A 72089-nucleotide genomic window follows, 5' to 3' on the forward strand; every position below is an offset into this window, starting at 1 on the left:
TCCAGATCATATAAAATTTAAAATAAAGTTTTGAATATGTTCAGATAGTGAAAAATCTCAGTTTTATGAGAATTTAATTTTTAATTAATAGGTCTCTATCCTTATCCCTATCCCTATCCACATCCACATCCACATCCACATCCACATCTATATATCTTTAGGTAGACATATTTGTACCACATATGTGCTTTTTGCCTACAGAAGAGGGCATGAGATCCTCAGGGTGTAGACTCACAGGGAGTTGTAAGCATCTATGAGTTCTGGAAACTGAAGAGTGTCCTCTGCAGGAACAGTAAGTTCTTTTGACCACCAAACTACTGCTTCAGAGTAATAATAATAATAATAAAATAATAATAATAATAATCACTTTATGCAACATACTATTTTACTTCATGAATTTCCTAAAGAAAGGAAGGTTCTCTTTTCTTTGACTAATAACACTGTTGAGGATATGCAAACCAATGACTCAAGCTCTAAGATCAACAATTGATAAATGGGACCTTAGGAAACTTAAAAGCCTCTGTAAGGCAAAAAACACCATTGTCTTAGTCAGGGTTTCTATTCCTGCACAAACATCATGGCCAAGAAGCAAACAGGGGAGGAAAGGGTTTATTCAGTTTACACTGCCCCATTGCTGTTCATCACCAAAGAAAGTCAGGACTCAAAGTCAAGCAGATCAGGAAGCAGGAGCTGATGCAGAAGGGATGTTACTTACTGGCTTTCTTGCTTCCCCTGGCTTGCTCAGCCAGATCTCTTATAGAATTCAAGGCTATGAGCCCTGTGTGCATCTGTCTGTCACTCATCCTACGCTTTGCCCACCTGCGACTAGAGACTGGTTCCACCTATCAAGGTCTCAGTTTATTAGGCTGAAACACCAGGTTTTCAGCACACAGTGAAGGGAAAATAGGGAGAGGCTGAGTTCTAATTAACAAAGAACAAAGAAGTGGGACATGAAGGCCGAATTCAGGCTCCAGGCGGTGGCCACTCTGCGTCTTATCTCCGGAATGTAGAATCCTCCTTAACAGCCTTGGGTGTCAGGCTGGGCTCAGCATGTAACTCATGTCCTTAGAAGTCTTGGGAGTCAGGAAGAGATAAGGAAGAGGGGACTATAATTCAGCATTTTACTGCCTCATGTGCCAGGAAGGGAATAGGGAAGAAGGGGTGACAACCTGCTCCTTAGCACAAGGCCATTTGGCTTGTTAGGGTGGGAGACTGTGAAAGGCTTGCTTTCTCACGGTATGGTCTCCAACAATCAATGTGGTTCTCTTCTATGCCATCCTCATCATCACATACTTTTTCCACAGACTAAAGGAATACAATGCTCAGTTGATTCCACACAGCATCTGCCATTGACAGTCTCATGAACTTAAATCACTTCCCCATGGTGTTACATGACCATAACCTGTGATCATCCTTAAAAGCCAAACAAATCAAACTGTTGAACCTAGGATTTTATAGGATGACATTTTTTAAAACTGAAAATGACATACAGAATTGCACTTGAGGAATTAAAAGATAATTTTAAGACTTTTGAAATAGTTTTTCCATTTTTATTTTGTATATGAGTTTTTTGCCTAAGTATATGAATATGTACTACCTATATGCCGGGTATACCTGAAAGCCCAGAAGAGACTTCTTGATACCCTGTCACTGGAGGTATAAAACTTTCTGAGTCTCTTTGTGGATCCAAGGACTTTAATTTTGATCCCCTACTAGACTAATGGGCATACAGCCACTGAGCCTTATCTGTAGTCCCTGATTTTAATATAAGAAAATTAGCTATGCAATGTATGGGACCTGGGATTTTCTTTGTTTGTTCATTTTTGTTTTGTTTGTTTGTTGGCTTTCATCTATTTGTTTGTGCTGCTTGTGTATGTGATGAATATCTGTGATTTGGGTCATGTCCATATGTGTTTATATAAAATCCAGAGTAGGCCATTTTATGGCCTCCTCTAAATTCTCTGCCTATTGTTCTGAGACAGGGTTTCACAATGAACCAAAAACGTTCATCATTTTTGATAGGTTGAATGAAGAGCAGGCTCTCAAAATCTACCCATCTAAGACCCAACTGTTGAGTTTACAGGATCATAGAGTGTGGTTAAACATTGTATGAGAGAGTTGGGAATTCAAACTCAATTTCTCATCCTTGCAGAGTTTGCTTTCCTAGCGAAAGGGTTTGTGCTTTATGCTTTAGGGAAATTACATTTTTACTTGAGATTCCACATTATCAATCCAGTGAACCATGATCAAGAACCGAGATCATTACATTTATTTGGAGAGGAAACACTTTATCCCTTCACAATTTTATTGTGTAAACAACAATGATCTCAGAAAGAACAGTCTTTTAAAGAAATCTAAGAGAAAGCATCTTATTTAATATTGTAACTCATGAAGATTGTATAAAATTTCAAATGAGAGGAGCTCTTTTTAATTTTTTATCTTTTAAACAACCTTAAAAACTATGTCTAATTTAATCTGAAATTCTAATTCTGGCATTATCAAATCATAAACAAATTATAGCCTACACTTCATCTTTGCCAAAAGGCCAAAAAGCGATAAATTATAACCTAAAATTTAAAAAGTGAGTTAAAATCCAATTGTGCAGAAACATGTAAGATCTTATACATGGTATAAGCGACAATGACATTGATAGTCTCTGTCCTTCCTTAGCCTGATCTTCATTGAGATAAAAAGACACTATGTATTCAAACTGCTTTCATTTAATCACACTGCCCTTCAGTCCATGGTCAAACTCAAAAGTAATAGGCACCACTGGAGATGCCTTGAAGTAGATTGTTAGAGGATATCAATTACTATGTATTGCCAGATTGTTATTGCTTGATATCCACTGTTTTCACAGTCAGGACTATTGAAATAATAATAGTTTAAGCCCTTAGAATTTAAATGTCTTAAAACCTACAAAAACATACTATACTGCTGTGTTTATTACAGGAAAAAAAATGTTAGACTCACTTTTATTCCATTTTAAGTGGAAATTATGACATGGTAAATAGGCATTCTCTTGAGTTGGTATTATAGATCATGGCACATTGATGTGTTATAACCCTGTGTGGACAAGTCCAGATAAAGTTTATAAACTGAGTAGTTCTAAATATTTTAGAAGCACGTCTAAAATGCAACATATCTCTGGACAAAGTTTGAAACATTTTCTAGAATTACCAAAGTAAAACTAACTTATTTATTGCAATAGAAAAAGAAAGTGTGGCACAGTTTTTTTAGGTCCTAATAAATGAGTGCCTTGGTGCTTAGATTTACCACTCAGAAAGAGCAGTCCTTTAAAGCAATCTATCAGAAGGTGAAAGAAGAAAATTACTGACCACCAGAACTTCTCACCCCAGAGTACATTCTGAACTCTCACACCAGAGTCAGACCCCCTCTCAAATGAAAACTGTTCCGGGGACATTTCTGAGATAAGGGTTTCCTGGAACGAACCCAGTCCTACCCCTCCCAACTAAGGACTGTGCCAGGGACATTTTTGAGATAAAGGGTGTGAGTAAAAACCACAGTTTCAATGAATCAAGTACATGGCCAAAGTGTGGGACGCAGTTGCAAAAGCACTTTGGAAAAACCCTTGTTTGAATCACTTAGTGAAGTAAAAACTGTATTTTCCCTGCCCTCCTCCCCCCTTGCCCTTTTCTTATAAAAACCTGTGAAAAGTTTGGGCTAATCGCCGGATCTCCTCTGCACCTGCTGCATGAGGTCCGGCCCCAGATATCTGGTATATATGTGCTTTTTGTTTGTTTTGTCTGCTTTCTTGTTGTTGCTGAATTAAATCTTACTCCCTATACATCTTAAGTACCGGTCTCAGTGTCTTCTTGGGTGCGCGGCTGACCCGAGGCTTGAGTAAGTGCCTCCCTTTGGGAGTTTGGAGTCTTTCATTTGGTGCATTGGCCGGGAATCAGCGCGTTTACCCAGAAGTCCTGGACCCGCTCAGAAGTAAGATTTACTGTTCTGCTTTGGTCTGGTGTCTGTGTTCTGTTAATTTCTGAAAGGCCAGGAAGGCCATTCTGTATGAGCGATCGCTGTTCTGGTTTTGCGTGACGCTCTGTGCTCAGTAGGAGCACCAGAGATCGCACTCCGGGAGGGAATGCGAAGTGAGTAAGGGGCAGACGTGCCCCAGGTGCTCACCGTCCGATCTGCCCCTGGGAGACGTCCCAGGTGAGATAGGGGAGGACCAAGGACGCTTGGTGGACCCCACTGGAGACCGGGATGGTCTCAATCTGTTGGCCTTGGAGAGGCCATCTGATTCTGTAAGTTGCCTGTAGTGTCTCAAGTCTTGTGTCTGCTTTTGTCGTGTCTGCTATTAATCTAGAAATGGGACAATCTGCTGGGTGTGTAGGTGTGGAACTGCTGCACTTGTGTATTCTGAGATTGTGGGTTTATTCTGGCAGTCTGCACCCCAAAAAGATGTTCCAAAGGAGACCCTGGAAGGAGTGCCCAGGGTACAGAACAGTTAAAAAGACCTGGCTGTTGCCTGGCAGAGTGAAGGAGAGAGAGAGTGTTCTCTCTCTGCCAGGGCGGGAGTGGATGTGGAATCCCACCCCTATCAGGAAAAAGAGTCAATGTGAAATCCGACCCTGTCAAAAAGTGGCGTTTGGCTGGTTGTGTTTGTGGCCACATGACAAGACTGTGTGTGTGTGTGTGTTAACCCTTTGTCGACTGTAGACTTGGACTGACGTCAGGACAGAATTTGTCAGCAACAGTTTTAAAAAAGAAAGGGAAAAAAACTCAGTGCTGGTGAGTCCCAGGCTGCTCAAAAGAGCTCTGAAATGCAGAGCTGGGCTAAAGATTTCCGGCTTTGGCAGCGCGGGTAGGGCTTTGATAGCAGCAGTGGCGCTGAGGTTCTGGCTTCTGCAGGCACGGCAGAAGCAGAGGCTGTCTGTGCCCCGAGTTGTAAAATGCTGATAGTGAGTGCAGCGGCCTGCCAGCCCCCGCCTGCCAGTCCCGGAGTGGCTGTGAAGCCTGCCACAGCTGGGGAGGGGCCGACTACAGCGTCCCTCTTTTGGGCCCCCCCCCCCAGAGTCTACCCGCACTCCCTTGTGCAGGCCCGGCTGCGTGCTCCCTCCCCAAAGACAGTGCAGAGAACACCGGGAGTCTATCAGGTAGTTAAATAGTTAAATTGGTTCCTCTGCCTGCCAGCGTTTGTTTGCCACTCCCACATTTCCGCTGTGGCGCGGCGGAGACTCAGCCTTTGCCTGCCTCCTGGGTGGGAGAAAGGCTCATTCTCCTGTCCCCTGTATCCTGTCTCTTGCTAACTGTTAACAGAAAAAATTGTGTTCATTTTGAGATATCAGTGGTCTGGTGCAGCCAAATAGAGCTGCCCTCCCTTCTCTGCCCCATGTGTTTTCTCCTCTCAGGCACTGCCCTGAGCTGTGTGAGTTTGTTCTAAGCTCCGGTGAGGGAGACATACAAGGTAAGGAGCACCTATGGGTCTAACTGCCAGGCTCTGATAAAGGTCTCGTCTCTGTGGGACTAAAAAGTGCCCCAACGATCTGGCTAAGAAAAGGATAGAGGTCTGAGAAAAAAAAAAGAGCTAAGAGCAAAGCTTCAGCAGACTCAAAAGAAATAGGTTAACAGTAAAATGAGGTAAACTATGAAAAAAGTTAAGTGACAGAATATAGATGTAATAATTAGATAACATTCAAAGGAAAGAGAACAAAAAAGATATATTTATAGATAGAGAGGGAGACAGTTATGTGATCTAGTGAAAGAGGCAGAAAAAGTGTGTGTGAGAGAGAGAGAGGCGGGAGGCAGAAGAAAGAAAAAACAGGAGTAAAGAGAGATAAATGACAAAGACTAGAACCTAGCAAAGTGACACTTGCTAATAATACTAGCACTTAGAGATGATCTGTAAGAAACAAGGAGCCAGAAAATTTTCTAAAAAAGATAAGAGAAATGAAATGCTGGTCATTTCTGAGTGTCTGGAGGGAATAAAGGGAAGAGGGAAGAAACATTACACTACAATCTCAAAAAATGGATTACTTTCTTGAAAAAAATTATATAATAACATGTCTTGCACCAGTAACTTAATCATAAACATAAACAACTGGAAGCTTGTTTATATATTAAACTGACATAAGGAATCCTTCAGAGCTAAAAGAAATCCAAACAACAGCTGTACATTTAAAAATAATATTCATAATTATGATTGCTGTAAAAATAGAAAATAATAGAAAATGTGTACAACCTGAAATGATTTAAAAGTCAATCTGAAAGAGATAAATATTGCATATATTATCTTATTGTAGCTCCTAGATTTCTATAGATACATAGAACTAGAAGTTACAATGTATAGGAGAAGTTCTAGATAGGGAGCAAGGGCTTATGGGAAGAAATATAATCAACATTGTACATTTCAATTATTATGAGCCTATAGTGTTACTTAAATGAAGGAAAGAGTCCATGGATCTGAAAGAGAACAAGGAGGACCACAGGAGAACACACAGAAAGAGGAAAGCTAAGGAAGAGATATATCTGTATTTTACTATCAAAAATATAGAAAACCAGACAATAGAAATAGAAATATATCCTTACATTTTATTAATGCAGTGACATGCCCAGTTAAATAACTTTGTTGTTTGTTTGTTTGTTTGGTTGGTTGGTTTTGTACGACAGGATTTCTCTGTGTAGCCCTGACTATCCTGGAACTCACTCTGTAGACCAGACTAGCCTCGAACTCAGAAATCCACCTGCCTCTGTCTCCCAAATTCTGGGATTAAAGGTGTGTGCCATCACTGTGCGGCATGGGCATTTCCTTATTCAAGAGTTAATTACATAAATTTATGTAAGTATGACAACTTAATGACTCACCTGAAATTTTTGTTTAAAGTTGGCATAGGAAAAATTTTGTAACCAGTCCCCTTTGGATAAATTGTGGCAAGTAAACCCTCAAGACTTGACTATATTGAAACTTGGCATTCTATGATACTGCAAAGGAACAGAATATAGCAGCTGTGGAGCAATGTGATTCTTAAATGTTACTTTTTTATAAGTAGTGTGGTTTTTAATAGATGTGTTTAACAGGTATTAAAAAGCTCTGTACACACTTGCCCAGTGGGAAGTGGTTGGCACCAGCCCCATACAGTTATCCCATATGGCAAAACGGTTCACACCCAAAATTCTTCCATTTGTCTGATCGAAATAAAGATGAACTTTGTTTGCATTTACAGTTTAATAAAGAAATATGAACAAAATATCGTACCAGAGCGAACCTTTCCTTACTATTAGTTAACCACAGTTGTCTATATTCTGTCTCAGGACCATACACAGGCATACTGGTGTTTCTATGAGTGAGGTAAACTTCAGGTTCATCTTTAAAGACTTTTAAACTTAAAAAGAAATCTTGAATTTACATATAAAATTGCATTTATTCAAGGGAATTTACATTTGCCATAACTACTTATTAGCCATCTATTCTTTGATGTTCTAAAGTTCCTTAAGAGTTTTTTTAACTAAGCTAGTTTTATTTTATTTTTATTTTTATAGGTATTTTCCTTATTTACATTTCCAATGCTATCCCAGAAGTCCCCCATACCCTCCCCCCCACTTCCCTACCCACCCATTCCCATTTTTATGGCCCTGGCGCTCCCCTGTAGTGAGGCATATAAAGTTTGCATGTCCAATGGGCCTCTCTTTCCAGTGATGGCCAACTAGGCCATCTTTTGATACATATGCAGCTAGAGTCAAGAGCTCTGGGGTACTGGTTAGTTCATAATGTTGTTCCACCTATAGGGTTGCAGATCCCTTTAGCTCCTTGGGTACTTTCTCTAGTGTTTCTTCCCCTTCCTCTCATCTCAGTCTCTCCCCCCAATCTCCCATCCCCTCATTCATTCCTCCTTTTCTCTTTAGAAAAGGGGAGACCTTCTATGGGTGTCAGCAAGTCTTGGCATATCAAGTTGCAATACAGCTACTTGAAGTTGCAGTCTCAACACTATGGGGGCTGAAGCAGGAGCAACTGGAGTTCACAGCCAGCTGATACTGCACAGTGAATGTTTCACAGTAAAGATTGTACTAGGGCCTTCTGGGTATCTTGTTCAAAAGGGGGACTATTGTTAAAGAATCAAATAGAATTGAGAATGGCAAGTTTCAGCTGATATTTGGACTTATCTTTGTAAATTTGTGGAAACATTTCAGCTAAGAAGTCTTTTGTTGTTTTAAAAAGTTTGCCACTCTCTGTGTGGAAGACATCAGATTCTAGAACAGAAACAGATGGTAGATACACTACCAAGTGCCTAGCACATAAATCAGGAGCTCTTTAAATCCCAATATTAACTTAAGCATGACTTTAGGATACAAAATGTAAGTTATGCCATATTAAACATAAAGTATGTTAATAGAATAATTCTGTTGATGCTGTTTGTAAAAACTATAATGGATAAATTATAATAAATATAGAAATAATGGATTTTCTTCCAATGTGCTTAATATTGTGTGGGAGAATAATGAGATTCTGATTTAGAGGAATGGTTGCTTCCACAGATTAATCTTCCTGTTTCAGAATGGAGAAATTACTAAGCATGTCACCATTGAGGGCCACCCATGCCTGACATTATACATTTCCACCACTAGATGACAATGTTGCTCTTTGCATAGATTACAAGGGACCCCCCTTTTTTTTTTTAACATGTTTCTTGTTTTATTTATTTGTTATTTCAATTTATCAAATGGTTTTAGTCAATTTTGAAATATATAACACTTAAAAAATATGGTGATATTTGAGAATAAATATCCAAAATCCTTTGTAAAAAAAAAAAAAAACATGTATAATAGAAATAGGATGTACACAGTATGTAAACCTTTGGTAAAAATAAATAACTCTGCAATCTAATTTATAAATATATTAATACAGGAAAGTTATGTCCTTTCATACAACATGCTCCTTTACTTACATGCAACATATTGAATATATCATTTATAAATATTTGCCATTTAATCATTGAATGAAAAATACTTAAAATGCTATGTAAAACTTATACTACTCGAAAGTAATGTCTGTTGCAATTTCTGCTAAACAGAAGACAAACAGAAACCATCACTACCATTAACAAAGTCAAATGGGATAGAATATTTTTCTCCTAGAAACAACTTCCTAGATCAATTGTCCTTTAAGGGAGTTAATTTCTCATTTTCCATAACATGCTCCTATCATAACATACACACCACACAAATTAGCCCTTTGCAACATTTAAAAAATTGAAAGCAAATAAAGATACATAAAACCTCCTAAGAAAAATGTTTTCAGAGCAAAACAGATATTATTTCATGGGGTCTTTCCTCCTGTTTCCTAACACTGGTTAAATCTCACTGTTTTCTAATTTTTCTACAAGTGTCCTCAGGGAAATTCCTAAATCCAGCCAGAAAAACACCTCTCTTTATAGTTGCCAAAAGTCAAAGTGTGTTTGTGTGTTCACAGGATTATATGTGTATTTGTGTGTCTATGTATGTATGTGAGTGTGTGTGAATGTATGTTTGCATTTGCAAGTGCGATATGTGTGTTTGTAGGCAAATGTGTGTCTGTATGTGTTGGTGTATGTATGTCTGTGTGTTGTGTTTCTTGAATTATATTAAATAAGAGAAGAATCACAAAATGTGAAAAATAGTCTTTCTGCTTATACTAATAGGTATACACTAAAATGTTTATTAAACCACTCCATTCACTGTGAAATGTCTTGCTAAGAAAGTTGATCCTTTAAAGCAGAATTGCTTTTAGGTCTCCCCGGCAGATTATATAGGTCATGACAAGTTAAAAGTCTGATCTGAATCTAGACTAATGAATTGCACTGTAGGTCTCCAATTCCCTTTTCTCCTCTTTTTCTTTTACAAGTAACAGTTTTCAATTAAAAACAATTCAAAATATGCATGCATTATTAAACACACAGAGAGACACGGACTCCCACACACGTCAAGCTTTGCTAACTAAAAGGATATGACACTGTAGCCTGTCTCTCTCAGAATCCACTTCTGCCCTACTAAACGCTACAGCTTAATATTCAGGAAACTGCTCCTACCTCTTTTGATAAGATCCTGCTTCTTTAACAAACCAAGCAAGAGCCTGTGCCCTATGCACTGACTCCTTTCATTAGCAATACAAACATTTCTATCAAGTAAGGATAGGCTTACTCCAATTTCCAGGATAGTTAACAATTTTGTTTGTGAACTCACCTCACATGCCAAGCTATGGGAATGGGTGTGACAGGTTTGGTTAATATTTAAAGAACTAGTATAGGTAACTTTCTAGGCTTGGTGCTAGGTTAATTTTACAAGCTGAAAGAATTCTAAAAGATAACTGGCAGAGTACAGACAGGAATAGTGAGAAGACGGACAACCGTAATTTGAATGAAAAAGATATATGGGGATACATTTCCTTTCAAATTACCTGACAAGTCCAAAGACATGAGTTATATATTAAGGAAAGAATGTCGTCCAGGACAGGCTATGCTTGCCGTCCCGGGACTCTCCTAGATAAATGGACAGCTTTCTATACTGTGGGAGTTAGATATTATATTCAAGATAAAGCATTTGACTGACAGATCAGTATTCAAGAAGGACCTGATATATCAATATCATCATGCAAATTAGGAAAGGCATCCGGAAGTCATTATTTGACATTAGCGAAAGTGTGAGCCTGTAGAACTTAAATCAAGAGTGTCGAAGAACTGAAGATGTCCATAAAAATACCCTACGTGTCAGATAAGTTATGTACTTAGAACAAGATAAAATAAATCTGATACAACTATCAATAAAATGCAGAAAGATTTCTTTCCTTAAATGTTTTATGAAAGTGTCTCAATTTTTTAAAAATAATTTATCCATAAGAAAAAGTATATTGTCATGATATTATATTCAAAGAAAATACCTAAAAAACAAATATTTAGTAATTATGAGGGTCCTCACTAGTGAATGTTAGTATTAGTTTCTTTTAACATTTTTATCTTTGATGTTACACATTTCAGTTTACTAATAGTTTAATAACCATGTATTTATTTGCACAATATAGTAATTTATGTTCTCAAGGTTCTTAATGGATTCAAATTAATTTCAACTTTACAGAAGCAAGAATTCTTTTTTTTTCTTTTTTTTTTTAAATTAGGTAATTTCCTCAATTACATTTCCAATGCTATCCAAAAAGTCCCCAATACACTCCCCCCCCCCCAGTCCCCCACCACCCACCCCCACCCCTTGGCCCTGGCATTCCCCTGTACTGGGGCATATAAAGTTGGCAAGTCCAATGGGCCTCTCTTTCCAGTGATGGCCTACTAGGCCATCTTTTGATACAAATGCAGCTAGAGTCAAGAGCTCTGGGGTACTGGTTAGTTCATAATAATGATCCACCTATGGGGTTGCAGTTCCCTTTAGCTCCTTGGGTACTTTCTCTAGCTCCTCCATTGGGGGCCCTGTGATCCATCCAATAGCTGACTGTGAGCATCCACTTCTGTGTTTGCTAGGCCCCAGCATTGTCTCACAAGAGACAGCTATATCTGGGTCCTTTCAGCAAAATCTTGCTAGTGTATGCAATGGTGTCAGCGATTGGAAGCTGATTATGGGATGGATCCCTGGATATGGCAGTCTTTAGATGGTCCATCCTTTCTTCACAGCTCCAAACTTTATCTCTGTAACTCTTTCCATGGGTGTTTTGTTCCCAATTCCAAGAAGGGGCACAGTGTCCACACTTTGGTCTTCGTTCTTCTTGAGTTTCATGCGTTTAAATAATTGTATCTTATATCTTGGGTATCCTAAGTTTTTGGGCTAATATCCACTTATCAGTGAGTACATATTGTGTGAGTTCCTTTGTGAACATGTTACCTCACTCAGAATGATGCCCTCCAGATCCATCCATTTGCCTAGGAATTTCATAAATTCATTCCTTTTAATAGCTGAGTAGTACTCCATTGTGTAAATGTATCACATTTTCTGTATCCATTCCTCTGTTGAGGGGCATCTGGGTTCTTTCCAGCTTCTGGCTATTATAAATAAGGCTGCTATGAACATAGTGGAGCATGTGTCCTTCTTACCGGTTGGAACATCTTCTGGATATATGCCCCGGAGAGGTATTGCTGGATCCTCTGGTAGTATTATGTCCAATTTTCTGAGGAACCACCAAACTGATTGTACTGATCTCTCCCTCTGCCCACACCTTCCCCTTTCCTATGTTTCAGATAATATTTGTTGACTTTGCTCTTTAAAACTTTTGGTAATTCCGTAATTGGAGGAATTGGTGTACTTGGCACTTTGAAATGAGTTCACTATACACACATTTACTCCCATCAAATCAAACAAGTCTGCTATGAACGCTTGTTACGGTTCTGCACTCTCCTTTGTGCCATAGGACTGGGCATAGAGCCCGGAAACTAGAAATTGCTAGTTCTGCTGGAATAATTCCTTATAAAGGAGCTGATGTCCACAAAAATATAGTGGTACACATGTATGCCAGAAACCATGAACCTTTAAACCTAGCCCAGCTTCTCCTGAGTACAATCATTTATATGGTGTGATCAAGTTCACACTAACTGAACTGTTACTATTTTGTAGGCTTTGAGGAGAGATCCAGCTGTGAATGGATTTGAGTTTTGCAGTGTTTGATCTTTTCACCTGTAATTATCTTCCTGTGGTTCAAGAATGCAATGCTTAATGCTTTCATACAGCATTCTTATTTTTTAATTATTTTTGCACATGAGTTTATATGGTCCTTTACTTGCCTTGTAGTGTAGACACTAATTTCCCCAGTTGCTACAGAGTCATTTCAATTTTCTAAACAATTTAGCACCAAACGACAGCAATTCAAAATATGCGAATAGAATCTCATCATGGCTTCACTTGTTTTCTATGGTATTTTACATGTAGAAATATGATTTGCTTTGCATGTCTATGTTTAAATGAGGGCTGCACAATTATGACATGTATGCATTATGTCCACATAACAAATACTGATTCTGGACTGATAACTATTCCTTGATTACAAAGAAAGTTTATTCTTGGATGTAATTACTAATATTTCAGTAAGGAGTGACTGTTATCTTTCAATCTCAAATCACTTTCCAAAAACCAATCTGAAGAACTTCTTAGACTGTACCAGTGTGGTTATTGGATGAAATGATGAACCAAACCAACTCATTTAATTACTAAAATATATTAGGAGCCTTGAGAATAATCATAACCATCACACACAAAGAAATCTCTACCTCAAACTCTGTCAAGTCACCTTTAGATTATTAGCTTATTTGTAAACTCTTTTTTAAATGCATCCAGAAGTCAGTAGGCATTTCAATAAAGAGAAAAACATCCAGGAAATTCATGATGAGATTTTTAACAATATCTGCCATCCACATTTACAAAACATACCAGTATACATCACCAAACACAAATCAAAATGACTCAGTGAGATACCATCAAAACAATGGACATAGACATAGTGAATCATTCACTCACGCATTGTTGGTGGATACATATTAGGGGTTGGATATGAAACCTCCTACAAAAGCTTGAGTATGGACACTCTGGACAGCAATCCAACAGTTCAATAATGGGCCCTTCAGAAGACGATGGGATGATGAGAGCTTTAATTTTTACCAATGAATTAGTCGACTGATAGATTCATAGTAATGGGCTACCAGAAAATGTTGGGGGCTTTAAGTGGCAGTGCCTAGACAGAGACAGTGGTTCAAACATTGGAGGATGAATTTACCTTTAAGGCTAAGTGCTTCTCCTTCCTGACAACCAAGCGAGGAGGTACTTTGCTCAGACATATATATGCTCCTTCTCATGAGAGTGCCCTTAAATCAGTATCAATGAAGCCAAGCAGCCGTAGATTCTACACTCTGAAATACAGAACCAAAAATGAATTTTTTTTTACTTTAATAGACTTTCTTAAATGTCTTTATTTTAAAAATAGAAAGTATGTAAAGCCGTGTAGCTACACTAAAAATGATTCTTGTGAGGAGATTTCAGCTTATACAGTCATGTGCCCATTGTGAAATTTTAAGGCCTGTGTTAGGGTCACCAGGCAGGACTGACATAAAAGCTAGAGTATATATTGATATGTAACCCCAGTGCTAGGGAATTGGATAGAGAATGATCCCTGAAGTTTATTTTTAAGTCAAATTGATAAACATTAACTTCAGGGAAACCAGTTCACGAAAATATAGGTGGCCATTAGTAGAGACAAACAACAGATGTTAACCTCTGGCCTCTTGTGAACATACTCCTATTCCAGGATACTAGAGGTAAAGGAGACATGAGGACCAGAAACTCGAGATAATTCTTAACTTCCAGCAAGCTGGAATCCAGCCTGGGCTAGAAAGTCTCTCTTAAAAAATATTACACTGGTTCTCTCTGGATAATTAACATCAACGCTTACTTGAACATCTCAGATATAGTCCTTTTCTCAACAATGCTAACCATTTTAATTTAGAACAGGTGTAAAAAATGGATTTAAAATCAGGGCTAAAAATGTGAAAGAATTAAAATAAAATATGCACATATTATATAATTCTTACTTGTATATATGTTTTTCTGGTTTTCCATTTTGTAATGGCCAATCACTTAGTATGTTAGTCTCTGGGAAAATCTATTTCTCTCACCATCAGAATGTTTTAACTGTCTATAATAATAATAATAATAATAATAATAATAAAATTACAGGCCATGAACTTGAAAGAGAAAATAAAGGACTATGTGGGGAGAGAGAAATCCTGCCTACATAGGGCCACAACCCTCTTCCGGTCAGAAAAGCACCGGGGCAGCTGGGGCGCAGGGTCGGCTGACACTCGCCAGCTACCCACAACACCCGCCACAGGATCTTAAGACTTCTGGTGAGTGGAGCACAGCTTCTGCTCCAATCCAAGTGCTCGGGACCTGAGACTGCATTAGTTAGGGAAGCAGAAACCGGCCTGAGTAGGGCCACAGGCCTCATCCGGCCGGATCAGCGCCGGGGTAGCGGGAGAGCAGGGTTGCCTGACACCCGCCAGCTACCCACAACCCCCGCCACAGGATTTTGGGACTGCTGGTGAGTGGAACACAGCTTCTGCTCCAATCTTTAAACAGTGACAACGATAACAACTAACCCCAGAGATTACCAGATGGCGAAAGGTAAACGTAATAATCTTACTAACAGAAACCAAGACCACTCACCATCATCAGAACCCAGCACCCCCACTTCGCCCAGTCCAGGGCACCCCAACACACCGGAAAAGCTAGACACGGATCTAAAAGCATATCTCCTGATGATGATAGAGGACTTCAAGAAGGACTTTAATAACACACTTAAAGAAATGCAGGAGAACACTGATAAACAGGCAGAAGACAATAAAGAGGAAGCACAAAAATCCCTTAAAGAATTGCAGGAGAACACTGCTAAAGAGTTACAAATCCTTAAAGAAAAACAGGATAACATAATCAAACAGGTAGAAGTCCTTACAGAAAAACAGGAAAACACATCCAAACAGATGATGGAAATGAACAAAACCATACTAGACCTAAAAAGGGAAGTAGACACAATAAAGAAAACCCAAAATGAGGCAACACTGGAGATAGAAACCCTAGGAAAGAAATCTGGAACCATAGATACCAGCATCAGCAACAGAATACAAGAGATGGAAGAGAGAATCTCAGGTGCAGAAGATTCCATAGAGAACATCGGCACAACAATCAAGGAAAATGTAAAATGCAAAAAGATCCTAACTCAAAACATCCAAGAAATACAGGACACAATGAGAAGACCAAACTCAATAAAAATCTAAAGCTCTCTACAGGACTTGCCCTAGATCTCGGTACTTACTTAAGTGAGATTTGAACTTCACTGGTTCTGTGCCTTTATAGCACAAGAAACAGAATGTGACATCTTATCCAGTAAGCAGTTTCTCATTATCCCCTCATATTTGCCTCATTATAACATTCATTTACTAAAATTTCATTTGTATCTCCTATTTTTACTAGCTTGTATTTTCCCGAAAGCATCTTTCTTTAGCACTAAGGATTAGTGGTACTCCACCTTCCAGGAATACCAGTAAGTTAAAATTTTACTGCCCTCACCATTCTCTGAACTGTTCTTTTCTGTTTATTTATGAACATAATTTTAGTGCATACAAGGCTAGACCAATAAGTGCAGGTTATATTTAAACACACACACACACACACACACACACACACACACACACACACACGATGTGTGTGCGTATTTATGTAACAAAGATTAATGGGAATAAAGCCATTAATTTGAAAGGGAGTAAGTTGGGAATATCTGGTCAGATTTGGAAGAGGAAAATACAAAGAGTGAATAATAATACCAAAAAATAAAATAAATAATTTCCAAAGTTCAGAAACTTTGGTTTTCCTGATGTCAGAAGTCTTCTAATTCCTGAAACAGTCCTGTACTGAGGGTAGTCAGTCAGGTATGGTGAGAGCATGAGAGAGCAGAGCTCTTATGCAGTAACCACTTGTAGGTAATAGACAATTAGAGAAACGTCTGATGCAGGCTTATATTAAAGGCCAGGCCTGATGAGCTTGGTGAGGTGATCTCAGAGAATGGAATCAGGAGTCATCCTCCAAGTGTTCCCAGGTCTGCTCAATGACTGGGGCAAAACACCAGTACTCCTTTGGGCTCAACTTTTTCCTTTCTTAAGTGGGGTTGCTAATACACTTGTATCCTCTCTTTACACAATCTTGGCAGATCACTAGGTGGAAATTTGATTGGTTAATCAAAGCATCTGCCAACTGTGGATGTACAGTTCGATGATGCAGGCACTTGTGTTCAGTGTGTGTGTGTGTGTGTGTGTGTATGTGTGTGTTTGTGTCTGTAGGTGTGTATCTGTGTGTGTATTTTTATGCATGCTCATTCATTTCATTATGTTTGGAGGTCAGAGTTAGAATTTATTGTTCCCTTAATTGTTTTTTTTTTAATTTTAGATTTTATGGCAGAATCTTAAAAGGATCCAGGAGCTCACTGATATGAAAAGACTGACTGTCCTCCACAAGTTCCTGGTGTCCAGATTTTGCCCATGTCACCAGCACTTAACAGTAAGGTGTGAACTAATGCTTTTGCTCTCTCTTCAGTTCTGAGGATCTAACTTAGTTCCTTCACTTGTGCAGCAAGGGCTTTATCCTCTGAGGCATCTTCTCAGCCTCCTTATCTTCATTTTAATAAATTCTACACAAAAGGCGACTGTTGTTTAGGAGTTCGTAGAGCTAATAAGTACACAAAGGGCAACATCAACCACGTTTAAAGTCAAGATCAGTTTTCACTCTCTGTCCATAGATGGCAGCAATGTACCAAGTCTTACACAACTTTCTCCCAGCCTATGAAAAGTTTTATGTATAGTAAATCCCATGTTTTCTAAGTAAAGAAAAATTATTTAAAAGAAACTATAGCGGCAACAGAATATGATCAAAAATACTTTTAGCAAACCTTCTGTCCATCTCAGGTTTTTATTCAGTGAACTAAAGAGTTCTTCAGTTCGCCCAGCACAAGCGTCTTTGTCATTTTAACTGCAGGCCACAATAGATACCATAATAATAAAACTCTTTAAAAGATAATAGCAATTCAAAACAATACCAAGAAAATGCCCCATCTTTTAGTCATGGTTATTAAAAATGGATTAATACATGCAGGGCGTTTTCTTTTATTTGTTTAAAAAATTAAAAAGACTGGAAAGCACTTGCACACAGAAACCTTTTCTACAGAAAGAATAGAGCAAAGTAAAGAAAGGAGATCTCCAGATTTAGACACTGAAGACAAAGCGAATCAAGAGCCACTGGCCCATGGGAGACGGGAAGAGCTGCAAGAGGAGATTGAACTGAGGGGATATAATAAATCTAAACAATGCCTCAGACTCACTATCAGAGCACAAAACATTTTGGGCAGTATTGAATTTTCTGTCTATGAAATTCCTTATCACAGGTTGAATCATATTAGTTCGTATTTTTCCCTTTCTAATTTAAAAGTTCATTATGAATGCTGTGGCAAAATCACACTCATGTTGAGAAGGCACTCATGTGACAGAAATATATTTTAATTTTACAACATGAGAAAGAAATGACAAGAAGACTATCTTATGTTATACAACCTGTAAAATAGGGAAATATTATTATGTGTTTTGCTGGCAGTGCTGTAGCATTAAATGAAAATATTTCGAGCGATGCATGCATGCATTTGTACGGTTATTTGAAAGTGAAACTGAAGAAAGAAGTAAGGACATAAAAGGGAGATGAAAGCAGAAGACACAGGGGCAATGTGACAGAGAGACAGAGAGAGAGAGAGAGACAGAGACAGAGACAGAGACAGAGACAGAGACAGAGACAGAGAGAGAGACAAGACAGAGAGAGACAGAAACACAGAGAGAGAAACACACAGAAAGAAACATACACACACAGAGGCAGAGACAGAGAGAGGGGCAGAGACAGACAGACACACACACAGAAACAGAATGAGACAGAGAGACAGAGAAGGACAGAGACAGAGAGCAAACACAGATGCAGTTCATGAAAAGGAAATTATTGTAATTGTTCACAAAGTTCAAAGTAAATTTCCAAGGCAGCCTACAGATGTGGGTTGACTCATATCAGGGCTGTGTCTTAAAATCCCTCAGTCCTGTAAACCCTCCAGGGCTGACTATCTAGTTATGTTATGTATCTTGTGTTTCTATTCAATAATAATAATAATAATAATAATAATAATAATAATAATAATAATACCTTACTATTTAGTGACTTTCCTTTGCTGTCTTTGAAGCCTAAGTTCTGTTCTGTTAGAAATAAATGAAAAACAAAAGTAAAAGGCATCCACTCCCATTTCCCACAGTTCCTAATTTGGACCTTATTGTCTGTCACATCACTCCACAAGCTATAATAACACTTTGTCTTTCTCAATGCATCTATGTTCACCTACCTGCAGTACAAATTGAGAGATTGTCCTCAGCCAGCCTTTGCTTCTCCTTTCATCCTAGGATGAAACTTAGATGGTACAAAAATGATTTTAAAAACTCAGTACACATCTCTATTATACATGTTTATAATTTTTGTTTCTTTTTATTGGCTATTTTATTTATTAACATTTCAAATGTCCCTCCTCTTGGTCTCTCCTTCACCAACTTCATCCCATCCCCCTTCTCCTTTGCCTGTAAGAGGGTGCTTCCTCCACCCACCCACTTCTGCCTCACCTCTCTAGCATCCCCCTACACATTGATATTCACTCATAAAGAACAAAATTGATGTTGTCTTGTTTTAACATTGTTCTGCATAATCAAATAAAACTAACTGGTTTGAGGAACTGTACAGAAAATCTCAAAAGTTGTAATATTTAATATAGATTTTCTATTGCACCTGGGCCATCCATGTATGCTTTTTAAGTTTGTATTTTTCTTGTAAATCTGGGCATTAACATGGCCCAAATATTTAAATTACCTCTGGTAAGGAAACCTTTGGGGAAGTACCAAGCTTTTTTAGAAAACACTGCTGAAAAGCAAAACGTTCCTTTTAGTAATATAACAAGTATTCACTTGAATTAAATGATAAAGTAAGATGGAATATTATGTCATTTGTATTAAAAAAAGTTTTCCCAAAGCAACTTCTGGAAAAAAAAGTGATGATATTGAAATATTCTAGGTAGATATGTAGCTACATAAGAAATTAACTTTAAAGAGATATTTTGTTAAGAACATTTATTGCTATTTCTAGGTCACCACTTTTAAATTAGATGATAGCATTATTTTTTAAAATGACAATATGAGTGGAACTTCCAAGTAGCCCTTGACACTCTAGAAACAAATATAGATTGGGATTGAATAACTAATGAAATTATTTTGAGACAGCAATTAAACTTCATTGCATAATCCTCTATATGTTTGCTGCTGGTAAAAAGCTCATTTTCATCACAAAATATACTTCACAATATACATCACAAAATATGCTATAGAGAATAAGTCTTATAGAGCTTGCTTTTAAGGCAACACTGTCTAAATAATTTAACCTCAAATTTTTAATATGAATTAAATGAGAAAGCAATATACCTCATTTAATGGATAGTAAGGTGTGTGGAAATTAGGTCATATAGTATATATAATCAAATGTCCTTGGACTAGACATTGTGTATGTTTCAGACTGTAAATAGAAGATTACACAAATGTTTAAATTCTTTTTTTCCGTTAAGAGAAATGATGAAGTCATCATATAGCTAAATGGCTGGGAGCGGGGTAGAGGTTTAGCTAGCATACACAGAGTTCACTTCTGCCCATCTCAGAGAGCTGTTACAAAGTTAGCAAAACAGAAAGAGTGAATTACACAGAGTTCCTTTCAAAAGCCACAGCAGTTGAAATTAAAGTGCCAAAAAATCAGCTGTATGATATGTGGTGCACTTTCTCAAGAGCCAAAAGTAGAAGACGATATTCCCCATAAAAAGTCATCATTGTGGGATGAGATATTAAAATTGCTAATTAGAAGCATATAAAACTATGTTTCATATGGAACTGCCTTAGAGAGTTTAGATATAGCCTGTGGATCTTTTGAAAATATCAAATACTTTCCAAGAGAAGCCGGAATTATTTTGATCCTGATATTAAGGTCCAGTTTTACATTCTTATTCCTTGCTACATGCATTAACACTATAATATCAGGTGAAAGTATGCTTACAAAAAATTGTATGATAAAATCATAAAATGTAATCTGTTGAATTATAATAATATAAATATATTCATTTTTTCTACACAAAGTAATTGTGTATAAATTATTTCATTAACCACAAACCAAGTAATAGGTGTATCAAATTTAGTAGTAAATAGTAGATTACTAAAAGTAGAATCTCTAAATTGAGCACTGTTCTACCTGTACTCTGGTGGAAATTTTACAGATGGTTTCATTGTAATTCTCGTGTCTAGAATCCTTCTTATAATTACAAGCCAATTAAATCTAGTACTGAGTTCATCATCAAAGTCCATCAACAGGTCAGGAGTTTTCTCTTATCATGACCTCATAGGACAGGTTGAGCTTATTCATCTTGCTGATGACAACAAGTTAGTGTCTTAAGCCTGGTGTTAGCATTTAGTCAGAACTGTAAAATTAGTCATTTACTTACTTTCTTAGCATTCATCTTAATTTCTTATTATAAAATATAACATTTTAGCTGTTTTTTTCTGCAAATAGATATTTACTAAAATGTATACCTCATCACCTGGGGGTTGTTCCTGATGATAAATGTGAATTCTAATTCCATTCAATGAGCTGATTCTAGTGATCAAGGAAACACCAAAGCAGTGTGAAGGCTGTCACTTTATAGGACATAAATGGTCATTCAAAAACAAGGAGCTCTAATATAGAAAGTGAAATAGAATGGGACTCACATACAATTTTCTTAAACTTGTGGTAAATTCTCACATTGTAATTTGTGTATTTTGGTTAAGATGAATTGTAAAGATTAAATACAAATTAGACTGCTCTGATACAATATCACAGATTATGAGACAATGTGTTTTTCCAGGCCATAAGGTCAATGGCTTTCTCCAGACAGAAATTTTGATTTGATAATAGGAAGCATTAGGGAAAAGACAAGATTAGACATTTACTGTGCATATGAAGGATCATTCCTATAATAACACTTAATCACTTGGGCATTTTTAAAAAGAAATTTAAATTTTTTTCCAAAATATAAAAATACTAATACTTGGGGCTTAAATAACATGAAATATAAGTATAAATTCAGAACTAAATAACATGAAATATAAGTATAAATTCAGTAATATATTTCTATAGATTTTAAAAACTCAGCTATTTGACTCACAATGCACTTTGCTTTATAGAATGTCATTTATTTATTTATTTATTTATTTATTTATTTATTTATTTATTTATTTTTAAGGCATGACCCAAGTTTTTGGAAGCATAATGACAAAGACAAAACTGGAAGAGATTTAATTAAGCTAAATTAGTAGTAAATCATTAGATTAGATGGCTAAATTAGTAATAAATCATTTCTCACACAAACATAAGAAACTGAATTTAGGTTCTAACAATTCACATAAAAACTGGCCTGTAGAGAGAGGCACATCAATGGAGCTTGCTTGTCAAGCAGTCTTTAAAATTGATGATCTTCATGTTCAGTGAGAAACATTGCCTCAAAAATAATATGGGAAGCAATAGAGGAAAAGATCAGAAGTTGTCCTATATCACACTCTCACAGACCCCCCCCCAACACACACAGGACACATGGACACACACGGAGAGACACACAGACATACAGACACACACACACACACACACACATACACAAACACTACACCAAACCTCCAATGTCCACGCACAAAGTTAGTTGAAGATTAAGTTGCCTTTATTTGCAAATAATGAACCAGGTTGCTGCTACTCTATAAAAATAGGGTGCAATTCCCACTGGCTTGTTGTGTAGAAACAGAGCTAAAACAGGAGAATATAAAAAGTAATTAGTGACTACTGAAGTAGACAGACTTTCACACTAAAACTCTTTCAGTTTCTTATGTCATAGAGAATAGAAAAGATACTGGCTGTTGAGACACATATGATACAATAACAAGAATTAGTTTGACAGTAATTGGAGCGATCACTTGCCGGAGGTATATAAAGATGTGTACAATCCAGGTAGTATGAAAGTGTTTAAGTTTAACAAGTTAGAGGGATGTCTCAGCTTTCAAGAACATAAACTGTTCCTGTGGAGGGCCAGAGTTTGGATCTTCATTTCCAGGGCTTCTATACCGTCTTCTGGACTTTGTGGCTATGGCATACATGAGAACAAACACAGACAGTGGTACATAGATATTTAAATACTTGAATATATGAAAATCAAAATCTTTAAAATAAGATCACTCTCAGTTTGAGTCAGCTTTAACTCAGTTCTTATAACTTTCATATTATTTTTCTGTCATTTTCTAACTCCTGATATGTGCCAGAGAACAAGGCCTTGTTCCTGAATGTAAATATGGTTAGTTGTGTACTACCATTGTAGATTCATGGTAACAGCAATTTTTTTTCTTTTTGCATCTAGATTGTAAACTTTGGCTTGCCTCAAAGCCTCAAATACTAGGCTGTATTCAGTCCTAAGGTTGTCTTCTGTTCTTGCTCAGTTGTGAACAGAAAAAGGAAGGGATATATAAGTCAGGCATTTGTGCTTCTCACAGGGAGGTTAAATGTCAGTGAAAGCCTAACATTTTTCTATGGTTTCTATCTCCTTCTGCAACTCCTTCATGTTTTAAATTCTATCATGTGGATTCTGCTGGATGCGTCAAAAAATGTCAAAAATTTGATCATTGTATTCTAAGGCTCTCTCTTCAGCATATCCTTCAGGGACAAGAGTATAATTCCCATTGGACTTCAAGAAGCATCCAGGATAGATACCAAGTAAAGAAACCTACCTAAAACATTATTATGATGATTAGAATATTTTCAAAGACCATGGTATTGAGTAGAAAAGAAGGCCTGAGCCTGAGCAATACAGATGAAGAGCCACACAGCCAACCATCGGACTGAGCACAGGGACTCCAATGAAGGAGTTAGAGAAAGAACTGAGGGGACCTGGGCATGTTAGAGTGCCTGAAAGCAGATCTTCCTCTGGGTGATGTGGAACTGGCTACAGAGTTTCCTCCCAAGGTCTGCTCAGGGCACCAGGCCAGACCAGAAGGAACCTGTGCCACTGGTCAAGCAGAGTTCCTGAGTGCCTGGGTCCCTCTTCCGGTGTTGGGGCAGATGTTGTGTCTTCCTCACCTCTGATCCTGTGATCCTGAGGATGTTAGAGCACCTGGGTGTTGTGGGACTGTCTGTGAAGTTCACACCCAAGGTCTACTGCCCATTCCCTTCTAATCCTTTTGCCTTCACCTGGAGAGTGCTGGGATTATAGTCTTCCTATGCTCAGTTTATGCAGGACTTGGATCGTATCCTCTGCTGACACTCTACCCAACACCTTTAATTTTGGATCCAAGAATGCTATAAAAGCAATGTCATTTTTTTTTAAGAAACAGGGTTTTGTAAATCCCATTAGAAAACTTTATCAATAATGTCTTCTATAAGCTAGAAGAGGGAGAAGTAATTTTGATATAATTACATGTCTCCCTTCTCCTTCCTCCCTTTTAACCTTTTTATATATCCCTCCTTGATCTCTTTCAAGCTTCTGGTCTCCTTTTTCATTGTTATTGCAGGCATATATACATATACATATGCATATATATATACACACATCTATATATGTGTAACTATGTATAATAACTATTTATACTATATACATATATACAAATATACATATATAACTATATAATACATATAATATATATAAATATATATTTTATATTTATATTTAATATTATTTAATATTATTATTTAATATTTATATATATATAAATGTGTGTGTGTGAGTGTGTGTAACTGTAACCTGATCAGTCTGTATAATGTTACTTGTATATATTGGAAAACCAATTGGTATGCTCTTCCCTGGTGAGAAAAGTTCTCCGGCTTTCAGCATTTCCTAGTAAGAGTCAGAGATTTTGGAAGACACAGCTTCCCAGTTTGTTTAGCTACACCATTCATGTTTTGACTCTTAACATTGTTGCTGTTGTGTTTGTTTGTTTGTTTGTTTGTTTGTTTGTTTTTGAGACATGGTTTCTCTGTGTATCCTTGGCGCTCCTGAAACTTACTCTATAGACCAGGTTGGCCTCGAACTCTTTGCCTGCCCGAGCTGCTCCGAGGTGCCACTGTCTTTACCACGCGATGAACAGACATACAGACATTGGGCCTGCTCCTGTGGATGATCTCCATGCCCCACTAGGGAGGAGAATTGTGGGGAACCAGATGAAGAAAAGTCAGGCTGCTGCTGCTGCTGCTGCTGCTGCTGCTGCTGCTGCTGCTGCTGCTGCTGCTGCTGCTGATCTGAATGTTACCAACTACAAATAGATTAATGGCTATGCTGGGAGCCTCTTCTCAAGTGGGCCCTATGAAAAAGATTATGAGGAAGCAGACGCTATTTATGCAGCTCTGGATGAAAGGATGGATGAAAGAATAAAAGAGAGAAGAGAGCAAAGGGAGAAAGACGAGATTGAGAAATACCGAATGGAACGTCCCAAAATCCAGCAGCAATTTTCAGGCCTTAAGAAGAAGTTGGCAGAAGTCACAGAATTAGAGTGGCTGAGCATCCCAGAAGTTGGCCATGCCAGAAACAAACGTCAACAGAACTCATATTATGAGAACCTGACCCCTGCTCCTGATAAGTTTCTTTGCCAAACATTTACAGACTGGAGAGAACCATACCTCTGTGGATCCCGACAAACTCAATTTGGAGGTCTGAACACACCCTACCCAGGAAGCCTGAACACTCCATACTCAGGTGGAATGACACCAGGATTGATGACACCTGGTACAGGGGAGCTGGACTTGAGGAAGATTGGCCAGGCAAGGAGTACCCTGATGGACATGAAGCTTAGCCAGGTGTCTGACTCAGTGAGTGGGCAGACTGTTGTGGACCCCAAAGGCTAACTGACAGATGTAAATACTATGATACCAACCCATGGCAGGGACATAAATGGCATCAAGAAAGTACGACTACTTCTCAAATCTGTCCTAAAATCAAACCCTCATCACCCACCAGCTTGGATTGGGTCAGCTGGCCTGGAAGAAGTCACTGGAAAGTTACAAGTGGCTCAAAACCTTACTATGAAAGGGACAGAGGTGTTCCCCAAGAGTGAAGATGTCTGGCTAGAAGCAGCTAGGTTACAGTCTGGGGACACACTCTAGGCTGTGGTGGCACAAGCTGTCTGTCATCTCCCCCAGTCTGTTAGGATTTATAGCAGAGCAGCAGAACTAGAAACAGACATTCGAGCAAAAGAAGTGTGTTTTTGGGAAAGCACTTGAGCATTTTCAATTGTGGAAAGCAGCTGTTGAACTTGAAGAGCCTGAAGATGATAGAATCATGCTGAGTCGAGCGGTAGAGTGCTGTCCCACCAGTGTAGAGCTCTGGCTTGCTTTGGCAGTACTAGAACCTTATGAAAATGTTCTCATGGTCTTAAATAAACCACGTGGGAACATTCGTACAGATCAGCACAGCTTCCAAGCATGAGGAAAATCCCAAACACACCTGAATGGAAGACACTGACACTTGTTGGCCCCACAATGCCTTGGAGTGTGGGCGAGCCATATATGCCTATGCCCTGCAAGTCTTCCCCAGCAAGGAAAGTGTGTGGTTACGAGCTTCGTACTTTGAGAAGAACAATGGTACGAGGGAGTCTCTGGAAGCACTCTTGCAGAGGGCTGGGGTCCACTGCCTCAAGGCAGTGGTTCCATTGCATCACACAGATCAACTCAGATCTAGGGAACGCCTGGGCCTTCTACAAATTTAAACTGCAGCATGACACAGAGGAGCAACAGGAGGAAGCGAGGAAATGCTGAGAGAATTCCCCAGTCTTTCTCTGTCAGTGCTGGTGGCTGCCCGCATCAAAAAATACCTTCTGATAGCAGGGGTGGAGCACAAGGGAAAACACATGGACAATGAGCATAAAACCTACTCTGGCTGTCTTTTATTCATTAAAGAATTTTTTATAGAGAAAAAGAAAAAAAAAAAAAAAGGACTGAAAGAGTTGAAGGGGTTTGCAACCCCATAGAACAAACAACAATGTCAACCAACCAGATTCCCCAAAGTTCCCAGGGACTAAATCACCAACAGAAGGGACCCATTGCTCCAGCTGTATATGTAGCATAGGATTGCCTTATCTGGCATCAATGGAAGGGGAGTTCCCTTGTTCTGTGGAGGTTTGATGACCCAGTGTAGGGGACTGCTACGGTGCTAAGGCAGGAGTGGGTGGGTGGGTGGGGGAGCAACCTCAGAGAAGCAGGGGATGAGGGGTTTTGTGGAGGGGAAACTGGGAAGGGAGATAACACTTGAAATGTAAATAAATAAAATAATCAATAAAACAATAGATAAATGAAATCCTTCTTTGCAAAAGGACAGAAACTAGGCAAAAATCATCATGTCTCACTGGATCTTGTATTGTGTCTGTAGACTCTTGGAGTCTGGTTTCTTTCTAAAGGGAAATGGTAAGGAGTAGATCTGCCAGCTAGAGGGGATAGGGGAGAGAACTGGGAGAGAAGAAAGTAGAAACTGTGTTTGGGGTGTATTTTATGATTGAAGAATCTAAATTTCAAAAGAAAGGAGCGAAACTAAACTCAACTATATTAAGTGATAGGTAGCAATTTTTGAGGGACCGAGGAGACCTAGCAGCACAGTACTAGAATACACAGTGAGAAAAGATGTTTAATGTGATTTTGCCATCTGTTCTGCAATCTACTGAATATTCTTAACTTCAGAGAGGGTTAGAGTACTGGATATCCTTAACTTCAGAGAGGGTTAGAGTATTGGCGCTCTAGCATTGTTATTGCTGTATTTCAAAGGGACAGTCGTGAAATCATATATATGTGATATTATATATATATATACATATATATATATATATATGTGTGTGTGTGTGTGTGTATTATATATACATATATTTTTCCTTGGTTCACAAGCATGTACGTGGGGTATGACTTATACATCAACTGGTACCAAACTCACTGATATTTAATTTTTTTTATATAGGTAGATGATCTAAGTAAAGTATAGTGTTTCACACTTTTAATACCAGTACTCAGGAGGCAGAGGCAAACATATTTCTGCAAGTTTGAGGCCAACCTGATCTACAGATTTAATTCCAGGACAGCCAAAGCTACAAAGAGATACACTGTCTCAGGGGATAAAAAGAACTTGTCTAAAAACATGAAAATTTTAAGTTTATCTCAAGATGAAACATCAATGCTTTTATAAAGCTCATAAGGAATATTAAGATCAGTGGACCTAGAATGACTCTTTAGAGCCAGTTTTGAAATAAATTAAAGTTCAATGGGTCAAATAACTGAATATTAAATTTTTAAGTTAATACATATTACATATAAGAGAATATCTTGTTTGACACTCATAGAACCATATGAAGAAAACTCAACTGAACTATTTAATTATTTTTCCTTAGTTGGGTATAACATGTAAAGTAAATGACTTCATAAGGCAATGATATTGGGATTTCTGTTTACCAACTCAATGTATATACCTGATAATGAATTATCTTGCAGTAGCTTTGCTTATCATCTATAAAATGTTATATTCTTCTGTGATGTTTTGTATATTCTTGGGCCAAGGAGTGGCACCATTTTGGAGGTGTGGTCTTGTTGGAATAGGTGTGACCTGGTTGGAGTAGGTGTGTCACTGTGGGTGTGGGCTTAAGATCCTCACCCTAGTTGCCTGGAAGTTAGTCTTCCACTAGCAGCCTTTGGATGAAGATGTAGAACTCTCAGTTCTGACTGCGCCATGCCTGCCTGGATACTGTCATGCTCCTACCTTGATAATAATGGACTGAACCTCTGAACCTGTAAGCCAGCCCCAATTAAATGTTGTTTTTATAAGACTTGCCTTGGTCATGGTGCCTGTTCACAGCAGTAAAACCCTAACTAAGACATGTTCCAATAAAATAAGGATTCTCATTTTTTTTTCTCATACAATAGCCAACTTTATTCAGAGCACCAGACAATTTATACTCTTAGGATTAAGAAGGGTAATATGAGGAAGGTGTTCAGTCACAAGGAAAAACCTCATGTGGCAAAACATGTTTTTCCATAGAAACTTATGTATAAAAAGAGCTAAAGTAAACTTCATCCTATCTGCTGCCCCTGGGATGTGCACAAAACACATTCCAAGAACAAATCTGCGCACTGAAGAATCTGAGGTCACAAGGATCTTGTTAGTTTTCTTGGAGTCACATTGTATATAACCTACACATGGAAATCATATGTGAGATGATAATAGATGAACTTGATAATTGGTTTCAACTCTAATTATAAAGATTAACTGTTCAGCTGCTTTCAAAATTGTCCTTTCTCAAAATGTACCTTTTTTTTTTTTAAACTTCTATCCAGTAAACATCCTCATATAAATTGTCTATCCTCCAGGAAACTTATTTCTTCATACATTTTAGACGAAGACTACCATTGTTTTACTGTAGTGTTGAAGTTCATCAACAGTGACACATGTGACTTTAGCTGCAGGATTTCTTAGGGTGCGGATATCTCAGCTCTCGATGTTCTTCACAGTGCAAGCAAACTCAGGGTCTTTGGACACTGATGGTCAATTATCAGTGTCCATTGCATAGGATTTAGAATTACAAATGAGTAATTTCTCTGACTTAACATTTTTATTAAAATAAGTAATCTTAACTTTGCACAATACATTATTAAAAGAAAAGTAAACTTCCTTAAAGTTTGATTTCAATTTTATTTTCTATTCTTTAACAAGCTAGTTAAAATAATTTATGTTAAATACTTGATTATAGTTATATAAACGTTATATATTTTAATAGACATTAAAATGAATATGTAAACCAGCATCACAACAGGAAATGATGTGGGCTGTGTTGTACACTTCTTCCAACATATGTAATATAAATTTCATTCTTCCTGTTGTATTTCAGATTAATGTTTATCAGAATCTATTGAGGACCTTGGAGATTAAAAATTAATGCATTAAATTATAATTATAGGCATATTGACTCTTTCATGTTAATATGTTCATGCTTTTGCCATTTCTGTTTCTTTTTTTAAACATGTAGCTATAAATATATAATAGAAGCATTGCACAGTGCTTAAAAAGAAATACACTGATAATGATTATGTACAAATCAAAGTAAAAAATGAGCCTGCAATACATAGCAGCCTATAAGCAAAATTATGTTTATTCTGCCATAAAAAGTTGTACAAACCCAGTTCTTATCTCATTTACATTAAAACATCACTTTTGAGAATGGTGGCACAAACCTTTAATCAGAGGCAAGTTCAAGGTCAGCCTGGTTTGTATACCAAGTTCCAAATCATCCAGTCTTTAGTTAATAATTTATTTGATGTGTGCTATGAGGTATGGTATATGAAATTCTGGTTTCTTAGGATGTTTTTTTTAATAACTGAGAATTTGGAATAATGTCCAAAAATGGGACAATGGAATCTCTTCAGTTATCCATCTAATGGCATACACAATCTAATATTATATCAGTTAACTGTCTATAACTCATAAGTCCAAGAGCCTCATGTAAGGCTCTCTCAGCAGACTGAATTTATTTCTAATCATTTAAAATTCCATCACCAAGCCTTTGGGAAAATCATAGCATAATACTATGCTTAGACTTTAAAATTCACACTCATATTCTGGACATATTTTAAATAAAAATATTTCATATATTTTAGATATAATTTAACTTAGCTATTGAAAATTGAGATGACTAAGTCCTTCAATATTTAGAAAACATCCTTAAATATGCAATAGTATAGTAGCGATAACGGTTTATTGCGACCATTTAATTAAGAATAACAGCTTTTTCAAACTCTAGAATACAAACCAAACATAAATGCATGGGATTTGATAACTAGAGAATTGTCTTTGAAAGGAAGGATGACATGATAGCTAATGCATGCACATGGAAACTAATTAGATTTTTTAGCTAATGAATCCCCATTTAAATAAATGTGATTCAATAAATAATGGATCCCCATGGAAATGAATAGAATTGGATGACTAACACACCCCACTGAAATGGATGTGACTCGATAGTTATCACATCCTCATAAATGTGTTAGATTGAATCCCATTCATTTTAATTGCAATAAATTAAAATAGCTTTTGTTCGTGGCCTTTTGGCTAAGATCAAATGCTTTGTCCTCTATTTGAGGACTATATTCCAATGAAGCAATCAGCTTAGATGGACTGATTGCAAAGGCTTCTAACTACCCTTTCTATGTACAGATTCTGCTTATGCCAATAGGAATGAGTCTACTAAACCCAATGTATTTCAATGGAGACATTTTTGTAATTTAGAGTCAATTAATCCAATGGAAATGTTACAGTTATTATCAAGAATAGGATCTAAATGTTATATTGAAATGCCACTAACTTAAAGGCTCAAATAAATGTCTTCATACCCAACATCAGTATTTAATGTGTGTCCTCTGCATGCCACAAAATCAAACCTATGATTTAGGGGAAAGGGAAATAGCAACATATACATTTTATTCATAAGTATATAACTGCCATGAAATTCTCAAAGCAACCTATGACAAAAAAAAAAAAGAACTTTTCAAAAGGAGGTATGTGATTTCACAAATAATAATAATTTTCTCTCATGGTAAGTCATTCCTATAATTTCAGCATTTAAGAGGCTGAGGCAGGAGGATCAGTTAAAGGTCTCCTGTTTTTTGTAGTGAGACTGAGACTCTGAATTAAAACTGGTGATGGTGAGGGTAAATTAACTCCAAAGAAAAATTTTTGTATAAAATATTTATATTTTCTGATTTTGTTATTTTATCTCCATATGTCCCATCTATCTCTGAATTTTATGTGGGTATATATTGCCATTATTTGAATATTCCAAATTCTCACAGTATGAGGCATAGATCATCTCTGACAGAAAGCTGCATTAAGATGTAGCTTTCATGTATTTCAATTGTATTGGAATAATGGATGCAATTAGGTGAGTAACCACAGGCACACCCAGCCAACTCCACAAGGGAGCTGTCTGGACAAACTCACTGGGCATCCCAAAGCAAATCCCACTACAAGAGAATGAGACATGTAGGGATGGGGGTGCATTGAGAGGGTGGGAGGGAAAGTAGGAAAGGGAGGAAAGTCCGTCTTCAGAAGGCATTGTGAATGCATGTGTACGGAGATGTCAAAGAATAGTTTTACTTATCTTTTCCACTTTTCTGCTCTTCAAAAACACATTTCCAGCTTTATATGTAGCACAAGATTACCCTATCTGTATCAATGGGAGGAGAGGCCTTTGGTCCTGTGGAGGCTCGCAGCCTCAAAGTAGAAAATGCTAGGGTGCTGAGACAGGAGGAGGTGGGTGAGTGGGGGAGCACCGTCATAGAGGAAAAGGGGAGGGGGAATGGGTTAGGAGGGTTGTGGAGGGGAAACCAAGAAGGGTAATATTTGAAATGTAAATAAATAAAACCACCGGTAAAAAGACATGATTGACTTCTTATTTTAACTTTATAACATGTTATCATCTTTCCTGCACAACATTCATGGCCCTGCAATACCTCACTAGTACCAACCAACCAACCAACAAACAAACAAACAAATAAATGAATAAATAAATAAATAAATAGTAGATTACACATTTAGAGGAAGGACGTACATGATGGGGATTGAAATTTAGTCACAGGACTACAAAACAAACTCGTTAATATGGATGTAATGACAGTATTTTTTCTCTCTAGTAAAGTGGGATTATGGCATAAGCATACTTTTTTCAAAATTAATATAATGAAGGTTATTAAACCTATACTACAGATATTCAGCAGTCAAACTTATCCAGACCCTATGAAAATAAGATTATACTACTCATTTTGTAGGCACCTCACACTATAGTGATTATCAGCACGTAATGTTGGATTTTTGGTAGTAACAGGACAAGTGAGTAAAGAAAAAGTCAAAGGAAGCTTTAAATTCCTCTTTTTAAGACATATATACACAGCATTGTATGTAAGACATATACACAGCAATGTATGTAAACTCTTATGTCCATACCCAGCTTCAGCCTGGTCATTTACCATCTCTGTGAATTTAGCCATGAACAAAACTAATCTAGTCATAGCAATCATTGGGGAAAACCAAATCAAACCAATTCTTCCTTATAACGACCTGAGCCAGAGTCAATGAATTAATGATAGGAACAGAGCTGTAAAAGGCTCACGTGAGCATCTCTTAGGAATGTTTTGTAGGCAAAATAAAACACACAAAAAAATGTACCTAATTTAAAGATGCAGAATTCTTTAAAATAAGTTTAATTTGTAACTAAAAGCAAATTGCACGTATTGAATCTTCAAAACAGTACCAGTTAAGACAAATTTGGATTTGTCTATTAAAGTAAGATACCAGGAAATATAACATTAACTTTGTTCACACTACTTGTACATACTAACAAATGTGTTTGGATCCTAAAATATCCTGAATTAAATTTCTGCTCTATTTATCGATTGGTATCTTGCATAGAAAATGGACTGTATCAATAATAAAACCAAAGATATGTCAAGCTAGAAGGTATACTTTACTTGAAAGGTTGTTCAGCATTTGGACAGATGTTCCTCTATGATTTTGTATTTGTAATTTCATCTTGACAAAGTTCTAACCTATCAATAACTCTGGAAATTGAACCAAATTTCCATTTTTGTGTATAACGAGTTTGTTAATATTTGTTTGATATTGGTTAATATTGTTTAAATTTGTTTGATATTGAGCGGTGGCTGACACAAAACAAAGTTGCTACAGTTTGTCTTTTGTGCCTAGTGAGCGGTATGAAGAATATTTAGACCAATGATATGCATGTGGTGCTGTCATTGTGGAAGTGATGGACACTGGGAGTGTGGAAAGTTAAATGGGAACACATCAGTTGGTACTTTGGTTTTGATAACATCATTTAGCTTAAAGTGGAAAATTGTTATTTCACACTAGAGGGGATTTCTGATTTTAATTTGGCCTTCCCAAAAAGGTGAGAAGCTTCATTAAAGATATCCCTCTGTTCATTAATTAATTGATAAGCAGTTGTAATAAAGTGCTTTGAGGATTGGTTGTCATTAGGAATTTCTCTAGGGGCAACATTTCAGGAAGAACAAACTATCAACTAAGGAATATTCTCAGCTAGTGTTTAATATGCACGATGAGCAAAGCCAGAGGAAATTTATATATCTCTGAAGCTAAGGGAAATACATTTTAAAACTCAAGATAATTTTGATATTTAAAGCACCATTCCCCCTGAATTTTATAAATGTTTTAACAGTGCACTAGAGATATTGGCAACTGTTCTAACAGGAGTACATATATTAAATATACTTAATTTTCTTTATAATTTTAGTAATGTAAGTTATGTAAATATTTTATATAATAATTGATAACATTTTCTATCCTTTCCTAGGTTTTGTCCTTTTCAGTTATGGAGTGTCAGTTCCAGCTTCATGAGTAACCTCTTTGTATAGTAGAGTGTATTTCCATCCACTCCTGTCTTTTCACTTAACCCTTAACATTTTTAATTGCACAAGCTGTAGTACACTATTTTCTCAAAATCTATTCACAATCTCCAGGAAAGTTTGCCTTTCTCCAACACAATATGTTTTCAGAATGGTAGGTTGTAAGCTGAAGTCAAGTCTCTCTCTCTCTCTCTCTCTCTCTCTCTCTCTCTCTCTCTCTCTCTCTGTCTCTGTCTCTCTCTCTCTCAGACACACACACACACACATACACACACACACGGAAATACACTATTTCATATACACAGAAAGACAGACAAAGAGAAGAGAGAGACAGGCAGAAAGGAAGAAAGAAAGGGACAGAGGGTGGGGGAGGGAGGGAGAAAGAGGGGGGAGAGAATTGTATGTGTTGATTCTATAACAGAAAAGGAACAACATTATGAACCAACCAGTACCCCCAGAGCTCCTAAGTACTAAACCACCAACCAGAGACACCCATGGCTCCTGCTGCATATGTAGCAGAAGATGGCCTTGTTGGACATTAATGGGAGAGGCCCTTGGTCCTGAGAAGGCTTGATGCCCCGGTATAGGGGAATGCCAGGACAGGGAAGCAGGAGTGGGTGAGTTGGTAAGCAGTGGGAAAGGGGAAGGGATAAGGGTTTTTGGAAGGGAAACCAGGAAATGGGATAACATTTGAAATGTAAATAAAGAAAATATCTAATAAAGAAAAAAGAAAGAAAGAAAGAACTCTTACTTGGTTATAGAAGAAGGGTGGTTCAGGCACTGTATCCCCTGTCATTATAGGTCTTAGAAAGGGTCACCCCAATAGATTACTGGGATTTTCCATTATGCTAATTTTATACCTTATCCCCAATTTGCCAGCCACTTCCAATAGCATTTCTGTCCATCTTCTGTTCACTAGATCCTTTTACTGATCCCTACTGTCCACAGTCTACTCACTCTCTATTTCACAATATCTATTCTATTTTCCTTTCCCAAAGGGATCCATGCATCCCCTGCATCCCCTGTTTGAGCTCCCTGGATCTGTACTCTGTGATTATCCTTTACTTTGTAATATATATGCACTTATAAGTGAGTCTACAGCAAGTCTGTCTTTCTTGGTCTGGATTATGTCACTCAGGATATATGCCAAAGAGTGCTAGAGCTGTGGCATTTTGTAGCTTTGGCAAAATTGTCGACCCCAAATTCCATAGTGACTGCACAAGTTTGCAATCCCTCCAATAGTGACTGAGGGTATCCCTAAGGGTGCAAGTAGTGGTTCGTGTATCTTGACAGTTACCCCAGAACTTGATAACTGGACTTCAGAACCACTTCAAAAGGGAGCCATGCCTTATACAGGAAACGTGCATTGTACCCAAGCACCCCTGTAAAAATCTTGTGTGCCCATAACCCCAGCATGACAGAAGTTGAGATATTGGAGAGCATGGGTCTTTCCCTCCAGTCAGTCAAGCAACACTGCTGAGCTTCAGGCTCAAGGAGAGGTTCTGTTTCAACACACATTGCAGAGAAAAACTGGGAAGACATCTCAGGTTGATCTCTGGGCTCTATGTGCACATGCACATATATACATGAGCATATACAGATGAACATATACAGAAGAAATTTGTATCATTTATGTCATGTACTAATTTGTTACCATTGGATGAATAAACTTGCTGCTAGAAAACAATACATTCATATTATGTACAAGTAACAAAGTACATTTAATAAATATAATTTCCTAAACACATTGTGTGCACCTGGGTACTACACATGTGTGTGGAAACAATCCAGTGTTTCTTGATGTAACTATGTATTCTCTATTTTTAAGATTCTGTAACTATGCAGTTACTGATAGATTAAATTGGAAGTTTTGTTGTTGTTGACAACAACTAAATTCTTCCTCTGTGTGTTATCATTAAGCATTTCCTTACTGCAGAAAATACATATTTCACTAACTCTAGGGAAAGTTCTCACAAATCCAGGCTTGTATTTTATATTTGTAACAGTTTTCTTGTGAGAGCAGAAATACAGACATGTAGAAAGAGAACCATGAAGAAACACATTGAGAGGAAGGACACAAGATGGGAGTCCATTTAAACATACTCTACAACTTGAATGGAAGTTACTAATTCTGAGATTATAGCACTCCTCAAAGCTTTTAAACTTATGAAACATTTTAAAGGTTAAACAATGATATTAAATGGCTCTAGGAGTTCATAAATTAATCACTATAGATTTTCTTAAACAAAGGCACTTTAAAATGGAGCAGGATGATTTGGAATGGTATTGATTGATTCAGTTAAAAGTGCCAATATATATCCTCATTTCATTTTTCCTTTAGAAATATAATCAAGAAAGTGTTAGTCCTACTTATTGTAATTTTTGATCCTAAATTAGAGTATTTAAGTATATGTTAATTGATTTTTTCCACTGAGCCAGAGTCACTAAAAATAGGTGTGAAAGGAAATATGTCTATGCTAATGCATTTAAGATAGTTAGAAAAAATATGTCTTGTTGAAAAGAATGAAAACATCAGTGGGCAGAAAAGTAAAAATTAAAAATGATTTTGTTAATTACCCTTGAGCTATGAAGCATGAAACAAAAAATGCACTTTGATGTGTGAACTGAAAATATTCCAGTTAATGCTTTGGTTAGTCTAGCATCTTATCTTCTTGTGAACATTCTCAGTATGTTATTCTATTATGGGGTAAATCTCTGGCTTTTCAGACTTTTGAACAAACTGTATTGAGGAAAAGTGCAAGAGATAGATAGTGGTCCTAAGTATAGCACCTGGTATAATAAGCCAAATGTAGTTTTGCTGTTTCTGTTTTGTTTTTGTATTTGAGTCAGAAAGCATACACAATGTCCAAGCATAAAGAATCAAATCAAAAGAAAAGTGAAAGAACGAGCAGTAATTAAATCAAAATGGGCAAAATGAGCAGCAGTTTGCTCTTTATTATGTTCTTAATGACATGAATAAATGGGATTGTGGTTCTTGGCAGGCCACTATTAACTAAAACCCAATAGTGTTTGCAAAGGAATAATTTGGAGGTAGACAATTTTCCATCTCTAAGTCAATGTCTAGTGTTTATATGAAATTTAGGGAAATAAAGTTATTTCTATATTTAAGGAAATATACACAACAGTTCTGCTTGTCCAGGTATTGTTATCCTGGACAGATATATGTGGCAAACTTTCTCATTAGAAATCAAGAAGTTAGACTCCAGAGAACAAATAACCCTATTAAAAATGGAGTACAAAGAAGTCTCAACTGAAGAATAAAAAATAGCTGACAAGCACCTAAAGAAACGTCCAACATCCTTAGTCATCAGAAAAATGCAAATCAAAACAACCCTAAGATTCTACCCCACACCAGTCAGGATGACTAAGATAAAAAACTCAGGTGACAGCAGATGCTGACAAGGATGTGGAGAAAGAGGTACATGCCTCTATTGTTGGTGGGATTGCAAGCTGGTACAACCACTCTGGAAATCAGTCTGGTGATTCTTCAGAAAATTGGACATAGTACTACCTGAGAATCCAGCTATACCACTCGAGGGCATATATCCAAAGATGCTCCAACATATAACAAGGACACATACTCCATTATATTTATATTAGCCTTATTTATAATAGCCAGAAGCTGGAAAGAACCCAGATGTCCCTCAAGAGAGGAATGGATGCAGAAAATGTGGTACATTTATATGATGGTGTACTACTCATCTGTTAAAAACAATGAACTTATGAAATTCTTAAGCAAATGGATGGAACTAGAAAATATAGAAAATAGAAAACTGAAGTATTCCAATCACAAAAGAACACACATGGTATGCACTCACTGATAAGTGGTAGCCCAAAAGCTCAGAATACCCAATATACAATTCACAAACCACATGAAGCTCAAGAAGAATGAAGACCAAGTGTGGATGCTTCAGTGCTTCTTAGAAGGGAAACAAAATACTCAAAGGAGGAAATACAGAGACAAAGTGTGGAGCAGAGACTGAAGGAAAGGCCATCTAGAGACTGCCCCACCTGGGGATCCCTCCTATATACAGACACCAAACCCAGACATTATTGTGGATACCAAGAAGTGCTTGCTGACAGGAGCCTGATAAAGCTGTCTCCTGAGAGGCTCTGCTAGAGCCTGAAAAATACAGAGGAAGATGCTCACAGCCAACTATGGAACTGAACATGGGGTCCCCAATGGGGGAGTTAGAGAAAGGAATGAAGGAGTTGAAGGGGTTTGTAACCCCATAGGAAGAACAAAAATATCAGCCAACCAGAGCTCCCAGGCTCTAAACCACCAACCAAAGAGTACACATGGTGTGACCCATGGCTCCACCTGCATATGAGGCAGAGGTTGGTCTTGTTGGACATCAATGGGAGGATAGGCCCTTGTTCCTGGGAACGCTCGATGCCCCTGTGTAGGAGAATGCCAGGGCCAAGAGGTGGGGGTAGGTTAATGTGGGTGAACACACTCAGAGGCAGGGGAAGGGAGGATGGAATAGGGGGGTTCCATAGTGGGAACTGGGAAGGGATAACATTTGAAATGTAAATAGGTAAAATATCTTTTCTCACACATAGGACCAAACCAATTTTAGGAGTGAAATCATTGTTCTGTTTGTTGTTGTTGTTGTTGTTTGATTTTGTTTTTTTGTTTGTTTGTTTTTTGTATTCCCATTAGGTTCCCAGGGAGAAATCGCTTTGTTTGCATCCTGGATGCTTGAAATCTGGCTTAACATCAATTAAAATTTGAGTTTTATTTTATAGCAACGACATAAGTGTGTTTTGGCCTGCTGACTTCTGGACATAGTGTGATTGTTGCATACTTCAATTCATGATATCCATGATTAAATACAGAAGACCAGAAGACATGTACAAGAGCAAGGCAGTCCGAATTCCAGGAGAGTTGGGAATGCAACCCCTGAGACCTCCCACTGAGCAGAGCAGCCACTGTCATTTAATGGCTTCTGAGGGTGGATTGGCCCTTGCTCACATGCACAACACAGCACCAATTAGACTCAGGGATTGCTAATAGGAACAACCAGAAAGAAGACAGGAATTTGGAAATGCCATTGTGCGAAGGGCTTGCACAGTAGTCGAATGAGGTAGTGATAGATGAACACGTCCAAAATTTATTTTGTGTGATTTTAAGGAATAAACAAATTTATTTACAAGAAATGTTTCTATTTTTTTTTATGGAAACTCATAAGTACTGGTCTGCTTACAGATTACTGTAACTAATTTCTGTGCAATACAGCCAGGTTCAGTCACCCAGTCTTCTCTTCATGAGAAGTGTCTGTCTGTCCAGTTAGTGAAATATAAAGCAAATATCAATGTGTCTACACAGAGGCAGCGGCTGTCTGACAAACTTCTACCTGCATGTAAATAGACAGTAATATAAATACTATACATGAAATTCTCGAATAGATGCAGGGCCAGTTGTTACAGATAAAAACATGAAGGAACTATGAGCAAATTAATGGGTTTATCCAGAAGAGACATTAGGTTCTAAGAATATGACGTGGCTCCAGGTTTTTTCAGAGAAAACTCCGTTATAGTATATTGGACTGAAATAAAGTGCTACTTATTATAGTGTATAAAGTTTTTAGTTTGATACCATTTTTATATTATGCATTTATTTTTTGAAATTATAATATAATTATATAATTGCTTCATAGCCTTTCCTTTCTCTAACCCTTCCAAATGTCCACATTCACTCTCAAATTCATGGCCTCTTTTTTCCTTACTTGTTGTTACTTACAGACATATACTTATTTTTAATATGTATATTCCTAAACATGTAAATACCACCAGCTCAGTTACAAGTCTTTCATATTATAACTCTTGATTGTGAATTCATTTTTGAAAACAACTGAGCATCATTTCAATGAAAATGGGCTTACTTCCTTGGCTCCATTGTTTATAGAGTTTCATGTGTTCTGATGTCAGAAACAATTTCTTCTCCCCAGCAATTGAGAGAACAGTGGAGGGAATGGTATGGTTATGTGTATCATTCTCGGCCCTCTACTTTATGTCACTTGTTAAAAAAAGAAATGCAAATATGACACACCATGTGTCATGACATGCTACAAGGTCAGGTACCCAATTCTTTGAAAGATTATGCTATTATTCATCATGCAAAGTGTGTGTACCTACAGATCCCCTGTGCACTGTCCAATGTATTCACATGCACATTATTTAGGCACATAAATCTCTCATTTTCTGCATCTCCCTCTGCACCTCTTGCCTTCTTTTTCTTTTGCTATTTAGGTTAAAAATACTATGAAAATTAGGCATGACAATACATCATCTTTTATTACAATAGCATTTACCTTCATTTGAAAAACTATTGGCCACACACATTCTCAGATGTTATGTGCCTGCGTTTTGATGTATCACAATGTTTAGAATCCTCAATAGGACATACATAATTCAGAATTGTAAAACTAAATGCTTATTAATACTGGAAAAGACTTACTTAAAGAATTAAGGTAAAATAAAATTATTATGCCCTATTTCTACTTTGCTAATATTAAATCTCATTGTGATCTTGAGCAACCTTAACTTTGCTTTCTTGATAAATAAACCACACAAATGCATAAGTTTTCATCTCTTTAGTAGTATAGCAGTGCACAATGCCATTTTTCAGAACATACATCTATCAAACTAACGGAGTGAATTTACACCAATTGGTCGGCAGAATAAAATAAAGTCGTTTTAATAGGATATACCCAGTGGATCAATGTTTCCTACTTTGAAAGAGAACATATTAGTTTTCTCTGGGAATTTATATGAGGACAAGGGATCATTATTCCATGACAGTGTTTCATTGCATTGACATTTCCAAACAGAATGCTTTTCCTTTGTTTCTATGAGTAGGTAAACAAATAAAACATGTTATCACTGCAGTAAAAGAGCATGCATTCTTTTGAAAAAGATGTGTGTTTTAATTGAGTGTAATTTGTCAAACACTTAGGCCATTTCTATTTCATTAATGAGGTAGTATTAAGAAAGTATGGGAACTCTTTCAGAAAGCAAGAATACATGTATTGACTAAATGACGGAACCTGCTCATTAAATAGTACCTGAACAGCCAAAAAGAGAAAATGCAACCTCAGAAGCTGCCAAACCTGCAACCACAGAACCTCTCCGACTCTAAAAGAATCAATATAACCATTCCATTGCCCATTTTGTGAAGGATTTTATGACTATTTTGTGTATTTTCCTGGCCTTGTTTTTAATTATTTTTTTCAAGAACACCTACATGATAAAACTGACAATTGATAAATTGAGGATTGTATTTAGAGTTCACACAAAAAGTTAAATAGGGAAGCCTATTGTTTGTAGAATTGTAATAACAATCAGAAACACTATTGTTAGAAATAATTTGGACTTGAGACAATTAGAAATAAGTTTTGTTTGTTTGTTTTTGTTTTTGTTTTTAGCCTTAACTTACTATTGGATTAAGATGAAATTGAGTACCACCCAACTTTTTCATTGTTATAGTTATAAAAATATCATATGATTAGAGTATATTTGTGGATAGGAAGGACACAGAAAGTTGTAAGAAGAAGAAAAAATAATAATATTTGGCACAGGAACACCACAAGAAAACGTGTCTTGTGTCTCCAATAGGGCACATAATTTATTCACTCAAGAGTTTGTTAGAAACATATTCTGTTGCATAAATTGCCATATTTACATATGGCATTTTTAGGGTGTTTAGGGGATAAAATACCATGACCAAAGAAACTTGGGGATGAGACTGCTCATTTCTCCTAACATTCTTCAGGTCATGCTCCATCACTGAGTGAAGTCAGGACAGAAGCTAACGCAGACAGAGGCTGGGAGGACACATCATGTTGGCTACAACAACCTGCATCCCATGATATCCCACTTCCTGGTTACCCCTCCACCACCACCACCCCATCCCACATCTGCCCTCCAGCCTCCATTTTGCCTGTAAGAGGGTCCTTGCTCACCCCCCCCCACACACACACACTTTCTGGCTCCACCCCTCCAGCATCCCCTTACTCTGGGGCATCAAACCTCCCTGGGACCAAGGGCCTCCCCCTCAGTTGCTGTCTGCCAAGGCCATCCTCTGCTACATACTTATCTGGAACCAAAGATCTCTTTAGATATACTCCTTGGTTTGTGGTCTAGTCTCTGGGAATTCTGGGTGGTCAGGCCAGCCTATGTTGTTCTTCCAATGGGGTTGCAATTCAGTCCTTCTACCAGCTCCCCCACCAGGTTCCCTGAGTTCAGCATGATGGCTGGCTCCAAGCATCTGCCTCTACATTGGTCAGTTGCTTCCCAGAACTCCCCAGGAACTGCCAGACTTTGTTCCTTTACACAAGTGCCTCTTGACCACAGCAATAGTGTTGGATTTGGTGTGTGCAGACATGACGTACCCCTAGGTAGGCCGTTCCCCAGTTAGCCTTTCATTCAGTTTCTGTTCCTTTTTTTTTTTTTTTTTTTGGCCCAGTTCTTCCTTTGGACGGGAACATTTCTGGGTTTTTTTGTTTGTTTGTTTTGTTTTGTTTTGTTTTGTTTTTGGGTTTTTTGTTTTTAAAAGATGAGTGGGTGGCTCCATCCCTCAACCAGGGGCTGTACCTATTTACTGGAGGTGGTCTCCACAGGTTCTATCTCCCCATTCTGTGTGCATTTCTTCTAAAGTAAATCCCATTGGGTCCTGGGAGCCTCAAGTTTCTCTGGTGTCTGGGACCCTCCAAGGGCTATCCATAGTTCCTCATCCCTTCTGTTACCTGCTTTTATTCGATTTCCTGTCCCTCTGTTCCTCTTTCAAGTCTCCTCCAGATTATGATACTGACACCCTTATTACCCACTCCTCCTCCTTTCTCCCTCCCTTAATCGTCCTGTTCCCCCTCCATGCAGGACTAAAGCATCCACTCCCCCTGATCTTCCTTCCTTCTATGTTCCATATGGTCTGTAGGTTGTATCATATGCACTGTGAGCTTTTGGATTAGTATCCACTTATTTGTGAGTGCATACCATGTGTGTTCTTTTGGTCTGGGTTACCTCACTCAGGATGATATTTTCTAGTTCCATCCATTTGCCTGAGAATTTCATGAAGTCATTGTTTTCAAGCACTATACTACACACGTGTAGGACTCCATTGTGTGTATGTACCACATTCTTCGCATCTGTTCTTCTCTTGAAGGACATCTGGGTTGTTTCCAGCTTCTGGCTATTTTAAATAATCCCGGGATTTGAGAGGCAGAAACAAGATCTTTACCACAAGATCTATGTCAGTCAGGTGCACACAGAAGGTTACCAAGGCAGCCAAGGCTAGAGAGTATGACCCTTTCTAAGATACAAAAAGCTAAAACCAAACAGGAAAAACAAACAAACAAAAAAGAGTATGATGGGTCTACCCCATTATGACTACTGAGGTTTGTAGGGAAAAATATAGATTACATATTCCTATATACACTTCTACATTCAATTATAGTATATTATTTAATTTAAAATTTGGATTATTTTTATTTCAACAACCAAATTTATTAATTCTTTGAGAATTTTGTACAACCTTTTTATTTTCTTTTGTTTTAATTCTATATGATACTTTTATTGTGGTTTCCAGCCTCAATATATTTGATTGTTTTAATTGATTATTTTATTTTTAATCCTCCCTCTCTGAGCTCCTCCCAGGAACACCTCCTCATAATTTTGAGTTTAATGTTATTTCTTTAAACAAATCCTTCAATATAAAAATGGACAGTTAGTTTGCTATATTTTGGACTTGTGTGGGTACTATTTGCATCTTTGTCAAAGGCTGTGGTTTTGTCAAATGTACTTTCTGTTATTTAGCATAACCTTTACTTCCATTTTCATCATGTTTTGATATATGCCTTTATTTTTATGTTTATTAACACAGTTACAGTTTATGAAAAGCAAGTAACAGACCTGCAGGCCTCTCTCTTAGCAGCAGTATTCTCCTACTTAATCATGCTCAGTCTAGCAGGATACAGGGATATTTATATCGATGTCTATATCTCTATCTATATCTATCTATCTATCTATCTATCTATCTATCTATCTATCTATCTATCTATCTATCTATCTATCATCTATCTATTTATCCTCTTTATTTACATTTCCAGTGTTATCCCCTTTCCTGGTTTCCCCAGGAAAATCCCCTATCCTCTCCCACCTCCCCTGCTCCCCAAGCCTACCCACTCCTGCATCATCTTAAAGCTTCTAGGGGCCATACCATTTCTCTATGCAGAGTAGATAAGTTCATCAGACCTGTATTCTTGCCAAATCTCCATGTTTCTTCAGCTGATTAATAAAAGTTAAATTGTGTATGCCTGACCTCTGTCACTATTATATCTTTGACTACTGCTATCAGGTATGAATACTATAAAAATAGAATTTGGTTTAAAAAATTAAGGTATATTTGGGATACAAATGACAGAAGACAGTAAACTTCAAAATGCTGGATGATATGGAATGTAACAGTCCTGTTTACTGTATGTCTTCCTGTGCACAATTCTGTAGATGAAGGCTATGTACTTTTGTTATGTGAATGTGTGTTTTTTTTCTGTGCTGTTCACTTTGTTCAACAATAAAGGGCATCATTATCCTTCTAAATGATAGTGATTGCCTCAGGAAATATGAAACCAAAGTTTAATAAAGAAAGCCATAGCATTATTCAATGATTTGTCTTATGCCTTGGGTCATATTTGAATCTAGCTTCAGTTTTCACTCATAATCCTTAAATAATTTCACAAGTTTTAGGTAAAATATTGGTGAACATACCACATATATCATTAGCTGGCTCTAGTTTTGAAGACGTACAAAATCATAGCACATACCTAGATTTTGATTTGTAACTCAAAATGGATACAAAGTCTGGAAGAGTTCAATATGGGTACCATTAATTATCAGGTTTTTAATTAGGCAAGAAGTTTTTCATTTTCAAGTTGTCATTAAGCAATCACTTTTACTGTATATCTTTGCAAATACTTCAGTACTTAGTGTCATGGGTAGTACTGCCTTTGAAGATCTATGGCCTTGAGTACAGGTCTTAGACTCCTCATGCTCTGAAATCACAGCACAAAGTGTAAGTATCTATCAAGTGAAATACAGTCTCTAAATTTGTGTTTAAAAACTGGTACTTATTACATTATTATTTGATCAGGTTTTTATCACAACAGTCTCATGTAGTTTTTTGTAGTAAACCCAAGGCTAAAAAGTCCTTCAGACTGGGTATTTCAGGAAAATTTCCAATTCTTTGATAGCTTGAGTGAATGATAGTTGTCTGTTCTGTTTGTATTCAGCTTTAGCATAGAAGTTATAATTGTAGATAATGTATACCATTCACAGATGATAGAAACAAATTCCAAAATAGACCACATTTGATAGTGTTAAAAGTGGTATTTGTGATAAACTCTCATGACTCAATCAATACTCCCAATTTCTGAGAAACATTGAGCATATTGCTAATTCATCTAGATCTTATACCTCTAATCCAAATTAGAATTAAAAAAAGTAAAATGCCCTTAGAGTTTTTTTTTTATAAAAATTAAAATTAAATGTTATTTATATATAAATATAACACTCATTCATAAATGAGTACTTGGAAAGATTATAAGTCTTAACAAAAGTTTCATTTGGGAGTCTTATATAAAATTAATAAATGTTTTGCTATTGTTGATATTTTTATTTTAGGAATTTGTCTTTTTTTCTTTTTTTTATTAGATATTTCCTTCATTTACATTTCAAATGCTATCCCCTTTCCTAGACTCTGGATGTCAATAAAATAGCAAAGAGAATTCTTAAACAGATAACACTGTCTATAAGAAAAGTCAGCTGGGTATCACTGAGATTTCAAATTGTGTCTTCTTCACTCCCGGGCATCCACGGAGATAATTCGGGTTAAGGATAAACTAGATTGACAATATTTTAAAAAACAAAAAAAATTTTAAATTACTAATTCTCTTTCTTTACTAATTTTTGGTAAGTATAAACTTTATAATTCCATGATTACATATTTTAATAGCTTTAGACTAGTTCTTTTCCAATGAGAATATAGGCTGTTTTTGACTTATGAATCATGTATACATAATGGATTTGCAAAAGTGCCCATGAAAATTAGGTAACAGTTAGTATATTTTCATGTCATCCTAAAGATAAAATTTAATTTATCTACCTAATTTATAACATTTATATAATATACAACAAAGTATCACATTTAATAGCCTACCATAATAATGAACTAAACTTTATGATAGCAATTTATTATTGAATATGAGCTCTATGAAGAGTTAGGTTATTTTAATTTTGTGTAACATGCATGTCCTCAGGACATAGAAGAATGTCTGTCTTATATTTAGGCCTAGCACATGTTATCTAATAAATATTGTATAATAAAATATAAGGAACATTATAGTATATTTTTTATATTTATATGATTTCAACCTATTTGAATATAATAATATTTTTATCCTATATTAGCATACCTTCTACCATTCTTAGTCATGTATTCATATATTATATTCTTCACTATTTGTAAGAGAATATCAAAATTTATAAAATTATTTGTATCTTTTGTTTTAATATTTAAGTAACTACAAGAAAAAATAATAAAACTAGTTAGTAAAAAGGAAAAATAATTTAGATGATCTTTTTGTGCCTTTTGCCTCAAAACACCTTCATGTGTGCAACTATTTTATAGGTCTATGACACATCAATATGCTTGCTTAGACTAAACAATACCAAATGCACAATATATTCCTTGAAATGTATTGAGTAGGAAATCCAGTAGTAAAATTTGCATAAACTATGCAGAAACAGTTCTCTTCAGGTAAATGATTGTTATAACTTCCACCATCATCATATACATTCAAATACAAGAACCATATTACTCAACCGATTTAAACAGTAGCAAGGAATTTTATGACTTCTCATAGGCATGCATTATTTCATTGTAACTGTCAATAATGAGGATATTTATAGGTCAATGAATTACAAAATGTCCCAGTATCTATAAACTAATGCTTTAAGGCAGAAAGGCAGAAAGTGATATGCAAACAGGATAGCCATAGATGTGCACGTGAGACAAATAGTAGCTTGGAGATCCAGAACATAGTGCATAGGTTTAATCGAGAGTCTTTCCTTTCCTAGAGAGAAATGATGACAGGCAGTGTGGTGAAAATACCCATCTCTGTTTCAGAAATTTCAGAAATAGTTTTTTCCTTAAAGAAATCAATGTGAAAACCTTAAATTTTCTTTCAATGTACCACTCAAAGAGAGTTGAGACATGTTGTTCCCATTGTCAAATGACAATTCTCATGTCAGTGTGTATGTTATGCTGCGTGTACACAGGTAACATTATGGCAAACACCCTTAATTATGTTATTACCTTTTTCTTGATGGTTTATAAGTTCGTATCCAAAAACTAATTTTGTGAACTGTTTAAAATTGTAAGCTTGTAATTTTGTATTCTATTTTGTTTTAAATGTATTTCCCTCTCACTGTGTATCCTGACATCACACTAAATTAAACACTTTACTTTTAAGGATTATTAATGATTCTTCCTGATAAATTATACCATGCTGACAAAACTATACTAATTTACATTTTACATGTGATATTTTGGAATCTACTAATCATAAGCAGACTTGTCATAGCATATTTTATAAATATATTTTCTCATCTGATTACATATTTTAAAAAATAAATAGATACAGTTCTTTACATCAATAGTACCAGGTAATGTGATTAGATAACCAGGGAATATTTGTTTCAGAAACTCTATGATTTAATATTAAATGTCATTCATGTTCAAACATAAAGTTCTATAAGATATGAAAAACAAACTAAGTCTACAGTTAAAATTCCCAAGTTACAGAGAGAAAGGGAGATTTGTGAAAATTTTCTAATTAGCTACTTTGTTTGGTCAGTTCTCAGTATGAGTGTGGGTCATCATCAGGAGCGAGCTCTGTGTGGAAAACAGGGATATCCAAGATGGAAGAAAAAACTGCTCAGCTGGCTCTGCCCTCTCTTCTCCTTCACATACACTCATCAGAAAGCTCTTTCATAGCCATTTCAGAATATTTATTTTTCTGAAAGAAAAAAAAACTATGAATAAAAAAAAACTAACTTTGTACCCAGCTAGTAAAGAAAAAATCCTGTGTCCAGGTGAACTAGCACACCATTCCAGTCTTCTTAAATCTTATCACCTATATCAGGTCAGATGGCAGTAGGCAGATGTTTGCTAAGTCTCTGTTCAATTTGCATTAACTAATACAAAACTGGAAGTTCATAAAATTAACAAAGTCAGTTTAGATGTGCAATTCCAAACACTGTTCAAATTTGATTTTTCTTAGAAATTTGATTATGTATCATAAATTTTATCTAAATGATGAAAAAATACTCTTGTGCAATATTAATTTGGAGATGATAGCTTTTTGTTTATATTTTATATCAGTATCACAACATCATATATATATGTATATATATATGTGTGTGTGTGTGTGTGTGTGTGTGTATACACATCAAATTATCAAACACTAATATCAAAAGAGTAAAAGTATCTAATTCTGGTTTCAATTTTACTTCCTCTGAATTTGTTATAATTTACTAGAAGTACAAACCACTTTCCCATTTTAAAATTATATGAACTTTTTTGTTCTCCTTTCAAATTGTGCATGTATCTAAGAAAAAATAGATATTGAAACAGAATTTTACTTTTGTGAGTGCTTGATAAGAATGTGGTTTTCAACAATCTTGTGAAATGCTCATACAGTTAGGAAGAACTTTGACAAAAGCCACATAGCACACGTTTCAGTCTTCCATTGCTGTATCATGCAATGACCAAAACCCTGTTCCTGTGTTATCAGTTAATAAAACATTTCCTGAACTATTTAACTTCCGTACAAATTCAAACCATTTTTATGTTTTTATCATTTTTCTGTCAACAGTCATATTCCAAAGGGAAACACTATTTACGTGTGTGTTTGCTTTTATTAAAAGCTGTTTGATTTTAAAAGGTGTTGCATGAGCAATTCTGTGTTTGTTCAACTCTAGCCGATATATGTTATTACGGGCTTACTCTGAGTAAACTGCCATCTTGTTTGCTTAGGAAAAAATAAAGGTAGAGTTAATTGAATGAAAACAGCATAGAAAGAATAACAACAGTCCCTTTCTTTATTTGAAATATGTCAACACAGAGATATGAATTTGAAAGTACAATATGTAGCAAAGATTAAAATAGCCTGGGAGATACCTTTTGTTTAAAATGTGGTTATTTACATGCAAGAAATCTATTAATTTTTTGGTTAAATATATATGATTCTTCAGAAAGTTGTTGACTTAACATCCATGGAGGCAGTTAAATCACTGCATTATTGTTGATACTTTAATATGTTTTGTTTTCATTGATTAATTATATTCATACATAACTTATATCATTGTCATAACCATACCCCTTATATTTCAGAAAACTGTATTTCCCAACACTTTGTAGAGAAAATATCTTAATGCTATTAACATTTAAAATTATTTCAAATCCACTTATCAATTATCAATTAAAAATTTAAAACAAGCAGCAAAATTTCAAATTTGAGTAACAGTTGAAAACAGGTTAATTTTGATAAAAATAATTTGCAATATATGTATAGATGAAGTTTGAAGATACTCATTTTCAACATTCTCACAGTATCTCAATTTGTACCGTACCCTACACAAATTCTTTTCAATCACACATTTGAAGAAACCTTCCATCACTAAAATCATTTATTACAATGTAGAGCAAAACTTTTTTTAAAACAAACATTTGAAGAAATGATAATTAATATTATAAAATCAATATTGACCTTTAATTACCTTCTTTAAGTTTACTTAATGCTAAAGTCAACCAAGTAAAGTGTGCTATACTGACATCATGGGAACAAGAGCTTATTCATGGACATCTATTCAGTTTTGTAACCCTATGTGAGTAAATATTGCTCCCATTTTTTTCTTATCGTTCTTTTAAGTGACTCTTAAAATAATGGATCTTATTTAGGCTAGTGTTTGAGTCTGTTAGTGCAGAGTAGAGTTCAAATATTTTTCTCCTGTGTTTCCTCACCTTGAACTGATTTAGATTTCTCTGACAATTTTATTTGGACTTTGCTAGTTAGATAAACTTTTAAAAGATTCCTCAAGAGATAAAATTAAAAATACATGAGTAAAATTTTCCAAACAACAACAATGTTTGTGTTATTTCTTCTCCTTAGTTTCCTTAAGATCAAGGCAAACTATAAGCAAACCATGAAACTTGAAACATCTAAGGTTACTTAACCCACTGCAGAGTTAAGACTTTAGGGTTATTGGTCCAATGTTCCATAAATATGAATGTTTTGTGGGTTGTCTAAGCAACAAATGCATCACTCTTCTGGAGAATTCTCTAGTCTGTGCCATAAGAGCTGCACTTTATCCCAATATGCATTTCTACTGAAAAACAAATTACCCATTTTATGGAAGGCCAATGACAGGTCTTTCCTTAATGTTTATGATAATGAGGAGGAATTCCTAGTGTGTCTTTAATACATTCTTTTCAATAGAATTATATTCTTAGGTTCTTGATCAACTTTCTCATGATAACTTTAGAATTTCATAACAACATGAGATTGAAAACAAAATAAACTCATCCAAAATGCATTTGTGCACTAATTTCTGTATACAAATCTCCCCCTGATAACTTTCTAATATCACTTAAGTAAATATATTTTTAAAATATTCTTGTGAGAATTTTTGTCCATAAAATTATTTTAGCCAAGGAGAGTGGCACATGTTACTACTATTTCTCATCTCCTAATGGCATTTGTAGAATCTCATTCTGAGGAAAAGTTGTTCTGGTCACTACTATCCCAGATGAGAATGTCCTCAGGCCTTTGAACGGTTTGTAAACCACTGCAGAGAGGAAAATATTATCTTATCAGGGGACTCAAGATGGCTGGGTGGTTGTCCAGAAAGAGAGTGTTCAATACTCACTTCACTGTGAAAATCTGAGCAGCAATCACCTCAGTACATTCATTGGGTAATTATTATTTTCTTTCCTTCCCAGATGAGATAACTAAGATGCCACAAGAGGAACAAACTTTTCCAAAGTTGGTGGGGAAATAGCTTGGGACGAATGTGAATATACAGTGATGGGAAAGAACAAACTCTGTGGCCCAGAGCAACATACTTGCAAGGTGAACTTTAAGTATAAAAATTATTTAAATTCGTGAACTTTAGTTACAGATTAAATAATAACCTTTGGGGTTGCAGATTTAGCTTAGTGGTAGAGCGCCTGCCTAACAAGCAGAAGGCCCTGGGTTCGGTCCTCAGTTCTGGGGTAAACAAAACAAAACAAACAACAAAAAAAAACCAAGTTAATAATAACATTTTATTTTTGTAATCTCATCCTATAAACATTCTATAGAAGTGAAATTTACATTTTATTAAAGAGAAATCTGAGGAGTAGGGAAATTTACAACTTGTATCAAGTCTGTTTATCATTAGGATTTGAAGCAGACCTTGTCAAATATTTTTGTGATTTTATAAGTATGTTCTATTGTCATAAAATTGAATAATGAGTAGGGTGTTGATTAACTATAGGCAGAGGTATGTATCTGTGGTAATCTATACACACACAGTTCTTGAGCAACACAATGGCTACATCATTATATATTGTGGATTTTGAGGTAGCTGAAGGTAAAATATAAATAATAGTATCTGGTAAATTGCATTTTTTTCTGTATATATTTTAAAGACTAATCTATTTTGTGAATTCTGTTACATAAGTATATGGCATGGAGTATATGGCATAGAGTATATGGCGTGGAGTATACAGCATAGAGTATATGGCATAGAGTATGTGAGATAATAAAAAGCATATAAAAATGATTGAAAAATTGAAGTTGTACTTTTAGTATGTACTTATGATATGCCCAATGATTAAGATGTAGTCTTCATGATTTCCACTTTCCAGTGCACAGAGTAGACAACAGTCCATACTGGGAGATGGGATATGGTTAATTTAATAGGATGATGCTCATATCAGCTACACAAATATTTTTGGAACAATTCTATAGGTTGTTTACATAAGTTCGATCATAAGCCCTGAGGAGATTCCAGTTAATACTACCATGATAAACTATACAAGAGTGTGAACAAAAAGTATTCTGGTAGAAAGTTAGCTCTTCCCAAAACTTGGGTGTTTAAAGTATTATTATTATTCATAATTTTATGTAACCTTTATATAGGACAGGATACATCACAATTTACATTACATTATGTTAAACAAAACAATTTTTTTCATTTCTAAGAATTTCGTTATGTCAGTTAATGTTTGTTAACATGGGTTTATTAATTAACTAGTAACTTGTAAACACTCTTCAATTAAGGAATGCTGAACATGTGTGGTCTCACATGACTGTGAGATATTATCATCAGATGATAATGCATTTAATAACTCTACAATTCAAATGATATTTATGAATGTAGAATTTCTATACAAGAGAAATGACTGTAAATTTTTTAAAGATATATTCTGATTACTGACAAATGCCATGGGCACATTATAAATAACTAAATCTAAACAAACAGCCAGATTAGGGAAATGGAGACAAGGTTCAATCACGCAGAGGATGAATACATCAGGCTACACTGTCACATGTCAGATCCAGATTAAGAAGTGTGCAGCAGTCAATGTCTCATCATCAACACCTGAAATGATTAGGTTTAAACACACGTTTGAGCCCGAGTGTGCCCGGAATTGAAAGATTACTGAGTATAGGTAAAATAATTAAATGTTTAGAATTCATATATTTTTCATTATTTTCTTATACTTGAGAGGGTTAACAGAATGTGTCCCATTTGCCATACTAATAAAATTAGGAAATTACTGAAATTAAAAGGTATTACTTACGAATGACTAACATGACCAAAATAAGCATATTTATTTCAGTTGTATGTTCATAATCAAATATGTATGAATTCCATTCAGACTTAGTATGAACAAAGTTTTTCTTATATGTAAAATTGAAGCATATAGGAAGATCAACAATGCCAGAAAAATTCTACCATGTGAGCACACACGCAGGTCCTTATATCTAAGTTGCATGAGAATTCTACAAATCTACCCCCTTCGCATATTGCACTTTTTGGACAGAAGCTCTAAAACCTTTTGGTGTTTATGGTGGGATTAAGATTCATTTTAAAGATCTCTTCTGAAAATAGGGGGATACTGTTTAAGACTATGAAGGTCTTCATTGGAATTGGGCTCTTAGTCTCATATATTTTAACAAGATTTGTAATGCATTCTGGCCTTTGATCTCTTAGTTTGAAACCCTGCTTGTTGTTCCATTATTCCGCCATCCATTTGCAGATAACAATGCATCAGACCCTTTCCCTCGCTGCAGAAACAATGCCCTTTATTTAAGAAGGGACATGGCTTTGACAGATAAAGCAGGCATTTGATAAATTGAAACAGGTTCTGAATTATTTTGTTGGGAATGTGCACTACATCTGTCTGCTGATTTCCTACTGAAGTCGGGCTTAAAGTTCTTGTCTGCTGGTGATTTATTGAGCTAGAGAAAAGGTTAAGAAAATTTCATGGCTCTACTCATATCATTGGTAAGTGAATCAAATAGCATTTGTTAATGTTTATGATACTTAAAAGGCAAAATTACTCCTAAGCATTCACTCACAGTAGACATTGCATCGACAAGTTAAACAAAAGCAAATAGCAAACAGTATTATTATCCCACCCATTAGTGAATTCCATAATGGAAAGGAAAAAAAAAAAGAGGAGCAATAATGTAAAATCATTATCCCAAATCAGTAATTTTAGGATTTCAAATCAAGCCTTATGTTAATAATTTACACTTGGGCCAGCACAGGAACAGCAAACCTTTAGTTAAATGCAAAATGCTTTAGGAGTGGCTGCTTCAGCGTTCTTATGCACATGAGTCAGGCTGAAAAAAAAAACATACATTAATACCTTGCTGTCCTTTCCTCAGATGAAACAACTATTCTTTAAATAATATTTAAAGTTTTCCTTTGAAGACAAATTGTAGCCAAATAAAAAACATTTCCTTAGTGAACACTGTCAGTTAAAATTTTCAGCATTCTTCAATTTGTGCATCCTTTAATAATAACTTACATCACAATAAACTGTTTTCTCTTACACAGAGTAAGAAAAAACGCTCAGGTGACTTTAGGTGTGTTCAGTACAGTATGGCAAAAGATAATAAAAAACCTTGAATAAACAAATGCTACTTTCCTACTATATGAGGAAAAATATTGATATCAGTTCACCTCGTCAAGGACTCCAAAGTTGGCTTACCGAAATATGAGAGATTTTTAGAGTGAGACATTCCACCCTGCATATCCTATAGGACAATATTCATTGAAATGTGCATATATGGGTATAGCTGATGAACTCTGTGAAGTGTCTAACAAAATATATAGTAGATTATTAATTATCCTTTAGTACCTGTGATGGTTTCTATAGTCTTGGGCCAGGGAGTGGCACTATTTGGAGGTGTGGCCTTGTTGGAATAGGTGTGTCACTGTGGGTGTGGGCTTAAGATCCTTACCCTAGTTGCCTGGAAGTCAGTCTTCCACTAGCAGCCTTTGGATGAAGATGTAGAACTCTTAGCTCTGTCTGTGCCATGCCTGAATGGATACTGCCATGCTCTCACTTTGATGATAATGGACTGCACCCCTGAACCTGTAAGCCAGCCCCAATTAAATATTTATATAAGACTTGCCTTGGTCATGGTGTCTGTTCACAGTAGTAAAACCCTAACTAAGACAAAAATTGGTACCAGGGAGTGGGGTATTGCTTTGATAGGCCTGACCATGATTTTATTTGAAAGAATGTGGATTTGGGGACTTTGGATTTGGAAAGCAGTGGAATGCTTTAAATGGGGCTTAATGGGTCATCCTAGTAAGAATATGGAAGACTTTGTTGCTGGGAGTGATTTGAACTGTGTTGACCTGGCCCAAGAGTTTTCAAAGTAGAAGAATTTCAGAATGTGGCATAAAGACTGTTTTTGTGGTATTTGGGTGAAGAATGGGTCTACTTTTGGTCCTTGCCTGAAAAGTCTGCCTGAGGCTAAGGTGAAGAGACTCAGATTAATTGCATTGTCAAAGGAAGTTTCAAAAAAACCCAGCTGAGACTTTGTTCTCTGGTTAAGCCTTATGAAGAGAAGTTTGAACAAGCATAGCAAGCTTAGAAAGGAAAAATATAAAATTCATGGTTTGAGTATTAGAGTACCAGGAAGTGAAATGAAGCAAAATCCTGTGTTCTAGGAGGTAACAGATTAAGGGAGTGGGACTTTGGGGCAAGATCCTACCCAGCTAAATTTAGATCCAGGCATGGTGGTACACACCTTTAATAAAAAAAGACAGGCATGCTGATCTCTGTGTTCAAGGTCAATATCCAGAGCAAGAACCAGGATAGCCAAACTTAGGCACTGAAGGGGGTCATGTTCTAGTTCCTGCAAGCAGCAGAACTCTGCAGCTTCAGCCATGTGGCTCTGGCTCTAGAGTTAAGAATGGAAGGAACTACTGGGACAATTGATGCTGGTTAGCTGGAGTTAAGAAATTAGAGGTGACTAAGAAGAGACCAGCGTCACTGAGATGAAATCTTCTGGGAAGTGTTTTCTGCGAGCACGTAGGAACTGTGTTCCAGAGATAGCCAAGGTTGGACCTCCCACTGCAGCTGTACTTGGTAATGGAAAAGAGTCACCCAGTTGGTACTGGTTTTGAAAGCATGAAGGGGTTATGAAGAGCAGCTGAGGCTTGACACTGTGAGAAGCCATGGAAGGTCATTGGTGAAGGTGCAGCCTCAAGTGTAGTTGATGGCCCAGGACTGAGGGGGTCATGCAAAGAATTTGAGGCTTGGCACTGTGAAGAGAGCCTATGAGAGGTTATTGGTGAAGCCTAGTTGGAGTGGACCAAACCAGTGTATTGGAGATGTCAGTACCATGGGATGATCACCAAGAACAGCAGCCTGTAGTGGAGTGGATCAACCTGATCTTAGAGTGCTACAGAGGGCAGAGCGGGAAAAGTGATGCCAGCTCTTAGGAGGAGTCCAAAAGATCAAGTGGAATCCCAGACACTGAAACAAGAAGCTGTAACATCGAAATTGCCTTGGAGACTTAAAGTTGTTAAAGATGCCAGAGCCATGGGATACATGCTGAGGAAAGCTGCTAACAGGGAGTGGAACCAGCCCAGGAGAAAGCAGTTTGTTGCAGTCAACAAAGATGAAAAAGGAGTGGAGATCTGAAGACTGCTTTGACATCAGCCATGGAGACACAGAGTTTGGAGTTTGCCCAGCTGGTTTCCTGTCTTGCTTTGGGAATTACAGTTAAGTGATTGGATGAATCTCAGAAGAGATCTTGAACTTTGGATTTTTAACATTGTTGAGACTGCTATAGACTATGAGGACTTTAAAAGTTGGATTAAATACATTTTGCACTATGCTATGTTTAAGTATGCCCCCCCCCATAGACTCATGCATTTGAACAAGTCTATGGGGACCAGGGAGTGGAATGTGATGGTTTGTATATTCTTGGGCCAGGGATTGGCACCATTTGGAAGTGTGGCCTTGTTGGAATAGGTGTGTCACTGTGGGCATGGGCTTAAGATCCTCACCCTAGTTGCCTGGAAGTCAGTCTTCCACTAGCATCCTTTAGATGAAGATGTAGAACTCTCAGCTCTGCCTGCGCTATGCCTGAATGGATACTGCCATGCTCCCACCTTGATGATAATGAACTTAACCTCTAAACATGTAAGCCAGCCCCAATTAAATGTTGTTTTTATAAGACTTGCCTTGGTCATGGTGTGTGTTCACAGCAGTAAAACCCTAACTAAGACAGTACCTATTTTGCATTTTAAGGTAAAAGTGTCATTTCACTGAATTCCCTGTGTTTCCGTTAATATTTGTTTTTATTTTTATAGTTGAATATTGAAAGACCCATTCTACCTTAATATTCACAACAAAATAGAAAATATGACACTTTATTGAAACATTTGTTATGCTTTAATTATATTTATGATACCTAAATACAAAATTGCTTAGATGGTTTTTATGATTCAAGGGAGCAGACAATTTCGCTCCTCAACCATTCCCAACTCTTCAACTCACTCCCTGACACTTTACATCCAAATCTATTGAATCCTGCTTTTGATATCGCATTTTCAGAGTCTTCTTATGTTTGTTTGTTTCTTTGTTTGTTTGACAAGTTCTCATTCTGTAGCCCTGTCTTGCCTAGAAGTGTAGATGTAGCTGTGGTAGCCTCCATCTCCCGGAGTTCCTTCTGGTATAACCTCTAAAGAACTGGAATTCCAAACACAAATCAATATGGTTGTCTTCATATGTGAGCCTCTGCTTCAAGGTTTTCTAGCATTTAAGATGATAACGTTTTTAGCCGTAAAAATATTTTTGAAGGAAAGAATGCTTTCTTGAGCAGCCATTGTCTCTGCTTGCTAGATATAGGGTAGGACCTTACCTGTCTACTGCTTCAAACCAATAATACTGTTAAACATTGCCAAATAGCTTCCAAAATGTCAATTTGTGACCATGGAAGCATCAAACTTCTAATGCTACCTCTCAGTCTGATAAAAGTTATTCTTTTCTCTCTCTCTCTCTCTCTCTCTCTCTCTCTCTCTCTCTCTCTCTCTCTCTCTCTCTCTCTCTCTCTCTTTCTCTCTCTCTCACACACACACACACACACACACACACACACACACATACACACACACATGAGACTGTTAGACACACACAGACAGAGATAGAGACAGAGATGGAGACGGAGACGGAGAAGGAGAAGGAGACGGAGATAGAGATAGAATGTGTTTGATTGCCCTGAAATGTATGTATATTTGAAGAGTATATGGACACACTACAGTGCAAGGTTACAGATAAGCCAAAATCAAATGTTTTATGAGACAGAATTCCTCCTAGGCCTAAAGTTTGTTTATTAGCATAGGCTGAGTAGCCAGTAGAATTACTTCCATATTCCTAATCTTGAGAATCCAAGCAGGATACCATGCTTGGCATGGTTCTGTGTGGGTTCTGCAGACTGACCTGGGGTTTCCATGCTTCCAAAGCCTGAAGCGACTGTATGTCCTTCTCTTCTGCTAACATTCATTCTTTGTAGTGCACCCTGAAATCCCTTCCTCACTTCATATTACAAATGGAAACTCTTATCTTTGTGTTTGCAATGGCTCATATTTTTCATCAATTTCTCATATTTTATTTATTTATTCATCTGTTCTTTGTAGAATAATTTAGATAACCCCAAAGAAAAATTGACTTCCTCATTTAGGTTTCTTTCATTAGCATCGAGTTCTTAAACTGTTAACCAAATGCATGAAAAAATTTCAATATGTTTACAATGCAGTTTGACTGTGTATTAATGACTATCAAAGCAATCGTCAAGTTCAGAACATTGGTACTTTCAGAAAACAAATATTATATATTTAAAAATTGTCTATATTAAAAATTATAACTTCATATACTTTAATAGATTGTTGTAAAACTGAAAGAAAACTCCACTAACTTCATCCATATGATCTTAGTGAAGCTTGCATGTTTCTGCTATTGAGGACACACTAACTGCACCTGTGCATATGTGTGTATCTGTGTTTGTGCATGGGGGGTTGCTTTGGCGTTAGTATGTGCTTGTGTATGAAGGTTGTACATGAATGTAATTATTCTCATGTGAGTGTGTGCATGAGTATTCCTGTGTGTGTGTGTATGCACATGTGTATGCGTATGTGAGTGTGCTTTTGAATGTGAGTGTGGGCTTATATATATGTATGTGAGAATGTATGCTCCTGTGAGTGTGGATGTGTGTGTGTATTCATGAGTGTGTAAGAGAAATTGGCTTTGTCCATTTGGAAATGGCCTTTCTAGTTTCAGAAAGTAGTTTTGTAAGTCATTCTAATGATCCAATAACAATGTGCCTGAACAGCAAGCCTATTCTAGATTCCATCTAGATTTCTGGCTATCAGTAAACATTGTTCTTGCATTGAATTTGTCATCATATAGATATCTTTTGCATCTTATTTTAGTAAGCACTATGTGAAAACACAAACTCCAAAAGAAAAAAGGAAAAAAAGAACACGAATTCTTAAGAGATAATAATGATTGCAAGTAGGTTTATTTTCAGACAAATTTGGAAAGGAAGTTATAATTACATACTGCTGTACCTATTAGAGCCACCTAGCTTGAATTGTTTCATTTCCTACACTCTAGATAAGTATTTTAAGAAAATGTAGGGCTGGTGAAATGACTCAGAGGGTAAGAGCACTGACTGCTCTTCCAAAGGTCCTGAGTTCAAATCCCAGCAACCACATGGTGACTGACAACCACCTGTAATGACATCTGACACCCTCTTCTGGCACATCTGAAGACAACTACAGTGTACTTATGTATAATAATAAATAAATCATTAAAAAAGAAAATGTATATATTTGCACAATGTGTACCTTTCTTTCATTCCAATCTCTTCAAACTACATTAGAAATGCTGTATCCTGCACACTTCAGCCCTCCTCCCAGTTCTCCTCCCAGACTCCTGCTAGTCCTCCTCTAAGACATGAAAAAAAAGTTTTGAATAAAGAAAGAATAAAAACCTTTGGTGTAGTAATTCCCATTGTGCTCCCTTCTAGATTTTGTCCCAACACTCTTCTTAGTTCTCCTCCTATCCCTCCTTCCAGCCCTCCTCTCAGCCCCACTTTGAGATCATCTCCATCCCTTTGGACTTGTGGTATGGAAGCAGGACTTCAGTAGTTCTTCTCACCTATTCCTTTCAGTCCATCATCATTTCTTTATGACTTCACTTTGACCCATAGATCAACTCTCTACCAGGAACCCAGAGTCACCAAAGAAGTTTAAAAAGTTTTGAATAAAGAAAGAATAAAAACCTTTGGTGTAGTAATTCCCTATAAGAAATCTTGTCATTGATCATTTTTGAATGTTCAAAAAGTTAAAAAAGTATTCTTGTTAAAATATGAGTTTTTTAAAATAGCATTTTAATTATTATTTGACAAGTTCATGTATTTATATAACGTAGAGTGATCATATCCACCCTGCATACACCCTTCATCTCTCTCTCTAAGTCTGCCATTTTATTTTGGTCATCCATTGCATTCAAGTATTGCTGGTTGTATGCACACAAAATAGTATCAGCCACATTGGAGATCTACAAGTAGCCCTAACAAATAAAGAAAGTGATTCTCCATTCCCCAGTGGCCACCACGTGCAATGCTCCTTATGAGGGGTAGAGGCTCTGCGTCTCTCTTTCCCAGGTGGAGTTTGGCTGCCATGATACTTTGTAGGTAACTATAGTTGTGGTGTATGGGCAAAATGACTATGTTGTGTCCAGAAGGCGAGTTTCACAGATTTCCTCTACATCCTGAAACTCATTCATTGTTTCTTTACACCAATCATATATTTTAACTGAACTCTGTGTCCAAATGCATTTATCATTTTTAGTTATTTTAGGTAGAAAGTAATTACTATTGCTGTGATTATAAATTATGTAGCATCATAATTTTATTTCCTAAGTGTGTTAGTTACATAGATGGCTAATAAAGATTGGGGCTTTTAAACCCAAGAATTCTGATATAAAGCAGTTTTCAAAATGTAATAGTAACAATAAATTCATTTCAATTCCACTTTATTTTATGTTAAGATAAAATTGCCTACTTTATTGTTCCTAGGTTGAGAATTTTTTAAAATGTAGCACCTACTCTTCTAAAGAAATTGAAAAACCTAATATCAAAGGTTTCATGTGATATCAAAGAGGTTTGGATATCTTCTACCAAAATCTTCTATCTTTTATTTAATTTTTTTGAAAATCATTGTTTTAATTTTTATTAGATATTTGAGGATTTTGAACTATATGTATTAGTCACAGTGAGGTCTCCATTAATTCCTCCCAGACCCAATTCTCTTCCCTTTTCCAATCAATTTTCTGTCATTTATTCATTTATTAATTTATTTACAATTAAGGTGCAGTTTTTATTGGCCATAACTCTTAGGTATGTAGCTTTGTGCTTCAGGAAGTTTAATTTACTAAGGACCCAACCTTACAGCAACTTAACTTTACCTTGCCTAGCACCTGTCAATACACAGAAGATTTTCAGTTACATATGGGTCTTCATATCTGCTCCCTTTCCCATATTGGAATTTTTTTCTGGCTTGTGCCTGCCTGTAACTCAGTGTCCTTGGGTATTTTATTTTTAAAATTAATTTCTTTTATCGTAGTAAGTAAAGTACACTAATTGATTTATTAATGAAACTGGGATATTAAAAAATTATTAGTTAATAAGCCACTCAAAGTATTTCTTGAACAATCTGAATCTACTCTTTCATTCTCTTCCCATCTTCTCCCCTTCATTTCCAACATACACACACACACACTCATTATACTTACTTTTGTCTTTTCTGTACTGCACTGGGATCATTCTTAGATAAAGGATACAAGCCTACATGCTGATTTCCTTTCAAAGCACAGCACCAGAATAGTCTGTGCAGTAATTTGAAGAAATGTCCTGGTCTTGACTTCATTCTTGACAGTTATTTCATTATGTAGATATAGGCAGGGTTTTCATTTAGAAAAATTTTGAGGTTGCAAATATGGCACTGACCTGTGGAGTGAACAGCTTCTTTTTCAGTCTTTAAATAAGGTTGCATTGTTGACATATTAAAACATTATGCATGCAGGCAGATTTTGCATATTAAAACACTATGCATTTTAAATACTTCCTATTCATGAAAAAAATACTACAAATGTGTCAGCTAAGCATTTTATCTACTTCAAGGATAAATACTCATCAATAGATCAAGTTTCCTGTTGAGTCATCTTGCTAGTGAGGAAATCAGTAGGAGTGGAAATGTCCATACTTGGAAGCTAAAGCCAACAAGTACTGGACCAATCTTCTGGGATAGGTCACGGTTTGAAAACTGCTTACAATTTTCTTTTACTCGCATTATTTTTGAAAGCCATATACAAAACTTCTTCCATTATTAACGAAGACATTGGGTGAAATGGATTTTGGATAGTTTGAAGATTCTGAAAAAAAAAAAATCATAGAATAGATGATGCTCTTGACTCCAAGCTGAAAATCCTGCAGTTTGACTGTGGTTCTGTTTTTTGGTGTTTTATTGTTGTTATTGTTGTTGGTGGTGGTCATTTTGTTGTTGTTATTTTGTTTTTTGTTTTGTTGTTGTTGGTATTGTTTGTATCAGTTTTGAAAATCTAGAAGTCATCTGGTTTTGGCATGAAATGAGATGGATGAAAACATGTCTGCCATAGCAAAATATGTAAAATACTTTGTGATTCTTTAATTTGTTAAATTATTCTCTCTCTCTCTCTCTCTCTCTCTCTCTCTCTCTCTCTCTCTCTCTCTCTCTCTCTCTCTCTCTCTCCCTCGCTCTCGCTCTCGCTCTCGCTCTCGCTCTCGCTCTCCCTCCCTCCCTCCCTTCCTACCTTCCTTTCTTTCATTCTTTTTCTTTTCGTTCTTTTCTTTCTGTTTCCAGTTGAGGGGCTACTGAAGGTATCTCTAGACTTACTGTTCTTTTCAAAGATTTTTGTAGTAACAATAAGTAATGATGTGAGTATTTGCAGATATGAATCGATAGATATATCTGTTTGGTGAGGGGTTAAATGAACGGAAAGGTGGCTTCTTTAAAAGAAAATTAAATAACTCAGAAGAATGAACCAACATTGTCACTTGTCAGCATCAGTAAGCAAATATTTTCTAGATGGCCCCTTCTGGCAAAACTTAACTAGCTAAAGGACTAAAATGTTCAGAGCCACAGAAAGGGTAAAATGATCAATCAGGTCTGCAAGGTTTAGGAAGCAGGTCTCAGTCAATATGGCTCACGTGACATTCGGTTTATACAACCAGATCTACAATAAGGTGATAGTTTTTTACAATACCTGCCAGATTAACCACTGATGTCAGTTTAGAAAACTGAATTTGAAGAATAAGATATCATGGGATTAATATTATTATTATTTAGCAAATGCACAAAAACATCATCATCATCAACAACAAAAACAGCAACAGAAACAACAACAACAACAACACACACACACACACATACACCATCTGCTAGTACTTTGGAGGATTTGATTTGCTTATTAATTTCTATTTCAATGTGCCGGACTCCAAATATATGGAACTGAAAATGTTATAGTCAACAGCCTAAATTATAGTGTGTATATAATTTTTAAAAGCCTAAGCAAAAAGATATTAAGTAAAGATATTTCAGTCTGAGTGTGTGTGTGTTTGTGTGTGTGTGTGTGTATAACCAAAAAAAAAAGGCATTTTAGAGGAGGTTTCTAGGCTAGTGTTTTAGTTGGCAAGAATAAATAAAATAAATCACTTGGGTTGTAGTTTTTAAAGGGGATTGATCCTTCAAATCTTAATGGCATTATTAAATGTGTTCAGAACTCTATTCCAGAAAAGCAAATTGGAAGTTTTACATTCACCAGGTCACACACATGAAGGACACTTCTAAGGTCCCTCCTTAAAGCTTGGTATTGAAGTAAATGTTCAAACTTAATAAACAGTTTCTGAGAGACATTTTAAAATTCTAATATCATATGAATTAAAACAAAATAATTTTATCATGTCCATTACTAGAGCTTATTCATGAAATGTACTAATTTTTTTCTCTTTGGTTAAAGAAAAGCAATACTTTTCTGTCACTACTGAAATAGGAGTATTTTTAAGTGACTTCTAACTTGATGTTATATTTTAGGAAAATATTCATCATCTACCTAGTATAATGATTTTTAAACCATTGAACTTATCTGTCTTTCTGAAACCCAAAAATTTAAAGGTCTAGAAAAGTGCCTCTAAGATTGAGAGTGTTTTTTGATTTTGTAGAAGACTTGAGTTAGGTTACATCTACCAGGATAGGTCACAACCACCACTTGCTTATTCTACAGGGGATCCAATAACATCTTCTGCCTGAGTGAGCAGCAACAGAGAGGTTCATGAACAGAGAGATACACACACAAAGACTCACAGACATACATGTGTACACACACATACCTATACACACACAAATACTAAATAATATACAACTAACATATTTTTTAAAATACCATTTTGTAATAATTAAATGCATACTTGATTCAAGAAAAGTAAGAAAATGTGTTATCCTTTTGAAAAAATTAGTTGATAACCTACACACAAATATATTCACATTATTTATGTGCTAAAATATAAAAGGCAAATTTAAATCCTAAAAAAGTATGGATTATAATTGAGTCTCAAGATATTTATTTCAACTATAAAAATTGAACAAATAACCCTTTTGAGTCATCTCAAAATATCTAGTCTCTTCCAAAACATATAATATCATAGCAAGTAATTTGTTCTTTCATACCAAAAAATCCACTGTTTGTTTGTTTCTACTGTCTGTCTTCCTTCTAAAATATCTGTTGTATGACTTAAGACTTTGTGATGGCTATAGTGTTTTTATGCATCAAAAGATCTATCACTTTATGCTTCTTATCAGCTACATAAAAACTAACATCAACAACAATGATAAATTTCTCTTAGCAGAAGACATAAAATTCTTGTCAGGAACAAAGTCTTTTTACCGCTCACACTTTATGAATCATTAGCATCTGTGAGGTATTTGTATATATTTCTAATTTCTCACATTCAGCTTTCTTGAGATTTGTCCAACCAGCAAGCAAGTAGGGTAGAAATTATAAGCAGTGAGTTTCTATAAGAGCTAATGAAAACTGAGTTTAGAATATATTCCTCTGTGTGCTAAGTGCTTAAAAAATAAGTGGAAAAGGGAAAAGGTAGGTCAGTACTAGAATTTTTCCTGATACAAAAGAAATATATCTATGTATATGTATGTGTATATGTGCATATGTATATGTATGTGTGTCCAGGTCCTATTCTGTATTTTTTAATTCTCTGGTTTCTCCCTTTATGAGAGGGCTTTTTACTATAGTTAACTTTTTTGAAAGCAGTTCCTGATAAAATAAGAGATTTGCACTATTTCTTCAAGTTGTCTTCATACATGATAATGTTAAAGAATGTTTCTGAATATTTGCCAATAAATGTATCTAATAGTTACTGTTAAAAAAAAAAAACCTGTATTCTGTCTACAGAGAGCCATGTTTGCAGTTGAATGTTGCCTACTACAACATAACCCTGAGGAACAGCTTATGTAAAGAGCAACCCAGAATTTGTATTCTCAGTATATGCATTAGAAATATCCACCAGTGTTGATAGGCCATGGAGAATTTGCTGGCCCAGTAGAACAGTGCATGGGACATAGTAGAACCTAAATAAATAACCATTTGAATGATAAATCAATGGATGTGATAATACATTTGAATTCATTAAACTTAGAAAAAATCGATATATTAAACACCATAAGCTCAAAGATATGTGAAGACTGGGTAAAAATTTTGACACAATATTAGTAATGGATATTCTCTATAAATCAATACATAATACATATACAAATTAGTAACCAAAAACGGGAAAGTAAAAACAGTGTTTAATAAGTACACAACAAGATTTCTAACATCTATAGGTAAGGAATATTTTCCAGTTTAGAAATTTGAAAAATTATGAAAATAGAAAATGTGGTAAATTGTAGGAAGACCATCAGAGTTAAATAACCTGGACTTTTGTGGTTTTGCAGAGACTAAATCACAAATTAGAGCATGCACTTACTGAGCCTAGGTGCCCTGCCCCTATGTAGCAGATGTACAGCTTGGTCTTCATGTAGTTCCCCTAACATCTGGAGTGGGGCTGTCCCTAAAGCTATTGTGTATCTGTAGAATCATTTCTCCTAAATGGAATGCCTTGTCTGGCACCAGTGGTAGAGGATGTACCTAGCTCTGCAGAGACTTGATATGCCAGGGTTAGAGGATATCAGGGAGAGCTCTACTCCCTCTCAGGAGAGAAGTATATGGACAGTGGGAGAAGGAATTGTGCAGCAGGGGCTGAGAGGTGGGGCAGGGATAGGGATGTAAGGTGAATAAGTAAATTAATTAATGGGGGGAAAAGGAAATGTAGTGAGTGACTATGATTAAAGGGAAATAAAAAATAAATTATAAAATATTCCAAAAACATGGTATTACAGTTGAAATAAAGTAACCATATTATGATGAATTATAATAGACATGTAGACTAAATAGATCTTAAAACATCCAAAATTAATTTAAAAAGTTCTATTCACAAGTTTACCTGTGCACTATGAAATAAAGAGTATATAAAGAAGACACATAATCTCCTCTGCTTTTCATGGTCATTCTCTAAGGTCACACGTTGGAATTTGATGTCCCAAGAATGATTCCAGGAAAGGCTTTGGGGAAGAAATTGAGTCACCAGTAAATGTGAAGAAGTTATTATAGATGCTATAAAGAACTCATTTATGATACTGTCATGTGAGAGCAGGCAGAGGAGACTGTTTAGAAGGAGCAAACCTTCTCCACAAATCCTATCTGCCAGGCCTTTATTTCAGACTCTCAAGATTTTCGGTGGTAAGTTTAGTTACAAAGTGTTTAGTCTCTTTGTAATCTTGGGTAGGATGGAGTAAATGCTAGTACAAGGAAATGGTTACATTCAAAGAGGAAGAGACATTTTAAAATAAAGAATGCTCCTCATCCTGTGCATGTTACTATGGTTGCCAATGTGGGGTAATATATTTTTTAAGGAAATATTTTGTGTAAAGTAAAAGTGATACAGCAATCTGCAATTGAGGACTTGGAGTCACTGCCTTGGAAGCCTTGCATATAGGGTGAATTTTCTCAATACATTGTGATAGAATGTGGCAAGTGAATGCTCTCTGAAAAAAAAATCTGTTTCTATTTTGGGAAGCCATGGTTACTTTGTTTTGCCTGCTTGATGCTTGGTCTATAGAGCAGGTCAATATAAGATCTGATGGTATACAAATAGTCCGTCTGAATGCAAGCTCACTCATCTTTAAAAATCCAAGTCTTTTTTTCATAACACATTTTTCCCAGGGCAATTTTCTAAACTATTTTATGACCTAGCTCACTGAATTATAGAGCAGTCATAACCACACAAGTGTCTTTCTACATTGGAAATCTCCTGGCTAAAACACTTTAATTCCTTATTTTGCTTCAGTTTTTTTTTTTTTTTAAGTATCTCCTCACTCAGGAAGAAAAACAACAGCAACAAAAACCTTCATACTCCTCTGTGGCTGAATACTGGTCACCTAGTCCATCTCTGGTACTTCCTGGAGCCTGTTACTGGTTCAGGAATAAGTATGTGCTGTGAACAGTGCACAGAATACCAAAGGGAAGTTGGGTGTGGATTCTTTTTCTCTTAAAAAATAAAAAAAAATCAGCCAATTTATTTTCAGTCCAATATGGGGATTATTTTGTACCAAGAGTAAAGTGAGACTCAGGGAAAACAAGAGTTAAATAGCAGAAGAAAGGGCAGAAATACTGTGAGCTTCAACTGGCACGAGAGAGACAGACAAAACAACACCCGAAGCCTGGCTTATCTCGGAGATTCCAATTATTGTGAGATATTAAATTTCTTTAATATTTAAACCAATTTGACTTAGTGTTTTCTGTGACTTGCAGGGGAGGACAATAACTGATACATTATCTCCTATATTGAACTGTAAAAATAAATGGGAAAAAAAGCTCTAATGCAGCCAGCGACATCCTCTGAAGGCTGGCCCTTCCTTCTATTGCCTGCATGCTTCTTTAACATTGGGGACAGAATCAGACTACTGCTCATAAAGTTTATTTTTTCTCAGAGTTAACTTTACACGGGTGTCTTTTGTGTCATAAACATCATATTAAAATATTCAGTGAGTTTATATTTTATACTCTAGTGTCTCACATGTTCCGTGGTAAACAGAAACTTAAACGTGTATTTCAAACGTAGGAAACTATTTGTCTCCCTTGAGACACAGGAGAATAATATATTTTCATTTAGGTATCTGACTAATTGATCCTTCACTAAGGAAATGATTACATCATACTCATGAATCTGATACTTAAAACACATGCTCAAATATATAAAAAGTCTTTGCATGCTCACTTTATCTGCCAAGCTTTCTGAAGTAATGAGATTGTGCTCTCAAATTCTTGGAAAATCTCACACTAAACTGCATTACATATGTATGAATTTCTATACAATTAAAAGAATGAAGAATAATATCTCAAAGGAAGGACTATCCCTATCAACTTTTCCTCATAGCATTTAAAAGAAAAGAATACAACCAAAGATTCAGAAATGTCTGGGATGGAGGGTATGCTGAGCCCACATAATTCACACTACCTTAAACGTGTTTATATGACTACTTGAAATATCTAATGATGATAAAATATTTACCCTTTAAAATTTTAATGCCAGTAATGAAACTAAACAAGACAGTTCATTTTAGGAAAAAAAATAATAAAGAAAAAAATAAGATGGCCTATGCATCCAAAATAAAGTACTGAAAATATTATGCTAATCATAGCAAGTCCAAAAAAAATGCATGTTCACTCAAACACGAATGCTTAATCCCCCTGAATTCTTGAAATCTCTGAACTCCTTTGGGAATGAAATAACTTCCGGGCTCAATTTGTACTGGTAGCTTAATGATTAAAGATGGAAAAAAAAAAAAAACATTTGCCTATGCATCTAATTTTTACATGCCTTGTTTTTCTAAGATACCCATTAAAATAAACTTTGCTTTTAGTTGCTCTAATTGGATTCAGTACTTCACAGTTGAAAAAATGTTGACTTGAAATTTTAATCTCTCTTACTTCTAGGATGGCACTTCTAGAACTCAAGAGATGTATAGGGACTTGCAAAGACAGGGTTATTGGTGTAAAATGTGTAAGGCAGTCTACTTGATTTGTCAGCTATGTATGAATATACATTAATGTAAGTTCAAAACTTTTTAGCTCTAGTGTTTTTTTTGTTTTGTTTTGTTTTTGTTTGTTTGGTTTTTTTTTGTTTTCTTGTTTTTTGTTTTGTTTTGTTTTTGCTGTTGTTGGTAGTGCTTATCGTATCTTTGTCCTTAAGGTACAAGATATAAGGCTGCATGCTATCTCGTGTGAAAAAAAATTTATTTGTTAATATTTTTTCTTTTTACATATTCTATATATAAAATATACTTTAATGTGATTTTGTATTCCTCTTGGGTCTAGCTTTAGTATTAAGGTAATTTTGTGTTTCATGAAATAACTTTTTTTTTTTTTTTTTTTTTTTTTTTTTTTTTTTTTGGTTTTTCGAGACAGGGTTTCTCTGTGTAGCCCTGGCTGTCCTGGCACTCACTTTGTAGACCAGGCTGGCCTCGAACTCAGAAATCCGCCTGCCTCTGCCTCCTGAGTGCTGGGATTAAAGGCGTGCGCCACCACGCCCGGCTATGAAATAACTTTTGACAGGCTTCTTAGGAGTCACAGTTTTTCATTTTTTTTTAAATTAGATATTTTCTTTATTTACATTTCAAAACCTTTCCCCTGCTCCCTGGAATCTCTCTATCCCATTGCCCCTCCCCCTGCTTCTATGAGGCTGTTCCCCTACCCATCTACCCACTCCTGTCTCCCTGAACTCAATTTTCTCTACTCTGGGCTACATATGTAGCTGAAGCCATGGGTTCCTCCATGTGTACTCTTTGGTTGGGGGTTTAGTCCCTGGGAGCTCTAGAGGGTCTGGCTGGTTGATATTGTTCTTCCTATGTAGTTGCAAACCCCTTCTGCTCCTTGAGTCCTTTCTCTAGCTCCTCCACTGGGGATCCCATAATCAGTCCTTGTTGGCTGCAAATATCCACCTCTGTATTTGTCAGGCTCTGGCAGAGCCTCTCAAGAGACAGCTATATCAGGTTCCTGTCAGCAAGCACTTCTAGACTTCCACAATAGTGTCTAGGTTTGCTGACTTTTTATGAGATGGATCCCCAGGTGGGGCAGTCTCTGGTTGGCCTTTCCTCCAATCTCTGCTTCACACTTTGTCTCTGTAATTGCTCCTGTGAGTATTTTGTTCCCCTTTCTAAGGACAGAAGAACGCACACTTTAAGGGAGATAACCCTGGAGATAGTCATAGATGCAAGAAGTCATTTTATAAAATAAGTGTACTTGAAAATTCATTGTTTCTTAGTAAGACCAGCTGAAAATTTCCCAGTTGTCTGTAACTAACAGAATACAAGAGATAGAAGAGAGAATCTCAGGTGCAGAAGATTCCATAGAAAACATTGGCAGAACAGTCAAAGAAAATGCCTAAAGCAAAAAGTTCCTAACACAAATATCCAGGAAAACCAGAACACAATGAGAAGACCAAACCTAAGAATAGTAGATATAGAAGAGAGTGACGATATGCAACTTAAAGGGCCAGTGAATATCTTCAACAACATTATAGAAGAAAACTTCTCTAACCTAAAGAAGAAGACCATAAACATAAAAAGAAGCCTATAGGACTCCAATTAGATTGGACCAGAAAAGAAATTCCTCCCATCAAATAATAATCAAAACACCAAATGCACTAAACAATGCAAGAATATTAAAAGCAATAAGGGAAAAAGGTCAAGTAACATATAATGGAAGACCTATCAGAATTACACCAGACTTCTCACCAGAGACTATGAAAGCGAGAATATCCTGGACAGATGTCATACAGACATTACAAGAACACAAATGCCAACTCAGGCTACTATCCTCAGCAAAACTCTCAATTATCATAGATGGAAAAACCAAGATATTACATGACAAATGAAATTTGCACAATGTCTTTCCACAAGTCCAGCCCTACAAAGGCTATTAGATGGAATACTCAAACACAAGGGGGGGAGGAACTACCCCCCAGAAAAAGCAAGAAAGTAATCTTCTTTCAACAGGACTCAAAGTTTAATAATTACCAGGCTTGATTCTTTCACTGTGTGACAGATTTCACAATGTAGTCTCTGAGCCAATGCATGGCATTGTTAAGATGCTTTTGGTTATTTACTTACTTGCCACTGTAGTTAAAACTTCATACTAATTCATAATTTGTTTGTAATATTTTGTCAATTATCCATATCTTCTAAACTATATATATTGTAGAAATTTAGTTGTTCACAGCATTGTTTGTTCTTTTCTTTCTATTCCTTTTAATTTTTGTTTTGTTTGTTTGTTTGTTTGTTTTGAGATAGGCTCTTGTATTATACTTCATGATAGCCGTGGAGTCACTGTCTAGTCTGGATTACCTTTGAGATGGCAACGTCTTCTGCTTTATCCTCCCCCATGTTCTTTGACAACCAATGGACAGCATCATGCCTCTATGGAATTTCTAATGAGGCTTTTATTTTAATTTTTTCTACTTTTTTGTGTCTGCTGTTTATTATTTGGTTTTGTTGCTTTGTTTATTGAGACAGAGTCTCATTATATGGGCCAACATAGGCTGTAATTGATGATCCCACTGGCTCTAGTTCCCAAGAGCTCGGGTTCTAGGCATAAGCCATAATGACTTGTTTTCATTTTTATATATCTGTGGTTTGTATTTAAGAAGAAGCCATGTTTATTGAATAAACTACAACTGGGTAGTGCATTAAAAAGTAACCCTATGTCATAACTTTTAATATATGGCTTCATTTTTTAAATTAAGTGTACTTGAAATTTTATTGTTTTTTAGTAAGACCAGCTGAAACTTTGCCAGTTGTCTGTAACTTTTGAGACACTGACATGCATGTTGAATTAGTTCTGAAATAAAACTCATAGTTTGAATGTGTATGTGTTTGTGTGTGTGTGAGGGTGTATGTTTATCTTTGTGTGTATGTAGTATATTCCTAAATATATAAATATAGCAGAATGTATAATTTTGCTTGTATGGATGTTTTCAGTACTGACTGTAGAGTATTAGATACCACTTGGTTTGCTAATCCCCAGGAAAGACCAATTTCTCCTGCTCACAGAAATTCTATGTTGTATGTAGTTATTTGTTTAGGGCTTAGGCTTTCTGAGATTTCTACTTCAAATGCTAGCATGATTCTTGATGACATTGTTCAGGCTTTGCTTAAGCTTCCATGTGAACAGGAAA

At 36.2% G+C, this 72089-nt stretch overlaps 1 long non-coding RNA gene and 1 pseudogene across 1 annotated transcript; both read left to right on the forward strand.

Moving 5' to 3' along the window:
- The first annotated feature begins 15721 nt into the window (after positions 1-15721).
- LOC110309791 (uncharacterized) lies at positions 15722-39165 on the forward strand. The gene is made up of 4 exons (XR_002379742.3): positions 15722-15864; positions 15952-16021; positions 16921-17036; positions 38729-39165. It is a non-coding gene; the product is annotated as an uncharacterized LOC110309791 (long non-coding RNA).
- Positions 18154-26348, forward strand: LOC110308998 (pre-mRNA-processing factor 6 pseudogene; annotated as a pseudogene).
- Positions 39166-72089: the final 32924 nt, after the last annotated feature.

This window comes from Mus caroli, unplaced genomic scaffold (assembly GCF_978045245.1).
Source record: "Mus caroli unplaced genomic scaffold, Mus_caroli_1 scaffold_12, whole genome shotgun sequence".
Taxonomy (NCBI): Eukaryota; Metazoa; Chordata; class Mammalia; order Rodentia; family Muridae; genus Mus; species Mus caroli.